Below are 57,885 nucleotides of genomic sequence, written 5' to 3' on the forward strand. Positions count from 1 at the left end.
AAATGAATCAAAAATGGAAAATAATGATCAGTGCGTCGTTGTGTGCCCGCGGTTTTGTAGAAGCTAGCAAGTTGACAACGAATGCACAGCGTATACAGAGTGCATACAGAGCGCACATCCAACGAATGCATTGCGAGTTACCAGCACGCAGAACGAATGCACAACCAGCCAACGGCAGCGGTCACGTGACTCGGCGGCTTGTCTTGGCACCAGCACTGTCATTTCAAAGTAGAGCAGCGACAAGTGAACAACTGAGCTGTTCAAGATGCCACCCAAGAAAAAAGACCCGACGTCCCCGAACCCCAAGAAGAAAACTCCCCCTGCACCTGTTGCCGGCAGTCGTGGAGGCAGAGGTCGTAGCAGAGGCAGAGGCAAAGAGCTGCCCCGCCTGAACCCTGTTGCTGTCGTCGAGGATGCTGTCGACGATGCTACACGCTCTCCATCCTCATCTCCTCAGGGCTCCCCTACTCACTCACGCTCTGGGTCAGTAGAGGTGTTGGGGTCTATGTCGACCAAAAGAATGGGATTCACTGTAGGTGGAGTTCCTGTAGGTGGATTCCCTGTATACCAAAGACTTTAACATTGGCAATCTTGTATACAGGGAATACCACAGGGTGTAGTTCCTGTAGCGTTTCGCTAATATCAATGAAAGTCACGTGATGCTTTAGCGACATCGTTAGAATTTGATGTTTTTCGATTTTTTTTGATATTTCTTAGAAATTCGAGTATGGTTTGCAAGTTTTATTGAAAAACTGCACCCTGTGGGATTCCCTGTATACTAGATTGCCAATTCTAAAGTCTTAGGTATACAGGGAATCCACCTACAGGAACTCGACCTACAGGGAATCCCACTCTTTTGGTCGACATAGACCCCATCAGCGTCAGTAGACAGTCGCGAATCGCTATTATTGCAGGCATCGACTTTGGCCCAAAAGAAGAAGGACAAGAAGGACAACAAGCTGTCAGATGATGAGGAAGAGTTGATGGTCGCCTTCTTGGAGGAGAACGACATGCTTTGGAATAAAAAGGCCACACACTACAGACGACCTGACTTGAAAAACGCAGCATGGCAAAAGCAGGCTGACACCATGGTGAAGAAAGTCTCTCATCTAGAAGGGTGGTTCAAGGGAATGAGAAATAACTTCGGGCGCCTGGACAAGCAGCCCAAGTCTGGGTCCGGGCAAAGAGTACTGATAGAGAGGGAGCTCTGGACTTTTAAGGGTGCGTCGTCTTGGTGTGACTCCCGCATTACCGATACGCTGCTCAAGGGAGAGAATCTGGCAACAATATGTTGGGCGCAAAGTAAGAATCCGGGGCAGAGTTGGAATAATCGGGATTTCCCGAAACCTCATTAATTTTGATTTCCAACAAAGCGCCGCATTTCCGGAAACGAGCTGCCTCGTTCTAGAAATGGCAACCCTTCGACTGGCACAAAAAAGTATACCCTTTTCACAGGTCATGAATAAGGTATAGGAAAAAGCAAGGTCTTATACAGGGGAAGTCTTGAATTGGGGGTGTGGGGGTACACTGTGTAACAATTCTCTCAGTGACACTCAGCTCATGCAGCTAGCTAGTTGCTGCTGTCTCGATCTATTTTGAACACAATGCTTTTTTTTCTCAGAGTAGAGTGTTAGTTTGTTACAACAGGCTGAAATCATCTTTAAATTGAATCAACATTTTGCAACAATCAATCACATCAATATAGCGCACAGACTTGCACATTACGTTTCAAGAGCCTAGATTACCATGCAGTGACAAGAGCCTACTCAGTAAAGGGACGTAATGCTGTCTCCACAGCCCAGAGAGACTGTGTGAGTTTAATATATAATCAGTTAAGACTGAGTAAAAAATTATTACAATCGATAGTTACCAGTGAAAAGTTATATCGGAACACTCTTGTTGTGTTTTTGTTGTTGTAAAATGTAAGATCTGAAACGTTAAAAATTACGTAAAATTGGTGCGTTTTGGTCGAGTGGGATGGGTCGTTGAACTGTGTTGTTACAGCCCGCAGAAGTTATCAAAAGTGTTTTTGCTTTTTGTAATTCGGTTGGTTTGGTGCGTTATACAATGCATCTGCTTTTTCAAGACTAAGCAAAAAGAAAGAAAAGAAAAATTGATCACTTTAAAACACAAAGATCATCATTGGCCATCATGACTCGTATCATTTTACATCGCATTCTAAGAAAGAGCAGAATTCTCACTATGCGCGCGGTACATTTCTAGAATCGCGTAGCGCAAAGTTGGAATTCCTACAATGGCGGCCATTGTTGGAATTCCAACAAAGCGCAGGTCATTTCCGGAAAAGCGCCGATAACGAGATGGGTCGCAACAAATATAATGTACTTGGTAAGGTTCGATAGCCACCCTTGGTCACACACACACACTCACACACACACACACACACACACACACACACACTCACACGCACACACACACACACGCACGCACACACACTCACACGAACTCACACAGACACACAAACACACGCACGCACGCACATACACACACAAACACTCTCACACACGCGGACGCACGCACAGACACACACACACACCCACACACACTCACGCACGCACGCACACACACACACACACACGCACACACACACACACACACACGCACGCACACACACTCACACACACACGCACTCACACAGACACAAACACACGCGCACGCACGCACGCACATACACACACACACACACACACACACACAAACACTCTCACACACGCGGACGGACGCACACACACACACACACGCACACACACACACACACACACGCACGCACACACACACACACACACACACACACACACACACTCACACGCACACACACACACACACATACATAAAAACTAACATGTAGTTTTGGTGTTCAATATCTGTGATGCTATTAAAGTGCTCTCACTGTTCGCACGCAAAACAACAAATGGGTCAAAAGAACATGCATGAATAGAAAATAGTAACTTTAAAACACCAATGATAATGTAGCTGTCTGTCTTACTATGGTTACATGATTGTCAATGGCAGTTTACTTTGCCGAAATCGTACAGATGGAGAACATTTAGATGCATGTAATCCGTCTCAGAGGCGGAGCAGTTAAGCCAGAGGGGGGGGGGGGGGGGGGGGGGTGGGGGGGGGTTACAAAAAATGGTCTGGGTAGGGTACAGGGGCAACGCCCCGTTGGAGTGTCTGGGGGGCGAAGCCCCCCTGAAGCTGAGGAATGTTATACTTTATGAACAATTTGTGGCTTATCCTTGATTTTAAACATGATCAACTGGTGTCAGCAGCCACTCATTATTTCTTTTAAAGTTAGTATTAAATAATGGCAATTTATCTTCACTGATATCTGGTCCCGGCATCACATAGTATGGTTAAAAGGAAGACATGTCGCATAGGAGTGGCAGTTAAAACTGTACAAAAATGATACAGAGAAGGATTCGTGGTTTTTTTCACAGACAGAATCTTTTTTTGTGGACAGCCGGAGGGAGGGGGTCCAGAACCCCTGTAACACCCCCCCCCCCCCTCATCCGCCCCTGCGTCTCCAGCACAGTCGTGCTCTAGAATTAATTTCACGTCATGATGGCTAGCACGTCCAGCAGAACTTGGCAAACGGGTTACCCAAAAGTTACCTTTGGTGACGTCACACGAATTTGTTTTGTTTTCAGATTCTTTTTTGGGGAGGGGAATTAATTTAGATCTCTCTAGACCACGGTGTTTTTCAATCTTTATGTTCTCTTACGTGGTTATTGCATATTAAGATCTTTTCTGTATCAGGTTTTAGAGATACATGTATTTTGCAACTTACACGTGCATGTACCAGATAAAGCTAATTGTTTCAGACACCTGACCTTTATACTGCCCACATGAAAGTATTTGCCTGTTTTCTTTTAGTGTCACGTACAGCAGCCACACAATAGATAATTTCTGTTCATGTGTGCACTTGCAGTTATCACTTTGTAAACTAATTTGCAGCTGTCGTTGACATATATCGATACGGGGATAATCTTGCGATAATATCGATACGGTTCATTGAATCGATAAACAACCATAAGCTCCTGTGACACGAACGAATGTCGCTGTTCTCCTGGCTAGGTCACCAAACAGCAGCTACTGGGGTCTCGTTATATAATACAACGACAGGTATCCTTGACAGGGCTGGTGTCGGCATCTCTTGGTTACAGACGCTCTTTTATAAATAGTTGTGACGTTAATATTTTCCATTTAAAATAACTGAGTTTTATGAAGCGGCTATGAATCTTGTGTCTAAAAAAGACATTGTGGCGCTATTTTGTTGTTGTATTTTTGAGAATTTTTTTTAATATACAATGCAAAGTAAAAAGTACTGATAGAGAGGGAGCTCTGGACTTTTAAGGGTGCGTCGTCTTGGTGTGACTCCCGCATAACCGATACGTGATTAACTAGTAGATGTTGGCGGTGGGGTGTGGATGTGTGTGTGTGTGTGTAGGGTGGGGAGGGGGGGCGATTTGGGGGTGGGGGTGGAGCATCAGGAGTGTGTGATAGGTTCGGGCCGAGTTTGCCCATTAGTCGTTACACTGATTGGCAGGTTCTGTTTACAAATCGGGTTAACCTTGTGTTATAAATAGCAACTGGGTTCTTCCCAATAGAAAGCCCCGACAGAGAATTTCAGAAATGCAGTCAAGCGCACTTGAGTGCTGTGGTTACATGCGGTTTGTTTACTTGAGCAGTTTGTGCAGCCGCGTTGTGCATTGAAGCCAGCCGCTACCGATCACGTACGGGGGAAAATCTCGCGATAATATCGATACGGTTCTTTGTATCGATATTTTAAGTTATTGAGACATCCCAGTGCACTAAGGGATTTATAGAGCAAATCGAGAAAATTCATTATTGAACGAAGCGCATATAATAAATAATTATTTTCACACACACACACACACACGCACACACACACACACACACACACACACACACACACACACACACACACACACACCCACACACACACACACACACACACACACACACACACACACACAGAGTTAAAACTAACGCATCATATCAACTCCATGTATCATTTTCAAAAGAAGGCAAACAGATAAAATGACTGTGTATTTGTTGTTGGGGTCAGTTGTCCTTGAAGGAGATCTTGTGCAATCCTCACACACACACACACACACACACGCACATACTCACACACACTCACTCACACACACACACACACACACACACACACGCACGCACACACACACACACACACACACACACAAACATACCGTGACAAAACCGCACAAGCACGCACGTACACACAGACACACATTTAAACTGCGTCAGCATAATTGTTGCTTGCCCGTCGTAAATCAGCAGTATAGAGGGCACTGTGTTCATTTGTAAATCTACCATCACCTTATCTGTCTTTTGCACTGCAGACACTAAGCAATAGATACCTGCCATGTGGCCCCTTTTTCCACTGCTGTCCTCAGTCCTGTACTTTTCGTCAAGACTTGTCACCATGCCGAGTAGATCTGAATTCGGAAGTCTTCATGTGGCTGAGGCATATCTGACACTTGTTGTAGGTTAACCTCCTTTCTGAAACAAATGGCAAAATGCGATTGGTTGTGATGACTACAACCTACACAAACAGTGTTTTGAAACAGAATAGTCAGGTTATACAAGCCACTTTACCTATGCAGCATGGTAACCCTACAATATGCGAAACATGTCAACTGACTGCAGCAGCCTGGTTCTTAAAATAATTCTGACGGTCAACACAGCCAACACACTTTTAAGGAGCAACGGAGGTACTCTCTGAGGGTCTTGTTTAAATGATAACGATCAACTCAGAAGGAAAATAACAAGAGAGGAAAAAAGAAACCACATCAACCGCAGAAAAATACAGAATCACATGTACCATTATTCACAAACAAATGCCACAGCAAGCTTTCTTTGGACGACTTTTGTTGTCTCAAAACTCGCATTCTACCTTCTGTCCGAAAGAATCTAATCTTACGTTGTACTGCCTTGAAAGAAAATGCCAACAAAGACAAGAAAGCTGTTGCAAGGTAAGCTTACCAAACGTTACATAGCGAATCATGATAAAACTGTCTTTCAAGTTCAAGGAAGTTGTTGCAAGGTAAGACTTACTAAATTGTACAGACAAAACCATGACAGTGCATGTTTTGAATCTGAGGAAAAAATCGTGATCATTACATTTAGTCAAGTTTTGACTAAATGTTTTTAACGTAGAGGGGGGAATCGAGACGAGAGTCGTGGTGTATGTGCGTGTGTGTGTGTGTGTGTGTGTGTGTGTGTGTGTGTGTGTGTGTAGAGCGATTCAGACTAAACTACTGGACCGATCTTTATGAAATTTGACATGAGAGTTCCTGGGTATGATATCCTCAGACGGTTTTTTTCATTTTTTGGATAAATGTCTTTGATGACGTCATATCCGGCTTTTCGTGAAAGTTGAGGCGGCCCTGTCACGCCCTCATTTTTCAACCAAACTGGTTGAAATTTTGGTCGGGTAATGTTCGACAAAGCCCGGACTTCGGTATTGCATTTCAGCGTGGTGGCTTAAAAATTAATTTATGACTTTGGTCATTAAAAATCTGAAAATTGTAAAAAAAAAATTTTTTTATAAAACGATCCAAATTTACGTTTATCTTATTTTCCATCATTTGCTGATTCCAAAAACATATAAATATGTTATATTCGGATTAAAAACAAGCTCTGAAAATTAAATATATAAAAATTATTATCAAAATTAAATTTTCCAAATCAATTTAAAAACACTTTCATCTTATTCCTTGTCGGTTCCTGATTCCAAAAACATATAGATATGATATATTTGGATTAAAACACGCTCAGAAAGTTAAAACGAAGAGAGGTACAGAAAAGCGTGCTATCCTTCCCAGCGCAACTACTACCCCGCTCTTCTTGTCAATTTCACTGCCTATGCCGTGAGCGGTGGACTACGAGTATACGGTCTTGCTGCGTTGCATTGCGTTCAGTTTCATTCTGTGAGTTCGACAGCTACTTGACTAAATGTTGTATTTTCGCCTTAAGCGACTTGTTTTGACTTTGAGAACAGATTTATGCATGTTCACGTAAATGGTGGACAGGTTTTTTTCGGGCAGAGTAAACTTAACTTGAGACTCTACTGCAAGTCTTGAAATTCACATAAATCGAACCACGAACAATTAAAGACATCCAAACATTACAGGCACTTTAGATCAACTCATTTCACTAGAGCCCCAGCACTGTGTTTGACAATCCGTGTCTGCTGAAATAAAAAGAAATAAAAACAAAACGAATTAACAGTAGGTTACACGTTATCAGAGTGGGAGACACTAGATCTGTCTCTGTATTTACCGGTGTAGGATCCGGTCCGGTCCCCCCTCTGAAGTAGTCCCCCGGGGGACCAATTCGTGGCAAAAACTGCTCTATAATGGTCCCCCCTTAGACATCCAGCCTCGTTTTTCTTAGGCATTCAAGCCATTTTCAATCTATATCTTCGTCCGGTATTATGTAGTGCACAGACAGCAATCTCTTTGTTTGACTATATTTTGCAGAAAATAAAATAGATCTGATTTGTAATGCCGTTCAACAGAAAAATCACATGAAATAAAATGAATAATAAATAAATACTGATAAGAAGAAATGAAAGCAGTCTCTGATTCTTTCCTTTCTTTTCTCTGAAATTGCTGGTAACATTACTAACATTGTAACAAGAAAAACGAGGCTGGATGTCCAAGGGGGGACCATTATAGAGCAGTTTTTGCCACGAATTGGTCCCCCGGGGGATTACTTCAGAGGGGGGACCGGACCGGATCCTACACCGGGATACGGCTGCCAGATCGACACTGTGCTTTCGACAGCTCTTCCTCGCGTGGACATTGCAAAAACGCTTTGCAGATCAAATTGTAGGAAATCTCCCTTTGGTATCTTCTTTATTTACTTTTCTGGAGCTTAGAAACCGAACAACATGAAATCGTCTTCCCCGAATCGGCGAATGCAGAGGTGAGAACTGGAGAAGTGAATCTATGTATACCACAATCCTTAGCGCGACCCCTGACCTGGTCTTGACACCTGACCTGGTCTACATACCACACACGATACAAACCAGTCAACTGCTTGTACCCCTTCAAAACCCCCCACCACCCGTTTTCTTTGGATACACGCTTTAACTACACACATGCCGACACAATGTTGATCATTGCTTCAATATTTTGAAGATAGTGCTTGAAAAATAACCAGGTGAAATGAGTATTTCGGTGTTTAGTCAAATGTTAAAGTTTCTACAACAGACATACACACATACATACATACGCACGCACGCACGCACGCACGCACAGACAGACAAAGTTTAGCATCGCATAGGCTACACTTACGTGAGCCAAAAAGAAGATTCAAAACGCACATTTTGCTACGCGCATTTGGATAGGCGTATCTGTGTGGTCATGTTTGTGTCAGATCTACTTTTGTGTGGGCTGTCTCAAGTGTGTCGTGCTTTCGTCACACGCAAATTCTTGTTTTAATATTTGTTGGTAAAATCCAGTGTAGCGTTATGCTAAAAAGTGATGATCTTTCATAGAGAACCCATTTAAACTCAGAGAAAGGACTGTGCTCTTAGTTATTTGCGATTCGAAACCTTCATCGAGCTTCGACAGATTGACTGTGCAGAGTGATGTCCCTTGAATTGACTCCAAGGCCACGGTTAGCACATTTTCAAAGTAAATGTGGTATGTTTCTCGTGTTGTATTTTCACTCATCGGGGAGTCTGGTACTATAATTATATTAACAGTAAGAATGCTGTGAACCCAACACGTATTATATAAACATCGTTTGTTTGTTCACATTTGCCCAACATGTTAATTTGCTGAGCGGGGTTTATGTCGTCTGCTAGGCGGCGAGGGCAATCGAACCTCTGCACTGCAGTCTCTTTTCAAAAACAAAAATTGATCGTCTGCACGCATGAGGCAGGCTGGTAATACGTTTTATACATGGTAAGAACGTTCTTAACCCTACATGTTTTTGATTCCGATTGTTGTTGCCTTGAAATAATAATTTGGAAACCCTTCATTTACTGAACTGATGCAGTCGTTTTTCAGTGTAGTCTACTGCGTATGACAGAGTCGACTTCCAAATGCTGGTCTATAGCTGGTACGTTATCGGAATAACACTTGTGTTTTCTGTTTGCCGCTGGGAATTTTATACTAACTCATCATTTGGTAATGTGGTTAAAAAGCGACATGCCAATAACACGGCATATGAGAAGAATCTTTGCAAGTCAAAACGAGAAGAGACCATTGTGGAAGAGACACAGCCGCTTCTATTTTTAGATCAGTGAGCTTCACTGTGGCACAGGCGCCTGCGATCTGCCAGAAAAAAAAGCACTTCAGCTTTGAGCCGCAGGAAATTTATGGTTATTTTTTGGTAAAGTGGAGAATATAAGCTACATGTCATTAATTAATTCTGAGGATGAGAGTACAGTCTCGCTTTGGCTCTTAGGAAAAGTAAGCGCACTCCAAGAGTGCGCTAACAGATTTAAGCGCATCGCAATTAGCCAATCAACTGGTTCACATCAGTCATGTGACACCAGTACTTACTGACAATTAAAGTTATTTCTAATATGCTGACTGTTAGCAAATGATAATATAGACATGTCGAGAAAAAGGATATCAAGCATTAGCCGCAAGAGACGATTGCTGATATTATTTTAGAGACATGTTTGTTATCATCTGTAACAGTCAGCATATTAGAAACAAGAGGAATACCCGGCTTCGCCGGGTGGATCGCGAGACAGAGTAGCGGTTCGCCGGCTTAGAGCACGTGTTGAAAATTTTCATCCACCAGTTTGTGCCCGGGGTCCACCTGAATATGCCCACCAAATTTGATGCAGAATATTTACGATATCACAAACAGAACTCTACAATCCACAGGTATTGCCTTGCGAGCTATAAAGAGCTACAAATAGCTCACAACTTCTAAGGCGAACAACTCTGCAGAGTCTGCTGTGAGGGGCGACGGTAGTCTCCCTGTCACACCCGCCCCCGTTTGAATGAACCGAACCATGGACCCGCCAAGCTTAGGTCCCTCCCAGATTCGTGGAATGGGAACAGCACGAAAATGATTCAGTGGCCATAATGCCATTCCTGATCATATCATGTCGAGTCCCATCCCTGTCGACGACGCCGAATGTAACCGAGTGCCGAAACACCACAATCACCTTTGGAGGCGAAGTCCACTCATACAGGATTGAGAAATGTAGAGCTTATCTCTAAGCTCTTTTAAAACTGTTATGGCTTCTCAAAGGAAGGCCAGAACATACAGACACATAATGATAACATCGTTTATTTAACGTCACTCTGCAGGCACACAAAAGCCGCCAGACCACATCACAAACAGAACTCTACAATCCACAGGTGTTGCCCACACACACACACACACACACACGCACGCACTCACGCACGCACGCACACACGCACGCACGTACGCACACACACACACACACACACACACACACACACACACACACACACACACACACACACACACACACACACACACACACACACACACACACACACAGAAGCCGTATATATCTATATGTATAAATATATAGAGATAGATGACAGTGTATTTTTCGCGTGGCTATAGATTAATTCGACCTTTGCACTTTTACAGTGAGGACAATTTAGGGATGCAAGGACGGCGTTCTGGACAGTGCAGTGACCTTCTAAAAATAGTAACGGAACGAGAATATCCGCGCGCCACACGAAGGAAGGGAGATAAACGCTGAAAACACTGGAGAAGATAAGGAAGAGTTACTGGGAATGGTTCCAGGGAAAAATCAAAATCGGTTCAGCGCTGCGCGCTGAGAGCACGTGTTGAAATATCTCATCGACCAGGTTGTGTCCGGGGTGTACCTGAATATGGCCACCAAATTTGAAACAGATCCATCGAGAACCTTGGCCGCGCATCGCGAACAGACAGACAGACAGACAGACAGACACAAGTCGTATATATATGGATACTAGAGGAATACCCGGCTTCGCCGGTTTTTATTCACCAGTTTGTGCCCGGGGTCTACCTGAATATGCCCACAAAATTTGATGCAGAATATTTACGATATCACAAACAGAACTCTACAATCCACAGGTGTTGCCTTGAGAGCTATAAATATCTCACAACTTCTAAGGCGAACAACTCTGCAGAGTCTGCTGTGAAGGGCGGCGGTAGTCTCCCTGTCACACCCGCCCCCGTTTGAATGAACCGAACCATGGACCCGCCAAGCTTAGGTCCCTCCCAGATTCGTGGAATGGGAACAGCACGAAAATGATTCAGTGACCATAATGCCATTCCTGATCATATCATGTCGAGTCCCATCCATGTCGACGACGCCGAATGTATTCGAGTGCCGGCACACCACAATCACCTTTGGAGGCGAAGTCCACTCACACAGGATTAAGACATTTAGAGCTTATCACTAAGCCCTTTTAAAACTGTTATGGCTTTTCAAAGGAAGGCCAGAACATAAAAAACGTTAAGGACTTGAGTGTTTGTCCGCTTAAAAAAAAAGAAAAAAAAAGAGAGAAATAAAAAATAAGAAGAGGAGGGCAGGGGGTGGGGTTGAGTTGATAATGCTCTGTGGAATTTGTTAAAATGAAAAGTGGTTAAGATGTTTCTTGGTAAGAATTATAAGTCTGTATTCTATATCTTGAATAACGGGTTTGTAAAATGATTTTTATTTTATTTTATTCAAAACGAGTTAAAAAGTGGAACCTTTCAGGATCACCAATAAAAGCAAATAGATGAGCAAGTAAGAGGAACACGAACAATAAATCTCAAAACTTTTTAAAAATAGAAGGATTAAGATGTAAGCCACGAAGGCCGTGGTAATAAAAACAATATGTAGAGGTTACATGCCGAGTCTCAGTGATTATTAAAAATAATGGTCGAAGTTAGCGGATCATGAAAAATGTGAGCTTTTCAGTCGCAAAAAGTAGTACCGAAGCAGAACAACTTCTCAACCCATTGCACTATCGAGGATTCAGGCTGTTGCTGGGTCGTTATTTGTTTGGTTGCTGGGTCATTATCGAAAAATAACTACCCCCTACAAGTTTACAGAGGTAAAGAAGCAGAGGGGGGAATAAGTAGAGGTTACACGCCGAGTCTCAGTGATTATTAAAAATAATGGTCGAAGTTAGCGGATCATGAAAAATGCGAGCTTTAGCGAGCCTAGGGTGAGGATATGTTGTCTAGAGGGTAGTCGCTAGAATCAGGAGGGATGGCGGGAGCCACTCGACCTCAAACTGAAACACGCTGATGTGATAATCTGGGCTTAGAGTTATACCCACAGCCCCATGTCCGAGTCCCTGACCAGTCGGCACAGCAGCAAGCTGGGTGACCAGCCTAGAGAACTGCTACTGCGCAAATAATCCTGGGGACTCCGACCATGGAGCTGCATATGGTCATATAAGGTTTTAAAGGTAATTTTATTTGTAGCGCATGGAGCGAAAATGTGTTGAAATGAATAGGGTTCCCCACAATGGCAGGACTTGTTAAAGATATGGAAGCGGCAGCCGCCGGCACGGAGGCGTCTGAAGATAGTGAGGAGGTTTGTTGGGAGATCGGGGTGTAGATCGTTCATATCAATGGGTTGATAGGACAGAGATGTTACGTACTGACTTCGAATGAGTTTACGAATTTTACTGTAGAACTCGGTTACTGAGTAGCCGATGTTAGTGTTAGCTGGGCTAGATTCTGCCGCTTCTTTGGCAGCGACATCCGCCAGTTCATTTCCCCGGACCCCCACGTGAGAGGGGACCCAGAGAAATGATACGGATGTGCCGGATGCGATTAACTGGTGACATATAAAGAGGATTTCTCTTTGTAGCTCTGCCCGATTTGATGTGTTTCGATGCAGAGCTTGTAGTGAAGAGCGCGAGTCAGAGCAGAAAACTACCGCACGCGGTGTGACTGGGAGGTCATTTATAAAAGTGCATGCCATGAGCAAGGCAAATAGCTCGGCTGAGAATATGGAGATGTCTTTATTAAGAGTATATTTCCTTGAGATTTTGAGATCTGGTATCACAAAGGCGCAGCCAACGCTGCCGTCTGCAAATTTGGATCCGTCAGTGAAGACTTTTAAATGCTCCGAGAGTTTGTAGTTTAGGGTTTCTTTTGTAACAGTAGCTAGGTAGACGGGGTTATCTGTTTTGGTTGTATTATCTTCACTGTCGTATATGATAGTAGGGGTTTCCTCAAGCCAGGGCGGGTAGGAGGGCGGGGGGACCCTGGCCAGCTCACTGACCTTCACCCCGCTATCGGCTAGAATGCGATTTACTGTGTCGGATAAGGGTAGCGTTTTGGCCAAGAGTTGAGTGCTATGTTTGGTATTGGCCTCATAAGTTTGGTGCTGAGGAAAAAAGTCAGTCAGGACCTCGCAGGTAGAGTTCTCTACAGTGAGCTGAACGGAGTTTTATCTCATCCACAAGGGGCAGCCACCCACACTCGCTGTAGACTCGACTCTTACTCGCTTGTTGGGAGAGTCCCAGAGCTATCTTGAGCGCCCTGCACTCCATAATAGCCAGTTTTTTCATGAGCGCCGGGCGCGTCGCGAAATAAGCTTCGCACCCGTACAGGAGGCGGGAGCGAATTAATGCCCGCACTACCTCTGTGACACACTTGCGTCCTCTGGCCCAGGATTGGGACGCCAGGTAGCGTATGATATAAAGATCCTTGTTGGCCTTATTGATATGACTGGTCCAGTTAAGTCGAGTATAAATGATAACGCCGAGGAACTTAACTTCTGAGCTCGGTTTGATAATATCACAACCTATCTTTATACTGCAGTTCCTGTACAGTTGTCTACGGGAGACAACAAGAAAGACTGTTTTATTTGAGGCTAGTTGGAAGCCGTTGGTGTACTTATATTGACAGAGGTTGTCGATTTTAGTTTGGTAAGAAGATAAGTCAACAGTGTTGGTAACTCTGTCAGGAAGTGAGCCAAAACTAAAAATGAGTAATTAACAGGTGAAAGTTAGTCATTTTCCCGGGAAAATTAGTAATTAACACGTGAAAATGGTAATTATCAAGGGAAAATTACTCATTTTCCCTCGGTAATTACAATTATGAGGTTTTGGCACTAGTAAGCCCTATGACGGCTTACTAGTGCCAAAACCTGGGGTTACCCATTATCACGTGATAATTACTGATTAACGCTGTCAGTTACTGTTTTCACCTGTTAGTTACTCATTTTCACGGGAAAATTACCAATTTTTAGTTTTGGCACTGGCAATCCGTCAGGAAGTGAGCCAAAACTAAAAATTAGTAATTAACAGGGGAAAGTTAGTAATTATTCCGGGAAAATTACTAATAAACACGTGAAAATGGTAATTATCAAGGGCCTAGATAATTACAATTATGAGGTTTTGGCACTAGTAAGCAGTCATAAAAAGGGTCCCTGTCTGAACGTTTTAACATTTAGCGGGTCCCCTAGAATCCGTCATAATAGTTTAAAAAGAATGGTAATAAACAACCCTAACTCCTTTGACCCGAACGACTGTCGCTGTCCTCCCCAGGACAGCCGGGTCACCAAACAGCTTCTACTGAGGTCTCGTTATCAACGACTGGTATCCTTGACAGCGCTGATGTGGCATCTCTTGGTTAGAGACGCTGTTATATGAATAATTGGGACGTTAAATATTTCCCATTTAAAATGATCGAATTTTATGAAGCGCCTATGAATCTTGTATCTGAAAAGAAAGTGTGGCGCTATTTTGTTGGTGTTGGGGTGTGTATTTGTGTGCGTGTGTGTGTGTGTGTGGGGGGGGGGGGCGATCCATCAGGAGTGTGTGATACGTTCGGGCCGAGTTTGCACATAATTCATTACACTCAGTGATTGGCAGGTTCTGTTTACAAATCGGGTTAACCTTGTGTTATAAATAGCAACTGGGTTCTTCCCGACAGAAAGCCCCGACAGGGAATTTCCGAAATGAAGTCAAGCGCAGCTGTTGTGTGCTGTGGTTATGCGGTTTGTTTACTTGAGTAGACTGTGCAGTCGCGTCGTGCATTGAAGCTCTTGTTGCAACCGATCACGTAAGTAAACTGATTTTACACCACAGGAGCTTGTATCAAATCGCCGGTCGATCACTACCATATACTACTACTATTTACTACTAGTATATAGTAGTAGTATATTGTAGTAGTAGAATGTAAATAATGATCGACCGGCGATTTGATACAAGCTCCTGTGTTTTACACATATACATCGTCGCTTGAATTTTTCTGTCTAATCACTGTAAATCCTCCATTAACATCTCATATTTTAACAGATAAATTCAGTAACTGAAAGGTCTCAAATGCTGACATTTACACAATACGTAGAGCTGTTGTTACTTTCGATTCTGCATAACAGTTTCCGATTTAGTTTCTCGTCTGGTATACCATATAGTTTCGTTGCGTTTTGCCAATAAGTAATACGGTTGCGACACTTATAGGCTACTTGCAAAGACGAGTATGCTAGCTTGCATACGCACCCGTGTGTGTGTGTATGTATGTGTGTGCATGTGCAAGCGCGTGCTCTTGTGTGTGTGCGCGCGCGCGTGGGTGTGTATGTGTGTTTGTGTGTAATTTTCTCTGAAAGTGTGTGTAGGTATATCTGTTTGCGTGCATAGGTGTGTCTGTGTTTGCGTTTGCGATTGCTTCCATTCGTCAGTCGGCTCTGAGTGACCCATGCAGTTGTATGGGGCGTGGGGTTGGAGAAGGGGGGATGGGGTAGGCTACGATAAAAAAATGAAAAAAAAAATCACTGAAGATACACAGACCATGTCTCCGCGAGTGTGCGAGTAATTGACCCCTTCTGCTTCTGAGGTCGATAAATCTGAACTTTATCATCGCTATTGTCAGTATGGCAGTTTCATTTCATTTTGTTACAGAAAAGTCAAGCTACGTGGATGGTGTGTTTGTGTGTGAAGTTTGACTTGCATGCTGTTAACGGAGTTAGAGAAATGGGTCCTCACTTCTTTACCCTCATCCTTGTCGTCGTCTTGTCCTGCAAAGAAACATCGGTAAATCTCTGAATGACTGTCTGTCTGTCTGTCTGTCTGTACGTCTGTCTGTCTGTCTATTTGGCTATCTGTCTGTCTGTCTGTCTGTCTGTTTACCTGTCAGTCAGTCTGTCTGTCTGTCCATACGACCGTCTATTTCCCTCACTCGATCCCTCCTACTCTCTCTCCTTCTGTCTCTTTCTCATTATCTCACTCTTACTCTCTCTCTCTCTCTCTCTCTCACACACACACACACACACACACACACACACACACACACACACACACACACACTTACGTAAGCACATAGGAACTCACTGTTCATACAGTGACGCTATGGGCGTGTTTACATTAATTTTAAGGAGTGCATGTAACTCTTCCATAGCGCACACAAGAACCGACAAGTTATTACGAATAAATGCTATTGCTGGAAAGTTAATTCTTACTCTTCAACAGGTTCAGTCTGCTATAAAAGCTTAGGTACTCAGTTTGGGTTTTGAATCGGTCAGCTATCAGGACAGTTCACATGGACCGTTCCTCCACGATTTTGCCTTGCCAACTTTTCCAGAACATTTTGCTTACAAAAAGTGTTCTAACCCTACTGGAAAGAACGCTAATGTGAAAAAGACACCAATGGGTGCTAATGGAGTATCCCAAAAGCATGGTCAAGTGTTCAAGCTTTTTTGTATATTGTATTTGCTTGCTTGTTTGTCTATCTGTCTGTTTACTTGGCTTGCATCTACATATAATTATTATAACTGTATAAATGAAATATTGTCATATTCGGGTACGTGTGTAAAATGTTATAGGGACAGATTGAAAGAATATAGACTTATGGCTAAAACCTCTATTCGAATGTATTAAAGATCAACCAATCAGTCAATCAATCAATCTCTCGGTGGATCAGGGGATAACAATGATGATGGAACAGCTTGGTCTGCGGGAGAAAGAGGATCAGCTGCCTCGAACGTGGTTCCCTGAAGACCCCCGCTGTCGCCCAGAAAAGTGCCCAGTGCCTCTGAGTGGAGACTGGTCACGGATGAATGGACACTGCTGCAAAGATTCCATGACGTTCTTCCACTGTCAGAAAACTGATGCGAAGCACGTTGTAAGCTTCTGCATGGATGCTGTACAATGCCCTGCAGGTAATTAGCTAGTGTTAGGGGGATAGAGTGAGAGGGTGAGCGAGAGAGAAAAGGAGAGAGAGAGGACATCTGATCCATTTTAATGGGAAACAAGTCGCGTAAGGCGAAATTACTACATTTGGTCAAGCTGTCGAACTCACAGAATGAAACTGAACGCACTGCATTTTTTCACCAAGACCGTATAGCATCGTCAGTTCCCCGCTCGTGGAAAAGGCAGTGACATTGACAAGACAGTACAGCGCGGTAGTGGTTGCGCTGAGCAGGATAGCACGCTTTTCTGTATCGCTATTCTTTTTAACTTTCTGAACATAACATACCTATATGTTTTTGAAATTAGGAACCGACAAGGAATAAGATGAAAATTTTTTTAAATCGATTTCGGAAATTTAGTTTTAATCATAATTTTTACATTTTTAATTTTCTGAGCTTGTTTCTAATCCGAATATAACATATTTATATGTTTTGGGAATCAGATAATGATGAAGAATAAGATGAATTTACTTTTGGATCGTTTTATGAAAAAAACATTTTAATTAAAATTTTCTGATTTTTAATGACCAAACTCATTAATTAATTTGTAAGCCTCCAAAATGAAATGCAATACCAAAGTCCGGCCTTTGTTGAAGATTGCTTGACCAAAATTTCAATCCATTTACTTAAAAAATGAAAGCGTGACAGTGCCCCCTCAATTTTCACAAAAATCCGGATATGACGTCATCAAAGACATTTATCGAAAAAAAAATGTATGGGGATATTATACCCAGAAACTTTCATGTGAAGTTTCATAAAGATCAGTCGAGTAGTTTTTTTCTGAATTGCTCTACACATACACTCAGACACACCCACACCCTCGTCTCGATTCCCCCGTCTATGTTAAAACATTTATTTGAAACTTGACTAAATGTAAACATGAGAGAGAAAACACACACACAGAACGCACAAGTCATAACGTGAAGTAATAATACTACTGAAGTGGCGTATGGCGCGTTAGTGTAGGGAGATCCCCGCCGCTCTTGTTAAATCATACAGTCAAGTTTTGACTGAATGTAAAAATACAAGAAGAAGAAGAAAGCGGGGTTGCAAATGGACTTCTTACATAATAAAGTTATGGACACATATTTTCTTTACTTGACAGGAACTTATGCTGATTTGGAAGTGATAATAATGAGGACGTACCCCGAAGAGCCTTTGTGTCAGAAGTGCCCCAGTTTAGAGTTCCAGCCAACACAAACGGCCTCCTACATGTTCCACAAACCACAGTGTCATCACAGACGAAGACTGTGCCAAGCTGTCAACGCTGACAACGTTGTTTTTGGAAAGGCAGACGCCGATGATGTGTGCAGGTGCCCTCACTACCTGAACTACCGACCAGTGCCTCTGGCGGACAACGACTGCATGCTTTTTAAGTCTTCGTCTGGATGCAAGTGTGAACACAAACCCTGCCCGAAAGGCCAAACCATGACAGCAACGGGTATGTTTGATGATATTTTAATCTGCAACTTGAATGCCCTACTTCTATTAATGGGGCCGTCACACTGCTACAATTCGATCGTAACAGTCCGTTGCATGCAAAGGCAATCGCCGATTGCAGCGTACAAGCAACCCGTCACACGGCGAAATCATTACACGCGAGCAGATGCTTTTTGCCGAAGGTTTCAATCCGCTTTGGCAATGTTCAATCATCTCTCTCACCCTTTCTGAAAATATCTGTATGGAATATGCCTACACGGAAATGTTATTAGGCAGGCATTGTATCGGACGGTTCTCTGTCGTAGTACACACCTAAAATGTGTCCTTAGTATCTGAGTACAGATGTATTTTTCCGAAAAAGTGTTGAACTGACAAAGAGAAATGTTTTTGTTCGATGTTGTCCAACATGTTTTCAAGTCACGGTGTAAAGACCTAATTGTGCAAGCGAGCCACCCTATCTTGAGACTTTTGGGTCGACGTAATGGTAAATGTAACGTTTTGTTTTGTCAATAATAAGCGTTCCAATATTATTACCTACCATTCTTGTTTTGTGCTTTATACATAAACATGTACGTGCTGAACAGGATCTGGTGTTAATCTAGCTGATCGTGTAAGATCAGCTTAATACATTACAATACGCAGCTTCAGTTGCAAGGTTGTAAGTATATTTTTTGAAAAGTATTACTGTTGTGTGTGCGTGCGTGTGTGCGTGCATTGGCGTGTGTGTGTGTGTGTGTGTATGTGTGTGTGTGTGTGTGTGTGTGTGTGTGTGTGAAAGAGAGAACATATATATAATTATAAAAATGTTGTGAGTTTGAGCTTTCATTTACAGGATACCAGTGCATGGACACCACCCTTGCGTGAGTTTCTCCGTTTTTTCCTTTTCTTCTGTTTTTTTTTTTTTTGCCATCTGTTTAGTTCTCAATATTGTTTTGTTTTTGTTTAGCGTGGTTGGATGATTTGATAACTGCTTTTGTTAAATCAAAATCAGAATTGTTTTCTAAGGACGTAATAAAAAAAAGGGAGAATATTTTACTTCAGTTTATACTTACGATAAATAAGTGATTACAGATAACTAAGATACGAAAAGAATAAGCAAAATTACACCTTTGCCGAGTGTTTTTTCTTCAATGTTTGCTTTTGTGTACATGTACAGAAAGTGATGATTATGATAAAGCATGTTTCTTTGGAATGACAGGAACGATTTATATGAGGTACGGATGTGATGTGATTATCAAATCAATGATTAAAGATACTTTATTCACACAGTAATTATTTGATTGATACATTTATTGATTGGTTGGTTGGTTGGTTGGTTGGTTGGTTGGTTGGTTGGTTGGTTGGTTTGTGTATTGATTGATCGATTGATGAATTGGTTTTCAGAAAGACGTTGGATTCCTTTTATTTGCCCCAATTTGATAGTCTTTTACACGAAGGTTTGCAGGATCATTTTTTTCTGTCTTTCACCTACTCAACCACACAGACACAAAGATCACAAACAGACAGACACACAGACACATACACACACACGCACGCACGCGCACGCACACACACACACACACACACACACACACACACACACACACACACACACACTATTGACACAAATCTGTGTTGATTTAGCGTCAATTTGAGCTATATTTTGGTTCGTTTTTAGCATCTTGAAGAATACACGTCAACAATAATGCATGGGTTTTTCAGGATAAAGAATGTGTCCCAAAGACTTTAATACTTCTTTTTGTATGTACTAATGTGACAGGGAGACTACTGTCGCCTTTCACAGTAGACTCTGCAGAGTTGTTCGCCTTAGAAGTTGCAAGCTATTTATAGCTCGCAAGGCAACACCTTTGGATTGTAGAGTTCTGTTTGTGATGCCAGGGCTTTTGTCTCTCTGTATGTTCAAGGATTCTTTTGCGAATGCATAACAGTTTTTATAGGGCTTAGAAATAAGCTCTAAAATTCTCAATCCTGTTTGATTGGACTTCGCCTCCAAAGGTGATTGTGGTGTTTCAGCACTCGGTTACATTTGGCGTCGTCGACAGGGATGGGACTCGACATGATATGTTCAGGAATGGCGTTATGGCCACTGAATCATTTTTTTTGTGCTGTTCCCATTCCACGAACCTGGGAGGGACCTAAGCTTGGCGGGTCTATGGTTCCGAACTTTGGGGACAAAGTTCATTCAAACGGGGGCGGGTGTGACAGGGAGACTACCGTCGCCCTTCACAGCAGACTCTGCAGAGTTGTTCGCCTTAGAAGTTGCGAGCTATTTATAGCTCGCAAGGCAACACCTGTGGATTGTAGAGTTCTGTTTGTGATGGGGTCTGGCGGCTTTTGTCTCTCTTTTGTCGCCAATGTTTTTACAGAGTGACGTTAAATAAACGATTTTATCATCATCTCTCTGGGAGGGTAAACATGATTTAAACGACCCAGAACTCAACCCTTCCTTAAAAATAAATGCTCCCTTATCCATTCAAGAACTGAAAACGGCAATAGCATCGGTGACAAAAGTCCGATCCGCCTGTGGTTCTGATCCAATAAACTATCAGGTCATACAACATTTACCAAACCAAGGATTAAATCTTTTACTGGATTTTTATTCAACATGCTGAAAGTCTGGCCTGATTCCCACAGCTTGGAAAGAGGCTGTTGTGATCCCCATTTTAAAGCCTGGAAAACCAAGAGCTGACCCTTCCAACTTAGGCCATATATCTCTGACCTCCCATCTGAGCAAAATCTATGAAAGAATACTAAAATCCAGACTAGAAGATGAAATGGAAAGAAAAAGGGTAATACCTCTGTGTCAAGCCGGTTTCGGTCGAGGCAGGGGTGTCTCGGATCACATTTAAAACTGTCCTCCAAAATTAAGAAAGCTCTCACGCAAGAAGTCTCTCTTTGTTGGTTTTTTTTTTTACATTAAAAAAGCCTACGACACAGTATGGCACCAACGATTGTTGTTCAAATTGAAGCAATTAGGCATCAGTGGTAATATGTTTCAATACATAAAAAGCTTTCTACTGAATAGATCCTTTCAAGCTGATTATAAAGGTGCCAAACCATCCACTCGCAAAGTTGACATGGGAGTGCCACAGGGCTCAGTAATAGCACCACTGCTTTTTAGTATTATGCTGCATGACATATCGACAGTTAAAACACATGGAGCCGAACTGACGCCTTATGCGGATGATATTGCTCTATGCAAAGAGTATCAAAACAAAACCTATAAAACAGAACACAAATTCTCTAAAGAGTGGCAAACAGCTATAGATAACATAGCGAACTATATGCGGGAGAATGGCTTCACTCTCTCTCGCCGAGAAAACTGTATTCGTTGTCTTTACAAACCGAAAACTGGAAGATCGAGAAAAGATACAGTTCTCACTAGATAAATCTGTTGTCTCACCCAGTCAGCAGGTGAAATATCTGGGCGTACTTTTCACCTCAAATGGACTATGGACTGCTCATTTAAAGTATCTTTTAAGCAAAGCAAGTAAGACCATCAACCTTCTTAAAATACTGGCTGCCCAACCATGGGCAAAGTGCCCAGTTATTCTAACAAACACCACCAAAGCTCTTATAAGATCAAGATTATCATATGGACAGGAGGCCTACTTCTCGTCGGCTCGAAAATGGCTTGATAAGCTACAGTCAGCGGAATGTCGTGCCCTTCGGCTTGCCCTCGGACACCCAAGGCATTCAAAGCAGGCCATTGTATACCACCAAGCAGGATTCCTCCCTCTTGACATGTGGCGACGTAAGTGCTGCGCGGATTACAATGTTCGAGCCAACACAGTGCAAAACTCAACAAAAGAGGAGCTGCAACCGAATTACAACCATGTCCAAAACAAAAAGGCCCACTTTGGCACTACTTTCACCTCACTGGCTCAATTCAATGCTTCACTCTTTAGCGAAATCAGTGTCGACCCCAATGATGTGGCCCAAAGCCCCATATCTCGTGATCCCTCATGGACAATGAAAGAAATGAATTTTGACACATAGTATTGTACAGCTACAAAGGATGATCAGTTATTACTCAGGATACAAGCCCTTGAGCACATTGATACTGTATACAAAGGCCATGTTCATGTTTACACAGACGGGTCAGTTTTGGATGACAAGAAGGCTGGCGCAGCTTTTGTAATCCCCAGCGATGACCTGACTGGGAAATTTAAACTGTGCAACAGAAACTCGATCTTCTCAGCTGAGCTCCTTGCCATCTGCATGTCGCTTGTTCATCTCAATCTCAAGAACACTCCTCCTCAAAAGATAGCTATATTCTCTGACTCCAAAGCAGCCATTGAAGCATTAAGAACTAACAAAAGATCAAAAAGACAGGATCTTGTCATTGCCATAAAGGAGCTGGCAAATAAAAGTATAAAAAAAGGAAGCGAGGTTAACCTGGTCTGGTGTCCAGCACACGTGAACGTGCCTGGCAACAGGAGAGCAGACAAAGCCGCTAAAGAAGCTGCCGAAGGCATAGGCGCCTCCGAGGTAGACCTGCCATTGTCTGCTTCTGAGATCAGTAGCCTTACAGACTCTCTTCTCTGGAGAGAATGGAGGAACAAATATATGCACACGGCTATAAGCTCTGGCTGGCTCATTCGGGAAGCCCCATCAAAACAGATGAACACCTATAAAGCATGCCCACGTGTAATAAAACAAGTCGCGTAAGGCAAAAATACAACATTTTAGTCAAGTAGCTGTCGAACTCACAGAATGAAACTGAACGCAATGCAACGCAGCAAGACCGTATACTCGTAGCATCGTCAGTCCACCGCTCACGGCAAAGGCAGTGAAATTGACAAGAAGAGCGGGGTAGTAGTTGCGCTGAGAAGGAGATAGCACGCTTTTCTGTACCTCTCTTCGTTTTAACTTTCTGAGCGTGTTTTTAATCCAAACATATCATATCTATATGTTTTGAGAATCAGGAACCGACAAGGAATAAGATGAACGTGTTTTTAAATTGATTTCGAAAATTTAATTTTGATAATAATGTTTATATATTTAATTTTCAGAGCTTGTTTTTAATCCAAATATAACATATTTATATGTTTTTGGAATCAGCAAATGATGGAGAATAAGATGAACGTAAATTTGGATCGTTTGATAAAAAATTTTTTTTTTTTACAATTTTCAGATTTTTAATGACCAAAGTCATTAACTAATTTTTAAGCCACCAAGCTGAAATGCAATACCAAAGTCCGGGCTTCGTCGAACATTACTTGACCAAACTTTCAACCAATTTGGTTAAAAATGAGGGCGTGACAGTGCCGCCTCAACTTTCACGAAAAGCCGGATATGACGTCATAAAGATCATGTCAAATTTCATAAAGATCGGTCCAGTAGTTTAGTCTGAATCGCTCTACACAGACAGACACACTGTTACGGCTGGTACTTACGTGTAAGTGTCTGTGTGTATTTATGCTTCTATCAGAAAAATGCGTGTGCTACTCTGTTTACAAACTCCCGTCTCACACACACACAACACTCAAACAAGGCACAAAGACTGAACACAATTAATGCCCTTTGCCCTCGTACCTATATTGTAACATCAACACAAAAATACAAATATGTTATCTCTCATGCAGTCTACAAATCACTTGCATTCATGTATAAGAAGAATAGCTTGAAAACGCGTGGGAGACTAACTGTCTCACGATTGACGAAGTCCTCGTCTCACACAATTTTCTGACGATTATGTTTTCTGTTTAACACAGTTTCACTTTACGCACATTTCACATGTCCCGTAATTCTCAGTTGACGACGTCTTCGTCTCACACAATCCTTCTGACGATTATGTTTCTTCAGTGGTAATTCACAAATACAATGACTACTCACTATTCAGCGGGTACATACTCTGGATCCATATCACCCACGACGGAATACAGCTCGTGGTGAATATGGGGTGGGGTTCCACCGGCTTCCAGAACTCCTGCGCTGATACAACCTTGCGCCCACAATCCACGGATCCGTGGCGCCAAGGAGGGAATGCCCGTCTCTTCTTTCTCTCCCGCCGCCGAGTGGTGCATTCGTCACTCCGACCGGGGTGCTGCGTAAAAAGTTTATGCTACCATAAACTTTTCCACAAAATAATACTACCATTCTTTCCCAATACTATTCAATTATCCGTCAACTAACTTATGCTGTTATATTATTTACATCAGCTCATTTACAAGTAACTTCATTACAAAAGAACATACAACACTCCTTTTCAAAATGGCTGACAACAGCTCACGCTTCTCCAACCCAATTTACAACATTACTCTCACAGTCATTTCACAAGTCAATATTACTGAGCAAAATACAATTCAATAAATACCTGTATATTCACAGCATAGAATCACACATGATTCTTCCACAACACGAGTCGTACAGCATTCGACCTCAATGTTTGGTGAGCAACATTACAACCCAAACGTGGAGACATTCAGAGACACGTCTGTTCTCTTCAACTGTCTGTAATGTTCTAACCTTCACAATCCAACATGGCTTCCTCCTGTTAGCAATCTCCTCTCTCATTGGTCAATAGTAGCCAATGACAATACAGTACCCAAAAATCAGCTCACTATTTCAACAGGTGACACTACAACCACGCAGTCAGCTCATGCCAGCTAAAAGTATGGCAAGCTAAACTGTACACATTTGTTCAATACTTTTAACACTGAATTATGTACAAATCCATTTGTCACACACACACACACACACACACACACACACACACACACACACACACACACACACACACACATACACCACGACCCTCGTCTCGATTCCCCCCTCTACGTTAAAACATTTAGTCAAAACTTGACTAAATGTAAAAAGGATTAACCGCCTAAGGGCAGAAGCTGGGAACTACCAATTTCTAGAGCTTAAATGCACCTGTCAATCCGACCTCAGCATTGCTCATTTGACTTTGGAGTGTGATTTGAACTCATGCCACTTTTAACCCCTGACTCAGTTTATAAACTCGAATAGAAATATCCTGCCAAATAACCCAAATGAAAAATTAAGCTATCTTTTAAGTTTTAATAAAGACCTTGGGTGGCAAGGTCCCAAACTTATCGCTGGACTTGGTCCCTGGATATGAAGAGACATTGCTGCGGCTGACGCCATTGCTTCTCATATACTTTGTATTGGACTGGGTGGCCGAGTGGTAACGCACTTGCGCTCGGAATCGAGAGCCTGCGTGTTCGACCCTGGGTCAGGCCGCTATTTTCTCCCCCCTTTCCTAACCTAGGTGGTGGGTTCAAGTGCTAGTCTTTCGGATGAGACGAAAAACCGAGGTCCCTTCGTGTACACTACATTGGGGTGTGCACGTTAAAGATCCCACGATTGACAAAAGGGTCTTTCCTGGCAAAATTGTATAGGCATAGCTAAAAATGTCCACCAAATACCCGTGTGACTTGGAATAATAGGCCGTGAAAGGTGGATGCAGCGCCTATAGGCTGTTGATCTACTGGCCGATGTGAATGCGTGATATATTGTGTAAAAAATTCCATCTCACACGGCATAAAGCGCTTTGAACTTCGGATAAGGCGCTATATAAATAAAGAGAATAATAAAATAAAAATAATATTTTGATCAGAACCTTTAAGAATACCATTTTATATCCAAGTATCTCTTATTAACATTTTTAATTAGATGAGCGAGAGTGTGCGGGGGGTGGGAGGGTGGTGAACTACTGTACATAAAGGGAAAGTTTGTGTGCGCGCCTGTGTGTGTTTTTAAATTTAAGACAAATGTCGCCAATGTTTTTACAGAGTGACGTTAAATAAACGATTTTATCATCATCTCTCTGTATGTTCATGGATTCCTTTGCGAATGCATAACAGTTTTTATAGGGCTTAGAAATAAGCTCTAAAATTCTCAATCCTGTTTGATTGGACTTCGCCTCCAAAGGTGATTGTGGTGTTTCGGCACTCGGTTACACCAAGAATAATGTTTAATGTGTTTGCTTGCAAAAAGTTATGTTTTTTTATGTGGGACATACCGCAATTTTTAAGACGTCACTTACCCACACAGACTCTTCTAAAATGGTTAAAATTCGATAATCATAATACGCAGGGCTTGAAATGGAAATTCGGTGATCGAATTCAAATACACAATTCAGCTGTAGCTTCATCACATTTCTTTATCTATCTATCTATCTATGTATCTAGCTATGTATTTTTGTATCTATCTATGTATCTATCTATGTATCAATGTATCTATCTATCTATGTACCTATCTATCTATCTATCTCTTTCTATCTATCTACTTATTTATAGAGATGATACGGGTCCAAAAGAAGTAAAATAAACATGACTTAGTTGCGTGGTGATAATATGATGATGTACTTGAGAAGTATGGTACCTTTTGTCCAAAATGTTAACTGATTGTAATCTCTTTCAAGGCAATGCTGGCATAGAACCTCGACTTTGTCTTGGCAAAGACTGCGCCAGTCCAATCACGCATGCTAACTGGTTCAACGCATTACAAGATCTTCATCATTCATACGGGCTCTGCGTGCCAGCCTTTCTAGCCATCGGTAAGTTAGTGCACCCAATAAGCTGAAACTGATGAGTCACACCCAAACATATCATGAAGAAATGTCTCCCGCTTTCCTTCTTTGCCGCTTCCAAAGAAAACGTGAACAAGGGATGAAGAACGGAGTCGAACGCGCAATTGTCTCTATAAAAACGAACAGATCCGAGGTAAAGGTTTGTTGGGGGACAGTGAACTTCCGGTTAAAAACACGTAGAAAAACACTTGTAAACATCACCATAACATGAATTGCTTCGAAGGACTGATCAGCACATAGAAGCCCTGTTCGCCGTAACCTATCTGCAGCTACTCACTTTGCGTATGTAGACGATTATAACTTGGAACATTTCAGAAGAATTATTAGGTCATTTACTGATAAAAACAAAAACACATAAAACACATAGGTTCATATATAATAACAAGCACACCTATTATATTACAACTAACTCTAAACTGGGGTATTGGCATATTATTATGTAATAACATTACAAATATTATTGGCATATTATTATGTAATAACATCAAAAATATTATTGGCATATTATTATGTAATAACATTACAAATATTATTGGCATATTATTATGTAATAACATTACAAATACAGTTTACATGAAGTCACAAATCTTGATTTCTATCACAATGAAATATTGCACTTTGTCTAACATCTCACATCACATTAGTTAGGGTTGCAAAGCAGAGCAATCACATATAAAATATCACAGAATCAGATGTTGTAAACTGTAAATCGCACTCACACACACACACACACACACACACACACACACACACACACACACACACACAAACACACACACACACACACACACACACACACACACACACACACACACACACACACACACACACACACTCTCATGTTTTTTGTGTACTGCACTTTTTCCCCCTGCTGCTCAGCCTCTACAGGCTGCGAGAAGAATCGAAATAATAACGCGTACGATGAATGCAGATGGAGTTAATGACTTTTTGAACTGGTTCCTTCATGCCAAAGGCCTTAAAACGTTTCAGTTATGATACCATAGGTTCAATTTGCATTAACCAGCTAATTTCTCATTGAAACAATATCACGTTTATTGGACTAACTTTTTGTAGTCTCTAAAATTCTTTGTTTCAGTGACCTACCTTTTGTACCAAGGGTTAAGATGTTTGTGGAACATGATTTTTAAAGGTGAGGTTACACGAAGGACTTTCAGACAGGTTATGAACATAAGCACGTAAAGAAGTGGCGATTAGGATAACCTTGAAACACACACACACACACACACACACACACACACACACACACATACACACACACACACACACACACACACACACACACACACACACACACACACACACACACACACACACACAATCAAGCAAGCAAGCAAGCAAGTAAACAAACTTGTTACCCTAATTTAGCCATGTCCTTACACGCATTCAAACATGCAGACAGACAGAGTAATGGACACGAGTAACGGAAAACAACAACAACTCAATTATTTTAAAAAAAAGTTGATTTAACGAACAAAGGTTGGATCCATTTCGTAATACATGCAGGTAAAATGGATATATAAATGTATTGCTTTCTAAAAGTCTAAACATCGGTTTCATTTCTACATTTCTACATTAGTTTGTTGACTCATTTGTTTTTTACCATCGAATGCATTTCATTTCAGGTCCCACGAGATATGACATACTGGTTTGCATCTTCATACCGTCTTCAAAAATATGCGAACATGTCTTTGAAGAAATAGAAAACTCACTGCCGTTACTAGAAAAGTTGTACGGACCTTTGACTTTGGAGCACGATGAATGCTGCACGTGAGTATAGGGCACACGGACATGTCCAGAACATTAACGAAAAAATTAACATTGAAATCTTTCTAGCACGTGACTGATACCTTTATCCTGTATATTCCTTAGTTTGCAATCTTTCTTAGCTGTGATGACACGTTTAAAACCACAACAATGTATACAAGAGACATAACGCCAAAACTGGAGACATTTAAATTCATAACAAAGAGAGCGAGAGAGAGAGAGAGAGAGAGATTGACACGACAGACAGAAAGGCAGACAGACAGTTAGAAAACCCTGACCACATGTGGTTTGTTTTGAAGGTATATTACGGTGATTGTGCGACCAAGGCTGGCCAAGAGAAAGTTCAGCCTGATGCAGTTCATTCAGGATCTGTTCAGTTCTGTGTCCATCACCAAATACTTGCATGGAGCATCGGAGGCAGAGGAAATACAAATCGTCGCTGTACATGGAAGTTCGACAGGTTTGTTGATCGTCACACATTGTTTGTATAATACTGTGAGGAATCAGTAGATAAACGGGGGGCTGGTAGCTGATTTGGCAGAGCACTGGACTTGTACTGGAGTCACGAGTTCGAATTCAGACCGGGACGGACACGGGTCGCCTGTATGTGATGACTCAGAGCATAACAATCAGACCATTTGACCTATTTACTTGCCACTTTGTGGAGCGGTCATACATAAGATTAAGGTAATGTTCACCCAAAATAAAGTAATTCGGTCAGGTCAACAGATGTAGAAAGTAATAGCATTATGCTGGGTTGCAATTTTGGGGGGACCCTTGTATGATATAAAACGAACAATCTGAATGACTGAAAAAAACAACTTTAAATATTCCATTCGATTCTTCACCACAATCTTGGTATCGTTGCGTTCATAGCTTTCGGTTTATAACATTCGCGCTGTTTTGGTACTCAGTGTGTTCATGATAATACACAGTGATTCCTATTGGTTGATTACACATCATGGTTAATTACTTGTTTCCAATTTAGAATATTTGATTTATTTGTCATGGTCATGGTTTTTTTTCTCCAGATGTGTCAAAAGCGTCATTTAAAGACGCGGCATTAAAACAGAGACATTCAACCCTGGCTTTCCACACCGGAGAAGCCACCCTTCGCTTTTCGGATGCAGCTGATGAAGCGGCAGTCCTGCGTGATTTTAAATCAGCAAAGGGAGACCTCAAATCACTATTTAGGCTCTATAACCTCAAGTTCCTGCACGTTCGTCAAGGATCTATCAAGTTTAGGTTCTCGTTCCCCGCACAGACGGATAGTTTTAACTCTTTGGCGGCTGAAGCACGCATCAAGGAATTTGTCAAGCATCTCTGCTCCTACGACTCCTTCAAGGAGCTTACCAAACGGCAGGACGTTACAGTGGAGTTCCTGTGCAGAGCCAAGCTGAACACTGTCTCAGGTTTGCTTTGAAGCTAACGCGTACCTTTATAACTTACTTATTGGCTTTTAAAAGAAAGAGGGGCCACAATGCAGCTCCGATTCATCTTTCACCGCCCCTGGATACTGTCCCTTGACTGATGTGCACGTGTGTGTCCCAACTGTCCTCCCAAAGCTAAAACTTCAGCCACCGTGGCGTACAGTGCACGAAAGAACCTATCACCATGGCTTGCTTCTGGCACAAGTGACAGGTTCAAGGTTCGTAGTCAGACCGTGCACTTAATTGTGACAACCGCTTGGGGTTTTATATGACACACAGTTGTGGCTTGAGGAGGACAGTTGGGAGACACACACGCACATCAGGGGACAGTATACAGGGCAGTCTTCTTCTTCATTCTTCAGCGTTCCAGAATTTTCTGGTTACGTGTGAGCTCGTTTGCCCATTTGGGTTCCACACACTATACTCTAGTATAGTCAGCTTCACTCCGCTTTCGTTGAGTAGGCATGCTGGGTATTTTCGTGTTTCCATAACTCACCGAACTCTGACATGGATTACAGGATCTTTTCCGTGCGCACTTGGTCTTGGTTAAGTCACTAGCAGGTCTGCACATAAGTTGACCTGGAAGTTCGGAAAAATCTCCACTCTTAACCCACCAGGCGGCAGCGACCGGGATTCGAACTCACGACCTCCCGATTAGGAGGCCGACGTCTTACCACCACGCCGCTGCGCCCGTCACAGGGCAGTCAAAGATGAAACGAAGCTGCATTGTGTCCTCGTTTTCTTTCAAAAGCCAATTAATTCATATTAACGGTACTCTTCAACTTTACGACATCCTCCCTCTTGCTTACACCATTACGTTAACATCCACATGATTTACATTGGATAAGAACCTCCTTCAACTTAGATACTGTTATAAACAATTTTAAACACTTACAGTCTAGCTGCTTTCTATGCACAGTTTGTTTTGCTGAATGAATTTTGTGAATAGGGACTGGGTGGCCGAGTGGTAACGCACTTGCGCTCGGAATCGAGAGGTTGCGTGTTCGACCCTGGGTCAGGCCGCTATTTTCTCCCCCCTTTCCCAACCTGGGTGGTGGGTTCAAGTGCTAGTCTTTCGGATGAGACGAAAAACCGAGGTCCCTTCGTGTACACTACATTGGGGTGTGCACGTTAAAGATCCCACGATTGACAAAAGGGTCTTTCCTGGCAAAATTGTATAGGCATAGCTAAAAATGTACACCAAATACCCGTGTGACTTGGAATAAAGGCCGTGAAAGGTGAATGCTCGCCCTAATAGGCTTGAGGTTTGCTGGCCGATGTGAATGCGTGATATATTGTGTAAAAAAAATTCCATCTCATACGGCAGAAATTAATATGTAAAGCGCTTAGAGAAAAACGTCACGTCAAGCGCTATATAAATCTCCCCATACAATACAATGACAACTATGTTGATTTATGAATTTAATTAAGCAAACAGTTATTGGTCTATAAGGAAGTCGCAAGGCTGTAGAGTGTTGGTCAATGTCTAAGCGGAAGATGACATTTTTCCCATGTTAAACTAAAGCTTGGCCAAATCTGTGCTGATAACGTGTTTGGTTGCGACAATAAGAAACGTTTTCATGTTTTGAAATCTACATGTTCAAAACTAGCCCGGACATTAAAACAAATTTGTACAAACAGTGTGTAAGTTCTTAAAAAAATTACTTCCCTTCTGAAATAGCATCTGTGACTATAAACAACTTTTATCTTATATTCTGAATTTTGAATCTATCCCCATACTCTTTCTTTTTACAAAGAAATGTCGTGGAAGAAATGTCTCCTTTGGGTTCAGAAGGTTGACGTTGAATTTCTTTTTTCTCTCTCTTTTCTCATTGGCAGTTGTACAGGCGCAGTACCTGTCTGTTCAGGTGGGCAACCAGAATAATGTGTACATATCTGACCACCAGCCACAGGCATTGGACAATGACAATGAAGACGGAGAATCCTTGGAGCATGATGAGCATAGTCCCGAGAAAAGTACATCTCTCTCTCTCTCTCTCTCTCTCTCTCTCTCTCTCTCTCTCTCTCTCTCTCTCTCTCTCTCTCTCTCTCTCTCTCTCTCCCTCTCTCTCTCTCTCTCTCTCTCTCTCTCTCTCTCTCTCTCTCTCTCTCTCTCTCTCTCTCTCTCTCTCTCTCTCTCTCTCTCTCTCTCTCTCTCTCTCTCTCTCTTTCTCCCTCCCTGACTTCTGACTCTCTTTCTGTGTGAAGTTGTATGTGCCTATACAGTACAGTATATGCGTAAGGTTTTGTATCTTTAGACCAGGACGTCAATATTACAACACTGGAAACTGCAAAGGACCAAATAAGTAACGACTTTTGTGATATCTTCTAGAAACATCTTTTTGCATAACCACGGGCAAATAATAAGAAGTTATCTCTTTTGATGTACATTTCTTAGTCTCCCTTTTGCAATAAAGAAATATGGTATGTTCTTTTGAAGGATGATTTCCGGTTTCTCTTTTTCAGTGTTTATGTATGTTCTTTTGAAGGATGATTTCCGGTTTCTCTTTTTCAGTGTTTATATAAGCCATGATGACTTTCCTTTCTAGTCACAGAATCTAAGTCTAGTTCTAATACCAGCCAAAATACAGACATGCTTTCCAGGTTTTCCAGATTCGTAATTGACCAGGACTTGATACCTTTTTTAGTGACAGATTTTGTCCGTGAATTGAATTTGGTGAGGAGGTTGCTCTAAGTGTTCCCTATTACCTGCGATCAAAAATATCGTTCTTTCAGGCCATATTTTTCAGTTTTGCTGAGCAAATAACAAGACATTGTCCCAATATTCATTTCTCATTTCTGAAAGGGAAAGTTTGAATTAGTACTGTATTGTTTTGTCTTGTACTGTATTTTATTGTATTGTATTGCATTGCATTGTATTGTATTGTATTGTATTGCATTACATGGCATTGTATTGTATTGCATTGTATTGCATTGCATTCATGATTGAACTGTATTGAATTGTATTGTATTGTATTGCATGGTATTGTATTGTATTGTATTGTATTGTATTGTATTGTATATGACTCTCTTAAATATAAAAATCAAACTGAGTCTCAACTGATGACACTGATAGATGAAGGGTTTATCTCAAACTGACTGAAAGTAATAAGTGTCCCTTTTCTCTATGCCAAAACAAATCACCACAGTAGGTATGTCGTATTTTGTATGCATCATTTATGATGAACTGAGACAATGTTTGAGTCAACAATTTTGATGTATTTTTTCAGGAGAGTTTTTGTCTTTCAACGTCATCAGTATTTCATCCCGGAACCAAGCCATCCACAACGAAGGAGACAGACTAGACCAAGAAGAGGAAAACCAGATTGGTACACAAATCTGCAGATTTTTTTCCTTTTATTTTACAGGGCTGTTTGAAAATATAAGAAACTGCATAGTTCACTGCTGGTGACTTGCCTATTCACCTCAATAAAAATGTACCAGTAGAAACTGAGTAGCGTTTGACATATTAGCAAGATCTAGATGTGGCACTTTTCAGCACGTGTACGGAAACGTGTACGGGTAACGTCACCAAATCTAATTTTTACGTCACGCGTTTGCCAAGATCTGCAGTCTTGGTGGGAGCAAAACAACGTATGATTTGGAACATTGGAGAAGAAAAGTGAGTCACCGGTGACACAAAATCTACACGTACGCTACGCCTACAGGTCTTTGCTACACGTTCGATCATCTAGAACACTGTAATGTTTGTAGCAGAGATACGCTTTGAGATTTAGACGATAAATGTTTACTAAGGTTTGTAAATATAACTGAAAATTTTAACCATAGGTCTCATATCGGGGAATCGTAAACGTCGAGTGTTATGCAGAAAGAGACACGAAGATGAAGAAAAGTATGGAGTCTTTGAAATTTTAAGGCTGATTGTCTTTGTAAAGTGTGACTTCTTTCTCACAAAATGTGCACAAAACAGGGGATCTATATGATTGTATTAATTTTATAGGTTTAAATGTAGCTTAACAGACTAATACATTATAGATGATGTTCGTAATTAACTCGGTCGGTTTTTTATGAGCTGTGGAAATGTTTTAATCTTTGAAGGTGAGGCAAACTGGGTAATACATAGCTCAGTGACAATTGCTCGTGGAGACACGATGTTGGTGTCACAGTGTGCTCTGATCTGCATGTTTCCAAAAGACAAAGGCATCATATCATGCGGACACTGCATAAGTCACTTTTTTTTTTAATGCATATCAGAGGTTACTAACTCTAACACCAACGGCGTGTGTCCGTTGGTAAATCCCACCAGCTTATAGCCAAGCTTGCCTCCCTTTCAAAGAATACAACTCTTCCGAACCCCATTAATAATATTAACAGCGACTCGTCGGCATTATACTTGTTCGAGTCTAAATATCGGACCCTATTGCTACGCTGAAAACACAATAGCGATTATATAGCTGTTATGACCTTGATTTGTTGTTCCAAACTTAGAAAATGACAGTTTTTGCGTCGATGCGTTGATCTCAGGTTTTGATAGCAGACAAACTTCTTACGCGCATCATATTCACGCAGACATGCACACCGCTACACGCTTTCTGACTTTGGAAGAAAAACTGACTCCAAGTGCATTGACTTCACAACACAGTTGTTGAAACAGCTTTTTAAGTTGTCAGTGTATGCTGTTGTCGATAGAAACATCGCCGTGGTACAGATGGGTAAACCGGAACCATGCGTCGGCCATTTTTCTCAATATGCTTTTGGATATTGAGAAAAATGGCCGACTTCCGCAGCATTATGCTTTGATAATCGGAAGAGACCATCCAATCACAGCCCCCGAATTCCCCCACGTGTTCATCAGAATAGCTATATAGGGTTATTTACGGAATGTATCTATTCAACTGTGTTATTTGCACTTTCAGGAGAAGTGGATCCTAACTCGGAAGCCATCCCAGTGTTAATAAATTGCGAGGAAAACACAGCGGAAGAGCTGTTCACCGAATGGACCAACAGTTTGCCCCTCTTCAGGCGTATCTACCCTAGCTGTCAGCTCAAACGGGCGAGAAGCGGCGTACTGTGGGAGCTTCACCCAATTAGGCACTGCGCCTATGTGAATGTCACCAATTTCATCGCGGACCTGTTTCACACCCATCGTCTGAAAGACATCAAGTCACGCTGTCACCTGCAAATCGACGTCCCCGTATCAACAACACTCACATCAGGTAAACGAAAGACTTTGTTATTGTGCTTCTAGTTTGCCTTCTGGTCCCGAAGACCTGACAATAAATTGTGATCAGAATCCATTGAGGTCAGTTCTTCGCATATCTATTGATCATCATATGTTTGTTTTGTAAAGAAACGATGTGAAATTGTAATGACTTAGTGAGGTCAGTGTTGATAAACTTGGAGAGTGCGGCTTGAATTTTATTTTGCATACTCCCTTATAGCTACTTGGCAAAACCAAAAGGCCGGCGTTGTACATTAAAATGGTCAGAGATATACCTTCCATGCCATTTTTGTGTACATTTATGATTTTTCGTACATTCTAAAGCCATTGCTAAAGGCTATATTGTTAGTCAAAGTCACCAATAAAAATTAGGTTTAAACCACAGCTTGGCGCACTATGAAGCCAAGAATAAATCTAATGTTTCTAATTCCCCAAACGACCGTTTTTTCCTCCCGATCCTGGAATTTTTTTGACACTTCAACCAAAATGTAATACAATTGTTTACAAAACACAAATCACGATTTTGCAGACTTTACATAAATAAAGTACTCTTCTCCTACATCCAGGGGACACAGCTCGGCCAAGAAAAAGCTATATGCGCCTGTGTACATTAAAAACAAAACTTCAATCACATTGTGTTTTTTAAACACACAATTAAAATACGACCTACCAACACTAATGTTTTTGCCTGGTTATTGGAAAGAAACTTCTTTTTTTTCCCTCAGCAACTGTAGTTATCCCACGTCTGTTTACTTTTACTGTGTCCTCATGTTTCACATTTTCTTCCAGGTGTTGTTGGCTTGTCCAGAGAGCTGCACAAGGAAAAGGAAGACATCGCGAAGAGTGAAGAGGAATATAACAAATTACTCCGATATAGTTGTATATTGTGGCTGTTTATTCTTGCATTCGTGACATTTGTCCAAAGAGAAGAATGCTCTGTTCTCAGCTTAATGATGCTGCTTCTGGTTGTAATCTGCATCATCAGATATTATATTCCGTGCGCTCTAAAAATTTGCACGCTGTTTTGGAAGCTTGTTCCAAATAATGGCAAAATTTTGGGGACATGCATTCTGTACACATTCACAACATTTGTCAACCCTTACGATGTTGGGGTGTGGTTTTGTTCTCTTTCTTTTGGTAATGACACGTTCAATAGGAAATGAAATATGGGCTAAGTCTCTTTTCAAATCAAGTATTATGATCTTTCCCAGCTCTCCCAGCGCTCTACTCAATCCCCAACCTCCTGGCCCTTACTCCTGAACAAACGCTGCTTCTCGTAGAGATACTGTCTTCCTATCTGTCGGGCCATTATATTATGGCGAGGTGATGGACAACGGTCAAAGCAGTAATCTTCACCAGGTGCCGAGCGAGTGCTTAAGCCCGGCTGTGCTGAACAAAAACAATTGGATGTTGTGATGGGTTGTGTTCGTCTTTTCTCTGCCTCCCCGCCCACTTTCTCTCTCCCCTCCCCCCCCTCCCCCCTCCCCCCCTCCCCCTCCCCCTCCCCCCTCCCCCCCCCCCCGTAGTGTAAATTACTGGTTGAGACTGAGGTGTATGCCGGACTCGAGATATGTAAAGATATCATACACCATGTTAAAAAACGCAGTTGAAAGGGGAAAGCAAAATTGGGTCTCAGAAGTTAAATGAATGGCTTTGGAGATGTGTGGTTGAACGGGTCTGTAGGTAGGGAATGTGTGTTTATTAGAACATTGCAGCAACGTCTTCAAGACTGTTTTGAGCAAAACTGGCACTGGAAACTTGAGACAAGTGTGAGATTTGATGCATACAGGATGTTTAAAGGAGAACTTGAAAAAGGAAAGTATCTGGGTTTCATTGAAAATCAGTATATACGCAAAAAGTTCAGACTTGGCATTTCACCATTGAAGGTAAATAAACTGCGCTATAATCCCGAGTGCGCTGAATCCAAAAATTGTACATTTTGTAAATCAACAAAAGAAATTGAAAAACACTTTCTGTTTAAATGTCCAGCTTACTAATGGAAGGGCGCTGGTTCTGTGCGACGCTTAGTTTTCGAGATAGGTGTGACTGACGAAGAACAGGACGTCACATTCCAAATAAGCACGACTATGTTGCAGGTGGAAGCCGCTGAGATTGCATTTCTTCGGGAGGTTTCCGCAAAAATAGATATTACACGATTTGCGCGAAACAGTTGAGAAGCAGGCGATCTCTGATATCTCTGTTCGTCTCGTGATAATATCAAGCAGACCTTGTTAAAAAAATTAACAAGAAGGGCAAAGCCCATACGACTCACATGCTTGACCTTGACCTTGACATAGCAATGACATCATACACTAAGAACTGCTTTACACATTTTTCCTACCAAAATACATGTGACCTTGACCCAAGGTCAAGGTCATCCAAGGTCATGCAACACAAAGCTGTTAATTCAGGACATAGGAAGTACAATGGTGCTTATTGGCTCTTTCTACCATGAGATATGGTCACTTTTAGTGGTTCACTACCTTATTTTGGTCACATTTCATAAGGGTCAAAGTGACCTTGACCTTGATCATATATGACCAAATGTGTCTCATGATGAAAGCATAACATGTGCCCCACATAATTTTTAAGTTTGAAACAGTTATCTTCCATAGTTCAGGGTCAAGGTCACTTCAAAATATGTATACAATCCAACTTTGAAGAGCTCCTGTGACCTTGACCTTGAAGCAAGGTAAACCAAACTGGTATCAAAAGATGGGGCTTACTTTGCCCTATATATCATATATAGGTGAAGTATTGAATCTCAAAAACTTCAGAGAAAATGGGGACAATGTAAAAAATAGCTGTTTTTTAGACAACATTTATGGCCCCTGCGACCTTGACCTTGAAGCAAGGTCAAGATGCTATGTATGTTTTTTGGGGCCTTGTCATCATACACCATCTTGCCAAATTTGGTACTGATAGACTGAATAGTGTCCAAGAAATATCCAACGTTAAAGTTTTCCGGACGGACGTCCGGACGGACGTCCGGACGGACGGACGGACGGACGACTCGGGTGAGTACATAGACTCACTTTTGCTTCGCATGTGAGTCAAAAACCTAAAAAGCCATGATCCAAAATCGTATTGGAAGAGTATTAATGGAACACTAAGAGAGAAAAATGAAGAATTACCAAAAGTCTCTTCTGACGTTTTTTTGAAACACTTTAAAGGTATGTTTTCAGCAGGTGAAGATGAGGTTGATAAAAATGAATCTAATTTAAATGAAATGGTACATAATGATAACGCTGATTTAAATTGTATGATAACAGAAGATGAAGTTTTCTTTTCTTTCTTTATTTGGTACTTAACGTCGTTTTCAACCACGAAGGTTATATCGCGACGAGGGAAAGGGGGGAGATGGGATAGGGGAAAGGGGGGGGGGGAGATGGGATAGAGCCACTTGTTAAGTGTTTCTTGTTCACAAAAGCACTAATCAAAAAATTGCTCCAGGGGCTTGCAACGTAGTACAATATATGACCTTACTGGGAGAATGCAAGTTTCCAGTACAAAGGACTAAACATTTCTTACATACTGCTTGACTAAAATCTTTACAAACATTGACTATATTCTATACAAGAACCACTTAACAAGGGTAAAAGGAGAAACAGAATCCGTTAGTCGCCTCATACGACATGCGGGGTGCAGAGAAATAAGGATGTGGAAAAGAAGACTTTTGGTAAGTGAAATAAAGGAGATGGATCCAGTCAGGTAGAAATAAGACAACAAGAAAAGAATTGGAAAACTGCAGGGAATAGTAGGGAGAGTTTTCTTGGAAGGAAATATAGGTGAAAGGACTGGTAAGGCAGAAATAAGACAAAAGAAGAGAAGAAACAGAACCGTTAGTCGCCTCTTACGACATGCTGGGTAGCATCGGGTAAATTCTTTCTAGTCCCAACCAATATGGGACTCCCCCTAACCCGCGGGGGGTGATGAAGTTTTAAAAGCAGTTAAAAAGCTAAAGAATAATAAAGCCTGTGGAAATGATCAAATTATAAATGAGTTTTTGAAAGCTTCTGCTGAGAAATGATTAAAGTATATACAAAGCTGTTTAATGTAATTCTTTGTTCTTGACACATGCCCGACGAATGGTCTGTTGGACTTTTACGCCCCATGCATAAGCAAAAGGGAGATGCCGAAGACCCAGCAAATTACAGAGGTATAACCCTGATGAGCTGCTTTGGAAAGTTATTTACCAGTGTTCTGAATAATAGGCTAACTAATTATTTTGATGAGTATTCTGACATTGGTGAAGAACAAGCCGATTTTCGAGCAGGTCATTCAACCCTCGACCACATTTTTACTTTACATAGTATTATTGATTACTTTCTATCAAAGAGAAAAAGGTTATATTGTCTTTTTATTGATTATGAAAAAGCATTTGATTATGTGAAAAGAGCTTTTTTATGGAAGAAGATGTTTGACGCTGGAATAAATGGGCGAATGCTAAATATTATTCAAAATTTGTATAATAAGGCCAAGTCATGTGTTTTGGTAGGTAACCAAAAGTCAGATTTCTTTCAATGTTTTACTGGTGTACATCAAGGGGAAAATTTGTCACCTGCATTGTTTGCTGTGTATTTAAATGATTTACAAGCTTATATGTTTGATAAAACTGAACACCTCCCTACTATTGAAAGAGAGGTTGCTATGTTGGACTTACAGCCGGGTGATGCTGAGCTGATGTTTAAAATGTTTATTTTATTATATGCAGATGATACAACCATTTTAGCAGAATCCCCAGAAGCATTACAAGACTCGCTTAATGTGTTGTCCGAATACTGCGATCTGTGGAGTTTGCGGGTGAACGCCAAAAAAACGAAAATAGGCTACCTCAAGAAGTAAAATACGAAAATTGCCATTATTTAAATACAAAGATGAATTAGTTGAGGTCGTGTTTGGTTTTCAATATTTGGGTCTATTTTTTTTATTATAATAATAAGTTTAATAAATCACAAAAGTTGTTATATGATAAGGCTCTCGAGCAATGTTTAGCTTGTTAAAGAAGTGTAGAAAATTGTCGTTGTCCATAGATATTCAAATTGAATTGTTTGATAGAATAGTTGCACCGATTATGTTATATGGTTGTGAAGTATGGGGACCAAATTTGGTAAATTTAGCAACAAAATTGCAGCTACGTTTTTATAAGATTATTTTGAAATTGAGAAAGTCGACCCCAACGTGTATGGTATTAGGCGAATTAGGCAAATTTCCACTAGATGTCCTCGTAAAAAATAGAATATTTAGTTTTTGGTTTAAATTGGTGGATTGTAATAATAGTAATAAGTTTTCAAATGTATTGTACCGTTTTTTTGCATCGCCTCTATGTAAATAACATATATGAAGCACCCTATTTAAAACATGTTGAAACAACTTTAAATGCTCTTGGTCTTAGTGGTTTTTGGCATGACCAGTTTAATTTACGATGTTCCGAAAAATTGTTTAAATTGAAAACGTTGCAATGCCCAAAAGATCAATATAATATACAATCGTGGTTTTCAGAATTAAATGAAAAAGAAACTTGTTTGAATTATAGATTGTTTAAAGATACATTTATATTTGAAAATTATTTGAACATTTTACCCAATAACCTAGCACTCTCTTTTTTACGTTTTAGAACATTAAAGGTACTGAAGTTGTCAAATCCAGGTGCACGGAGCCCCTGGGGCTTTTATTCATACCTCAGGCAGCTATCCGTTAGAAGAACTACCAAGTTTCATTGACTTGCACCCAAAGAGTCGAGAACTGCGATTTTTTTACGAATTAATTTCGTACTCGGACCCGGCTGGTCTTGACCTATTTTTGGATCTAAATTTAGATCAGGTAGATCACCACATCATGCACAAAAAGACACGTCACTTGCAAACTATGTCAGACATCATCATGAGTTTGTGCACAACAAAATGGAGGCCGGAATCACTCAGTTGAATCGAACTCCGACCAAACACCACGTAATAACTAGGTTAATGTATGCACTCGCGTAAACAAGGAACTGTCGAGCTTCACAGATGTCGTCGTTGGGTAGTTTTGGGTTTGTTTTACTACCATAGGAGAATTTTTGAACTGTAAATGCACTCAGCTGCAACAAAAACGCAAAACGAAGGCTGTGAGCTGCACTGTGCCTTTAAATCATAAAGACAAACTTGCCAAGGAAGGTGCCTCAAAGGAACAGTTCACGTCCCAGCTGCAGTACAAGGAAAAAAAGACAATCATCAAAAACAAGAGGAAAACCAGAGCGGAGAAAGATGACTACCACCTGCTCCAACGTGAAGAAAAAGTCATCCTACTCAGACTCCGCACTGGACATAACAGACTAAACCATCATATGGCCACAAAGCTGAAGCTAGTTCCCTCCCCCCTATGTCCGTGTGGCAAGAATCAGACAGCAGAGCACATCCTGCAGGCTTGTCCATACCACAGTGCTCTGAGGGACACCACCTGGCCAGAGGAGACAGCGCTACAAAAGAAGCTATACGGCCCCAGAGAGGACTTGGAGAGGACAGCACGTTTCGCCCTGCAGTCCGGACTGACGATCTAACAGCGAACGACAAGAAGAAATCATAAATTGCCAACACAGAAAGGCCGAATGTTAAATATACCACATAACGAAAGAATATATGTGTTAAATGCCAGTCTGGAGAACTCGGAGATGAATTTCATTAGGCCAAAAAAAAAATAGGTGTGGTTACGGTAACATAGCCAAAAAAAATAGGGTAGGTAGGTAGGCAATCACTTTTTTTTTTAAAACTTTTTTTTCTAATGTGTACAAATTAAACCTACTTGACAGGGAAATAAGTGTGCGACTCGGGCGCTTTCGCTTTCATTGCGTTTTTTGCACTCGTTTTTTTCACTCGTTTTTTGTTTGTTTGTTTTTTGACAAATGTAATAAAAAGTTATAGGATCGGCCCCTAAAAATAGGGTAGGTCGGGTTACCGTAACCACATCTATTTTTTTTTTAGGCCTTATATATTTCAGTGTCATTTTTTTGAAAATGTGAGGAAAAGGTTGTTACCATTGTATTTTCGTAGAAATTCAAATGTAGTCAAATTTAAACATTTATTTGAATTAACAAAGAAACGAAAGTTATTGCATTTAATATATTTTATTAAGAGTATTTTGAAAGAGTTCTGATTATTTGATCACGGTTTTTTTATTTTATTTTTTATTAAAACAAGAACAAACACAGAAACATATACATTCCTGTAAAAAAAAACAATGTATGATTACAATTATTTTGTTATGAATTAAGCTTGATTTATTTTCGGTTAATTAGAAGTGTTGTGTCTCATTATTACATATATCTTTTTTGTCGTGTTTATTGCAATTTTCATTTATTTTATTCATAAAATCCCTGGGGATTTTTTGAAATAAATATTGACTTGACTTGACTTGACTTGATAACGTTATTTTGTATGATAACGATTCACTTGCAAACTAAAGTATACAATTTGGTGTGTCAGTGGTAAATGTAAATAGAAATGTGTAATACAGACAAAGTAAACAAATAAACGTGTTTTTCTCGTGAAAATGTTGCGTTGTGCGGGTGTTGGGGTGGCCACGTGATGTACACAAAGCAAAGTGCGGGACGGACTCTGCTCTGTGCTGTAACACTGGCAAGTTCAAAACACGAGAAAAACGATTTCGTTATGCGGGCAGCCACGGGGGATGTATGTATTTTTCAAATGGTTGTAAAATAAGTCTTGTATTTATCACCGTACTCAGGCCCTGTTCTTTATTTCGTCACACCTAAAACCGTTATTTCTTGTGAGCGACGCAGCATTATACAATGAAATTCGTAAAAAGAACACTATAGGTGCTTGTTTTGACCTTGATTAGTTTTCCAACTCATCATTGTGCGTTTTAAGACTGACAACAAATTATAACGACTGATCGCATTGTCAAATTATGTGTTTTACGCGTTAAGACATAGAGAAACACAATTGTGAAACAGACTGGTGTGATTGAATAACTCAATAATCATTGTCTTAATCTTGCTGTATTTGTTTTCTGTTTTTGTTTCTTGTTCCATGTGTTAATTCTAAGTTGCTTTCCATTCAACGAATTTCCTCATTCTGAGCATAATTTCAACTTTATAAACACAATAAAACTATTTGTCATCACTTTCACCAGTTTTTATTCATAACCACCTGGATAACAAAAAACTTGTGACAGTCTTCATATGTGACAAATCGAGTTAATGAATGGATTTGGGCTTCAGATGAAACGTGCATTGTCAAAGTAAAAGCCAATCAAGCTGGGGTTTTTAAAATTTGTGGAACCATCACGGCTTTGGATTCGTGTTTCCAAGGACAACGACTGTAAACGTTCACCCTCAAAGACCCAATCAGTGTTGACAATTTCCTCGACGACTCGTAGTCAAATTGCAACTATAAGCTGTGCAATCGCAAAGTGCACAACACACAATTCTTAAACACTTGAAAGAAAAGGTACATGCTCAAAAGTGACTGACCTCGCAAATATGATGGCAGGTCTGTGAATTTTTAGACTGGAAGAAAAGCGACCCAAAGTTTTACGTTTGACGTCACAAACAAATATGACGCGATCACTTGAACTTCTGACGCGTTTTGGGGCCCTGATATGCATTCTAAAAGTTAGGCTCCCTGATGGCGATTGTGCGTACTTTTGCACTACCAAAATGATGACAAAAACGACGATTGGTGGCTTTTTGCCAGACCAGCAGTTTTTGTTGGTCCTCGGGGAGTATATATATCGCCTTATGTCACACGCTTTCCTTCTTTGACACTACTAAAGCAAACGTGTGCAAGATGTAGAGGTTACATGCCGAGTCTCAGTGATTATTAAAAATAATGGTCGAAGTTGGCGGATCATGAAAAATGCGAGCCTCACGGCTTCGTTAGACAATCAACGTAATCTCGTGTGGAAGAGGACGTCTGTCACACGACCAAGTCGGAATAGCAGGTACTGTTACATCTTTATCAACCTCGGTCTTGCGGCTTCGGTCAAAAAAGTAAAAACAGAAGACGATATCGTCCCCCACGGACCAACACAAAAGCTGGTCTGACGACAAGCCACCAAACATCTTATAAAGTTTTTGAAATTAAAAAATGGCATAGAATAGAGGGGTATCAATTCTAACAGTCTTGTTTCAAAAATAATGAAAGCATAATAGGGATAATTGAAATGACGATTTAAATTCACGAAATTTTAGCGTACCAATTAACTGAAAATCAATCCTATAACCGGACCGTGCCAAAGATTACTTGCCAATTTTTTTTTTAAAGAAATAGTATTAAAACTGTAGTTGTGAGAGTGCTGCCTCAACTTGTAGTAAAACGCAAAAATGACATCATCAAATAAACCTATCCCAAAACTGTATACAAGTGAATGTTCCGAAGAATGTATGAGTCAAATGTCATGTCATTTTTTTATGTAACGGGTTTCTTCATTTTAAGTACATTAACAATCAAACACTACAAACTTGTATATTTTGGGATTCAGGAAGTATCAAGGAAATTTGGTATAAATGATGGTTTATTTTATTTTCATCAGAAAATATTGTACCGGTTGGGACGTTCAATGCATTTAAAGATTATAATCACATGGTTGGAGAAACTCATAATCGATGAGTTTTGGAAATAACTCCGTCGGGGTTTTCATAAGGTGTGAACGGGTTGTATTACTGGAAGTTGAGGCACCAATGGAGACACGCCGTTGTGCCTCAGTGAATACACGGTTGACTGCTGAAGTGTTCACCTCTTGAGCACACTGTTTTGTAAAATCCAGTCGTGAATACTGTGTGAAATGCTATATGATTCTGGAAGTAAAAGTAGCACGCATGGTTAACACCTATTGTCAGTAAGTACGAGTGTCTCAAGACTGATGTGAACCAGTTGATTGGCTAATGGCGATGCGCTTAAAACTGTTAGCGCACTCTTGGAGTGCGCTAACTTTTCCACAGAGCGTATTCTTCCGCCCTTTGCCTAAGCGAGACTGTACTCTCATCCTCAGAATGAATTAATGACATGTAGCTTATATTCTCCACAATACCAAATGACCATAACTGTCCTGTGGCTCAATTAAAGCAAAAGTGGGTTTTTTCCGACAGGTTGCATGTGCCTGTGCCACAGTTTGTTTGTTTGTTTGTTTGCTTAACGCCCAGCCGACCACGAAGGGCCATATCAGGGCGGTGCTGCTTTGACATATAACGTGCGCCACACACAAGACAGAAGTCGCAGCACAGGCTTCATGTCTCACCCAGTCACATTATTCTGACACCGGACCAACCAGTCCTAGCACTAACCCCATAAGGCCAGACGCCAGGCGGAGCAGCCACTAGATTGCCAATTTTAAAGTCTTAGGTATGACCCGGCCGGGGTTCGAACCCACGACCTCCCGATCACGGGGCGGACGCCTGACTGTTACGGATGAATTTTCAGGTAAGTGTCTGTGTGTATAGAAAATATGCGTGCTCTGCTCTGTTTACTAACTAACTGTTACTCACACACAACACTCAAACAAGGCACAAAGACTAAACACAGTTAATGCCCTTTGCCCTCGTACCTGTATTGAAACATCAACACAACAATACAAATATGTTATTTCTCATGCATTCTACAAATCACTTGCATTCATATATAAGAAGAATAATATCTTAACACACGTCGGAGACTAACTGTCTCACGTTAGATGCAGTTCTCGTTTCACACAATTCCTCTAACGTTTAGGGTTCCTGCTTAACACAGTGTCACTTTACGCACATCACTTGTCACGTAATACTTAGTTGACGACGTCTTCGTCTCACACAATCTTTCTGACGATTGTTTCTTCGGTGGCAGTTCACACATACAGTGACTCCACAATCCTACGATTATGTTCCTTCGGTGGCAGTTCACACATACAGTGACTCCACAATATTAAGCGGGTACATACCCTGGATCCATACCACCCACGACGCAATACCGCTCGTGGTGGCTATGGGGTGCGGCTCCACCAGTTTCCAGTACTCCAGCGCTGTTACAACCCTGCGCTCTCAATCAACGATTCGTAGCGCTAAGGAGGGAATGCCCGTCTCTCTCTCTCCCGCTGTCGAGTGGTGCCATCCTTCACTCCGACCGGGGTGCTGCGTAAAAAGTTTAGGCTACCATAAGTCTCAATTCTTAGATAAACTTTTCTACGAAATAACACGGCTATTCTTTCTCAATACTGTTCAACTATCCGTCCACTAACTTATGCGGTCATATTATTTACACCAGCTCATTTACAAGTAACTTCATTACCAAAAGAACATACGACCTTCCTTTTCAAAATGGCTGACACAGCGGCTCACGCTTCTCCAACCCAATTTACAACATGACTCTCACAGTCATTTCACCAGTCAATATTACTGAGCAAAATACAATTCAATAAATACCTGTATCTTTACAGCATAGAACCACTCATGATTCTTCCGCAACACAAGTCTTACGGTGTTCGACCTCAGTGTTCGGTGAGCAGCGTTATAGCCCAACGCGGAGACATCAGTCAAAACACGTCTGTCCTCTGCGACTGTCAGGCACGCTCTACTCTTCACACCCCACAAAGCTAACCTCTTTTCTCTCGCAGCCAATGGAGATACGCCTTACAAAAATAGGTCACGCCGTCAAGCCGTGATACTACAAGTATGGCAAGCCAATCTGTACACATTTGTTTAAACCATCCAATACTGAATTATGTACAAATCCATTTGTCACACTGACCACTAGGCCAACCGTGCCCGTCTGTGCCACAGTGAATCCCACTGATCTAAAAATAGAAGCCGCTGTGTCTCATCTCATTTTTGACTTGCATAGATTCTTCTCATATGCCGTGTTAGTGGCATGTAGCTTATTATCCACATTACCAAATGATGAGTTAGTATACAATTCCCACCAGCTAACAGAAAACAAGTGTTATTCCGATAACGTACCAGCTAGACAAGCATTTGGAAGTCGACTGACTCGATCGACTCTGTCATACGTAGCAGGCTACACTGAAATACGACTGCATCAGTTCAGTAAATGAATGGTTTTCGAATTCTTATTTCAAGGCAACAACAATCGGAATCGAAAACGTGTAGGGTTCAGAACGTTCTTACCATGTACAAGATTTATTACCAGCCTGCCTCATGCGTGCAGACTCAGTGCAACGTGATGAGCAATTTTTGTTTTTGAAATGAGATTGCAGTGGTTTGATTGCCTTAGCCTAGCAGACGACATAAACCCCGCTCAGCAAATTAACATGTTGGGCAAATGTGAAGGAAAAAAGGATGGGGATATAATACGTGCAGGGTTCAGAGCATTCTTACCGTTCATATTTAGTACCAGACTCCCCGATGAGTGAAGATATAACACGAGAAACATACCACATTTATTTTGAAAATGTGCTAACCGTCGACCAGTCATTGAAGTCAATTCAAGGGGCATCACTCTGCACAGTCAATCCGTCGAAGCTCGACTGGAGGTTTCGAAACGCAAATAACTAAGAGCACAGTCCTTTCTCCGAGTTCAAATGAGGTCTCTATGAAAGATCATCACATTTTAGCTGAACGCTACACTGGAATTTACCAACAGAAATTAAAACAAGAGTTTGCGTGTGGCGAAAGCACGACACACTTGAGACAGCCCACACAAAAGTAGATCTTACACGACCTGACCACACAGTTATGCCTATCCAAATGCGCGTAGCAAAATGTGCGTTTTGAATCTTCTTTTTTTCTCTGGCGGTACTGACAATATCGTTATTGAAACAATCCCAGTGCACTAAGGGATTTATAGAGCAAATCTCAAAAATAATTATTGAACTCAGCGCTATGCGCTTCGCTTAATAATGTATTTTCTCGATAACTCGATGTCTCAATAACTTAAAAAATTGTTTACCATGTGTGCTACTTTTTCCAGTAGAAATACATAGTTCGTCACACAGTGTTCACATCTGGTTACAAAAAGTGTGTGTTCAAAAATGGAACACTTCAGTTACAGTGTATTGAGCTCCGAGCTGCATGTTTTGAAAATAAAGCACCATAAATTATACAGCACACACAGCATAAATGACCTTTCGATGATGTGCAGCCTGGAGCTGATTAATAATCGTGGCACCATGGACATGTCTCCAGTAGTAAGTCCAAATAGGCTTAATAATGATCAGCGTGCCTTATATTCATTGCATACAACTCCACAGACCATATAAACACATCCTGACATTAATGGTCAAATATTAAAATACATACTTACAAACAAAACACCCACACACATAACACATTATCTTTACTAAATAGGAACAACGATAAAAGAAAACAAAGCAAGGCAAATACACAAGTGTGAGTACTATATGTATAGCTATGCCTATATTTTGATTTTCAATCCCCTCCTGCTTTTCGTCATCTTTTGCTTCTTTGGGCTGCCTTTTCTGACTTATTTTTGTTGTGGGCCTTTTGGGGTTTAAACAAATTATCCAATGACAATGTTCGTTTTCCGATAAGCATGTTCTATGCATTCTTTGTTTTAGACTTGTGGTTCAGAATTGTTTATAAGCATCTTTGCCTTCAGCATTCTGTTTTGGCGTCATCAAATTTTGTTTACCCGTGACGTCATCTTGCACTTCTGAAACTTGGTTCCTATCTCAGGCAACTATGATGCGATGTCGATGTTATTTTGTACCGGTTAGGAAAAATGTATCTTCCTTGAGTTTTTCCATAAGCAGACTTTTTTTTTCTTCCATGGTAAGTGTCGTGTTTTTCCTTTCGTCACTCTCAGTCGCAAAGGAGACACAACGATTTGTGTAGGTTCTGTAGATTTATTAACAGCTGGAACAACGGTGACAATATCTCTCAGCACAGTGTAAGAAAGAACAAGTGCAAGACTGGTAAAGAACAACAATACGTGTGCGCAGCCCTACTTATATAGTTAATGGACATACGAGAATATTCGGGAAACATCGACACTAATCTGGTTAGATCTACACAGTTCCATCTGTTCGATGAGCGTCTACGCTTACGTCATGAGTGACTGCGCACTAAATCAAAGTAAGTTCCATAATGTTCTTTATCCTTCCATTCGATTCCAGTGGTATCTAGCGATCTCCACAACACCTCCCCACCTAAACTGATGCTACTCCTCAAGCATCAACAGCAAAGTCTCTCTGGGGGTTTGCGTGTTCTCTTTGACCGTCTTAGATTGTCTGGTCCATACTCTGGAACGGATGGAGTACCTTTGGGTTTGGTCTGTCTCCGAGTTTGTGGCACAGTTTCCAAGATCTCCATGGGGTGATCTGTTACAAGTTCAGAAACAGTGTCCACTTCCTCACCAGGTTCATTGTCTTCCTCAGTGGTGTAGCGTGGCTGTAGCTGTTCCCAGTGTCGTCTCCATACTGGACCATGAGGAATGACCATGACGTTGAAGCAGCGAGTACCCAGAGACTTCTTGATGACTGCTGGTACCCATCGGGGTTGTTTGTCTCGGCGAGGTCCATGGTACAGAGCATACACAGGATCTCCGGCCTTGTACTGTCTGGTTACCTTGACGACAGCTTTCAAGTCTGGAGTCATCTGAGACTTGGATGCCTCCTTGGATTGCTTGCCCTGAGCGATGTGGGCTGGCGAGGGCAGCAGAGTGTCGATCCTTTCTTTGTGGATTTGTCTGTAGTTCCTTTCTGCAGCCGCGAGAGTCTTGGACACGTTGGCGATTGGGCGCTCGCTTCCATCTGGATAGCGATGAAATAGGACTGCTCCAATTCCAACGTTGGACGCGTCACAAGCCAGTCCCAAAGTCTTGTTTGGATCGAAGTGTACCAGAACTTGATCCGAGGAAAGCACATTTTTCAACTGTTCAAATGCTGCCTGTTCCTCATCTCCCCACTTCCAGGGGTTCGCCTTCTTCGTCAGGCGGTAGAGCGGCTCTGCCATGCTGGCCAGGTTAGGGATGAACTTCCCGTAAAACTGAACTGAGCCCAAGAAAGACTTCAAGCTTGAGACGTCCGTAGGGGCTGGCATTTTCAAAACTGCCTCGACCTTCGATCTTTTGGAGATCCCTTCGGCCGATATGGTATGTCCAAGGTATTCCACACTGGCTTGTGCGAACTCGCACTTTTCACGACGACATCTGAGTCCTTTGTCGTTCAGACGAATGAGCAAACGTTCCAGGTTGCTCAGGTGGTCGTTGGCGTCCTTCCCGCTGACGAGTATATCATCTTGGAAGACGGCAACACCAGGTAGATCACAGGTCAGGTTTTCCATGATCTCTTGAAAGTAACCAGGTGCTGACTTTATCCCGAAAGGAAGTCGTTGCTGCAGGAGTACCCCACGGTGAGTGCTGAGGGCTAGCCTGCGTTGACTCTCTGGTGCCAGCTTGATCTGGTTGTAGGCATCAGCAAGATCGATCTTGGTGTATCCGAATCCACTTCCTAGCTTCTGCATCAGTTCCTCTGGGAGTGGCATTGGATGACGGTGATCTTCAAGCTGATCATTGATGCCCACTGAGTAGTCACCACAGATCCGTAGCTTGGGCTTCAGGGTGCCCGAGGTTTGTGCCTTACGAATTGGTACCACTGGCGTTCCGTATTCGTTGAACTGGACTGGCTTCCAGACTCCTTTGGCGATGCCTTCTTCGTAGCCTTTGGCGAGGTCATCACGAAGAGCGAAAGGTACCGGACGTGCCTTGTGAAAAACCGGCTTCGCATCAGACTTGAACTTCACGTCCAGTTCGAAGTCCTTGAGACATCCCAATTCTTGTTTGAAGAGATTTGGGAATTTATCAGACAGTCTGTGACAATCTCGTTGCAGGGCAGCATAAGGCGCGTTGGAGGTCGCTGGATGCGTAGGTTTTGCACCCTCACTCTTAGCGTGACTCTCTATGCTCCTCAGTCCTAGAGCATTGTCCACAGAAATTCCCAGAGTCTGGATTGCGTTGCGTCCTAGCAGATTCAGATGAGGGATCTTGGTGACGATGTACGGAATTGAGCTTTGCTTACCAGTCACTGGATCCTTGGTTTGGCCCATGAAAGTTCCCAGCACGGGCAGGTCGTGCTTGCTGGCAGACTCGTAACGATGTGTGACGTCATCCAGCTTCGGTTTTCCTAGTTGTCTCCAGACCGGAAGAGAAACAAAATTTCCCGTAGTTGCGGTGTCCAGTTCCATGGTGAACTGTCGGTCCTGGATTGTTATGGGTACATCCAACCTAGGAGTATCTTGGGGAACTTCACCGAGGATCGCGTTGACAAGCTCTGCTTTCGTGACTCTCTTCACGGAAGCCTGGGAATGTCGTTCCCGATTCTGATGTTGCTTTTTTCTACAGACAGCTTCCAAATGTCCTGTGACGTCACAGTATCGGCATTTGGCTTCTTTGTAGGGGCAGTCTGTTGCTTTGTGGGCCTTTCCACATCGGTAGCACTTCCTGTCTGTGGAATTAGACTGCTTGTGGTTCTTTCGTGGACCCGTAGTCTTGTTCTGGTGGACCTTGTTGACTGGCATGGTCTTGGAACCGTAGACAGTTTCCTTGGCAACCTTCGCTGCGTCTTCAGTCTCAATCGCGACTTGGACAGCACGTGCGAAATCCAGCTCTGTGTCCTTGATCTTGAATAGAGTCTTTAAGACAGCCTCATTGTTGACAGAACATATGAATCTCTGTCTCAGAGCTTCGTCTTGTGGGTTTTTGATCGAAGGAAAGTCACAGGTAGCGGCGTCTTGGCGTATGCGCGCTGCTAACTCCTGGAGAGTTTCGCCTGGCTTCCGTTTCATGTCACTCCAGAACTTGAAACGTTCTCGCACTATGAAGAGTTTCGGGTCGAACTGTTCTTTCATGAATTTGACAATCTCGTCCATTGTCAAACTGTTGATGTCCTTGGGCGGATTTTGCTGAGTAGCCAGATTTGCCAGTTGTTTGTAGACCGTAGCAGTCTGATTCGTCAAGAAAACTTGAGCCTTGCGCTGCTCCGGCACGGAGTTGGCGACCACAAACGTGCAAAATCTTGACCAGTAGTCAGGCCACAGTTCCGATGTTGCATCAAACGCAACAAAAGATGGGATTGCAGCTGCCTGTGTAGTAATGGGAAAACGTAGATTCGAAGCACTCGGATCGTCGTAGCTTTCCTCCCTGGCAGAAGCTGCGGCACCACTGAACACTTTCATCATCATCTCCATCTGGTGCATTTGTTGCTCCATATCTTCCTTGTGCTGGCGTTGCTGTTGCTCCAACTGCTCCCTTAGAAGCGTTATCAGCTGCTCTGTTTCCGTCATTTTGCAGTAATAAGTCACTCCGAATAGACAAGGGAAGTAACTGTCGGCGACGCCAGTTGTCGTGTTTTTCCTTTCGTCACTCTCAGTCGCAAAGGAGACACAACGATTTGTGTAGGTTCTGTAGATTTATTAACAGCTGGAACAACGGTGACAATATCTCTCAGCACAGTGTAAGAAAGAACAAGTGCAAGACTGGTAAAGAACAACAATACGTGTGCGCAGCCCTACTTATATAGTTAATGGACATACGAGAATATTCGGGAAACATCGACACTAATCTGGTTAGATCTACACAGTTCCATCTGTTCGATGAGCGTCTACGCTTACGTCATGAGTGACTGCGCACTAAATCAAAGTAAGTTCCATAATGTTCTTTATCCTTCCATTCGATTCCAGTGGTATCTAGCGATCTCCACAACAGTAAGTCTCGATCACACCTTTCACTTGCCGCTGTTAAACCTTAATCAAGTCGCGGAAGGCGAAAATACAACATTTAGTCAAGTAGCTGTCGAACTAACAGAATGAAACTGAACGCAATGCCATTTTTCAGCAAGACCGTATACTCGTAGCATCGTCAGTCCACCGCTCATGGCAAAGGCAGTGAAATTGACAAGAAGAGCGGGGTAGTAGTTGCGCTGAGAAGGATAGCACGCTTTTCTGTACCTCTCTTCGTTTTAACTTTCTGAGCGTGTTTTTAATCCAAACATATCATATCTATATGTTTTTGGAATCAGGAACCGACAAGGAATAAGATGAAAGTGTTTTTAAATTGATTTCGAAAATTTAATTTTGATAATAATTTTTATATTTTTAATTTTCAGATCTTGTTTTTAATCCAAATATAACATATTTATATGTTTTTGGAATTAGAAAATGATGGAGAATAAGATGAACGTAAATTTGGATCGTTTTATAAAAAATTTTTTTTTTTACAATTTTCAGATTTTTAATGACCAAAGTCATTAATTAATTTTTAAGCCACCAAGCTGAAATGCAATACCGAAGTCCGGCCTTCGTCGAAGATTACTTGACCAAACTTTCAACCAATTTGGTTGAAAAATGAGAGCGTGACAGTGCCGCCTCACGAAAAACCGGATATGACGTCATCAAAGACATTTATCAAAAAAATGGAAAAAACGTCTGGGGATATTATACCCAGGAACTCTCATGTCAAATTTCATAAAGATCGGTCCAGTAGTTTAGTCTGAATCGCTCTACACACACACACACACACACACACATACACACACACACACACACACACACACACACACACACACACACACACACACACACACACACACACATACACCACGACCATCGTCTCGATTTCCCCCTCTACGTTAAAACATTTAGTCAAAACTTGACTACATGTAAAAAAAAAAGTCGCCAGTCCAATGTCAGTTCTCCTGCCCTTGTCTATTGCTTGATGTCAGTCTGTGACATTTGTCAAAAATTAATGGTGTCTTGCATGTCAGCGGTTTTGCACCTCAAGGGAATGTGAGTTCTCTTGTCTATGTTATGTGACGTCACTGTTTCGTTTGTCAAAGTGATGTCTTGCAGGTCGACTTCTTGATGTGACGTCAGTATGTGACGTATGTCGAGATGACGTTTTGCTTGTCAGCCGTTTTCAACATCAGAGGAAGCCCAGTTGTCCTGACCTTGTCCCTGTCTGTAACTAAAGTCATATCTAAGACGTTTGACAAGATGACGTCTTGTCTGTCAGCCGTTTTGCACGTCAGAGGATTGCCAGTTTCTGTGTCCGTGTTTGTCATTAGACGTCACAGTATGACGTTTATCGATGACGTTTTGCACATCACCCGCGGCGTCATAGCGGTCGATCTCGGTGAGGAGGAAGTGCAGGCAGGACAGACTGATCCCCTTCATCTCCATGTACTGCAGCACGTGCAGGGTGGGGCTGTCACGGTACGTCAGCCATCGGATGTACCTGCCAGACAAAAAGAGAATCTTAAATAGGTCTGATTTTTCCCTTGGTGTCATTTGGTTTTCGCTTTCAGGCGAAGCTTTATGGATCTTAATTTGGGTTTTTAGTCAATAATTCTCAGGCAGATAAGGATGGTAGGTAGTTAGGCTGGTAGGTAGGTAAGGTAGGTATATAGGTAGGTAGACAGGTAAAGTAAGCAGGTAGGTAAGGTAAGGTAGGTAGGTAGGTAGGTAGGTAGTTAGGTAGATATTTACTAATAGAAATCAAATCCTTATTGATCGCCAAAACCGTGAGAAAGAAAACAAACAAAGAAACACGAAGTCTTTTCCTGCAACTTTCCCGGAGTCTAAAAGACCAACCAACTAAAAAACCGTCGACATCCGTCTCAGCCAAATCCCAAACACTCCCCATCCAAGCAATCGCCGAAACGTCTTTTCAAAACAAAACAAATCCAACCAACCAAAACAAAACAACCGAATCAACCGATATTAACAACCAACCAACCAGTTAGCTGACTATAGCAACGACTACTTACTTATCAAGACCCAGTCTCGATGCAAGCAGCTTCCAATCCTTTCCAAAGCTACAGGGCGGGTCCAGCTTCAGTTTCAGTTTCAGCTTCAAGTCCTGAGGGTACACTTCCTCGCCCTGTTCTTTAGCTCCGCCTCCATAAGCCACGCCCATTTCTTTAGCTCCACCTACATTGGCCCCGCCCACTCCTAGCTCCGCCCCTTCGCTGGTGGCGAAAAAGGGCCAAGGGAGACAATCCAAGTCTTGTTCAAAGTCCACCAGCACGTTGTGGCCTGTGGCTTGAGGATCAATGCGCACCTTGCCAGTGATCTTGCCGCTGGACACTGTCATCGGAGGCATGGAGATGTTGATGGGGTGCTTGTCACAGGCGGGGATGAGGTGGGTGGGGGCACAGCCAGGGATGGAGGTGGAGGACAGAGTGGAGCCTGCGAGGTTGGTGCTGGGCACCTCGGTCAGGAGAAGGTTCAGGTGGTCCGGAGTGTTGGAAGAACTGTCCTGGAAGACGGCAAGGTCAAGGTTGATCTCGCTGACGTGAGTCATCACCTTGACCGGGAAGGATGTGTCTGACGTCACACCTGACGTCGAAGAGGAGTTGCTGTGGTGAGAGTAAGGGTAGGGGAGGTTGTCCTGGATGCACGACCTCTTGAAGCAGAAGGAGAGGTGGGGACACTTACCATGCCATACGGAGTGGTACGGCACCGTTCCCCCTTCCTCCTCCTCCCCTCCTCCTCCGCCCCCACAGTTCTCCTTCACCGTGCCCCAGCCCCGAGACACGTAGTTGACCGTCAGATGCAGGCTTTCCCCGCTGCCCTGGAAAAGGAAGGTTCTCTCGGGGCACGCCAGCCGGAAGCCGAAGCGAGCCTCGTTCTGGATGGCCCACTGAAGGGCGCAAGGTGTCTTGTTGAGGAAGTAGACACGGACCTGGTAGTGGTGAACCTGGCGCTGTAACGGCGCGCAGAACGCTGCAACCTGCCATAGGCAATGAACAAACGTGTTAAATATGATAAGTTGAACGCTCGCCAGTACTCTTGGGTAAACTTAGAGCAACACTCCAAAGGAAGAAATCAACCGGAATTTCCATTAGATAGGCTACACCTCACAGGACTACACGGAATTACCTCTCCTATAAATAAATAGTGTACGTATTGATATAACGGTTCATGAAATATTTGTAAAATGCTCGCTATGCGTCACGTTGATCTACAAAAAAGATCTGTTGTGACTGTCGCTGATGGGAAAGAAAAAGGGTTACGCACAGTACTGCCAGCTGCTGAAGGAATGTGAAGTGAATATTGCCAGATAGCGTATTCAGTCTTCTGTTTAGCCCTCTTTGTAGATATATTACGTTGTTGTCTGCGTGTAATGATCTTTTTTATTTTTTCCTTGATTTCCCAACTGGTTGGGGTATGGTGGTAGTTTGAGACTGAATAATGTTCATTTTTTCAACATAAGTTTGTGAAGTAGCGCTTGAGCTGTCATAGTTTCTCAACGACATCTCAGGACATTGATTCGAAACTCAGAAAGAAAGAGAGACATAAACACAGACAGACACAGACACAGACATACCCAAAGACATATCCACAGACAGACAGACACACAGACAGACAGACAGACAGACAGACAGACAGACAGACACACACACACACACACACACACACACACACACACTTCCCAACGCACCTGTAACCATTTCTTGCCGGTGGTGCCAGAGGGCGGGGTCTGGATGCAGGTGAAAAGGCTGAAGTGTTGCAGGCGCACCTGACACTCGTCTGTTGCCATGGAAACCACACCAGAACTGTCTTCAGCCGAGCACATCAACTGCCAGTCTTTCTGCTCCACCAGCTCCGTTTGACTCGACAATACCTGTCAAAAAGAGAGAACAAAGAATGTTGGGTTGGTTAGTTGGTTGGTGGGTCGGCTGGTTGGTTGATGGATTCGTGGACAGGTCTGTTGGATTCCTGGTTGACAGGTGGTCAGGTTGATACTTGAAGTTGGATGGATGGGTCTCCTAGGTTGTTGGTCACTTGGTTGGTTGGATCGTGTGTTATGTAAGGTACTGGCCTGCATTTTTCTGAGTCTGTTAACGAGTTCCTGTGTGAGTGAGTTAGCTACTTGACCAAAAAAGCTACAAGCAGAAAGACAACAAGTCGCGTAAGGCGAAAATACAACATTTAGTCAAGTAGCTGTCGAACTCACAGAATGAAACTGAACGCAATGCAACGCAGCAAGACCGATTACTCGTAGCATCGTCAGTCCACCGCTTATGCTCATGGCAAAGGCAGTGAAATTGACAAGAAGAGCGGTTTAGTAGTTGCGCTGAGAAGGATATAGCACGCTTTTCTGTACCTCTCTTCGTTTTAACTTTCTGAGCGTGTTTTTAATCCAAACATATCATATCTATATGTTTTTGGAATCAGGAACCGACAAGGAATAAGATGAAAGTGTTTTTAAATTGATTTCGACAATTTAATTTTGAAAATAATTTTTATTTGTTTAATTTTCAGAGCTTGTTTTTAATCCAAATATAACATATTGATATGTTTTTGGAATCAGAAAATGATGGAAAATAAGATGAACGT

General features: G+C 42.0%; 3 protein-coding genes and 1 long non-coding RNA gene across 6 annotated transcripts in view; 2 read left to right on the top strand and 2 right to left on the bottom strand.

Moving 5' to 3' along the window:
• The first annotated feature begins 15,010 nt into the window (after positions 1–15,010).
• LOC138979481 (uncharacterized) lies at positions 15,011–20,476 on the top strand. The gene is made up of 7 exons (XM_070352195.1): positions 15,011–15,081; positions 15,921–16,052; positions 16,939–17,176; positions 18,312–18,647; positions 19,479–19,506; positions 20,030–20,082; positions 20,406–20,476. Exons 2-7 carry the CDS (start codon positions 15,939–15,941, stop codon positions 20,474–20,476), a joined length of 840 nt encoding a protein of 279 aa, XP_070208296.1. The 5' UTR covers positions 15,011–15,081; positions 15,921–15,938.
• A 3,690-nt stretch (positions 20,477–24,166) lies between these two features.
• LOC138980797 (uncharacterized) lies at positions 24,167–25,766 on the bottom strand. Its single transcript, XR_011460446.1, has 2 exons — positions 24,966–25,766; positions 24,167–24,695 (listed from the first exon to the last, which is right to left on the bottom strand). It is a non-coding gene; the product is annotated as an uncharacterized lncRNA (long non-coding RNA).
• A 3,013-nt stretch (positions 25,767–28,779) lies between these two features.
• On the top strand, positions 28,780–36,930 carry LOC138979482 (uncharacterized). The gene is made up of 8 exons (XM_070352196.1): positions 28,780–28,994; positions 29,291–29,451; positions 30,023–30,403; positions 32,261–32,398; positions 33,652–33,750; positions 35,299–35,598; positions 36,393–36,446; positions 36,815–36,930. Exons 1-8 carry the CDS (start codon positions 28,834–28,836, stop codon positions 36,928–36,930), a joined length of 1,410 nt encoding a protein of 469 aa, XP_070208297.1. The 5' UTR covers positions 28,780–28,833.
• Positions 36,931–53,256: 16,326 nt separating this feature from the next.
• LOC138979899 (UNC5C-like protein) overlaps positions 53,257–57,885 on the bottom strand; it is a 38,195-nt gene continuing 33,566 nt past the window's right edge. For all 3 annotated transcript variants that reach the window (XM_070352667.1, XM_070352665.1, XM_070352666.1), the window contains 3 exons: positions 56,987–57,169; positions 55,311–56,275; positions 53,257–54,778 (listed from right to left, as the gene is read on the bottom strand). In XM_070352667.1, the coding sequence (XP_070208768.1) occupies positions 54,553–54,778; positions 55,311–56,275; positions 56,987–57,169 (1,374 nt within the window). In that variant the 3' untranslated portion in view covers positions 53,257–54,552. The remainder of the gene's footprint in view (positions 54,779–55,310; positions 56,276–56,986; positions 57,170–57,885) is intronic.

This window comes from Littorina saxatilis, linkage group LG11 (genome assembly GCF_037325665.1).
Source record: "Littorina saxatilis isolate snail1 linkage group LG11, US_GU_Lsax_2.0, whole genome shotgun sequence".
In the NCBI taxonomy this organism is placed as follows: domain Eukaryota; kingdom Metazoa; phylum Mollusca; class Gastropoda; order Littorinimorpha; family Littorinidae; genus Littorina; species Littorina saxatilis.

What these genes read in the sequence shown, in the direction of transcription:
- LOC138979481 (XM_070352195.1), top strand. Translation starts at nt 15,939, where the DNA reads ATGGTGTGTTTGTGTGTGAAGTTTGACTTGCATGCTGTTAACGGAGTT. An exon ending in TGCTGTACAATGCCCTGCAG is followed by an intron (nt 17,177 to 18,311) that starts GTAATTAGCTAG and finishes TTTACTTGACAG; the next exon opens with GAACTTATGCTGATTTGGAA. An exon ending in TGATAGTCTTTTACACGAAG is followed by an intron (nt 20,083 to 20,405) that starts GTTTGCAGGATC and finishes CTAATGTGACAG; the next exon opens with GGAGACTACTGTCGCCTTTC.
- LOC138979482 (XM_070352196.1), top strand. Translation starts at nt 28,834, where the DNA reads ATGCATTTCATTTCAGGTCCCACGAGATATGACATACTGGTTTGCATC. An exon ending in TGAGCATAGTCCCGAGAAAA is followed by an intron (nt 32,399 to 33,651) that starts GTACATCTCTCT and finishes GTATTTTTTCAG; the next exon opens with GAGAGTTTTTGTCTTTCAAC. An exon ending in AAAGGAAGACATCGCGAAGA is followed by an intron (nt 36,447 to 36,814) that starts GTGAAGAGGAAT and finishes GATCTTTCCCAG; the next exon opens with CTCTCCCAGCGCTCTACTCA.